At 37.8% G+C, this 72089-nt stretch overlaps 1 protein-coding gene across 1 annotated transcript; it reads right to left on the reverse strand.

Moving 5' to 3' along the window:
• Positions 1 to 27750: 27750 nt before the first annotated feature.
• Positions 27751 to 42412, reverse strand: LOC140521178 (uncharacterized). Its single transcript, XM_072635912.1, has 2 exons — positions 34016 to 42412; positions 27751 to 28119 (listed from the first exon to the last, which is right to left on the reverse strand). The coding sequence occupies exon 1, from the start codon at positions 36662 to 36664 to the stop codon at positions 35474 to 35476; it is 1191 nt and encodes a 396-aa protein (XP_072492013.1). The 5' UTR covers positions 36665 to 42412; the 3' UTR covers positions 27751 to 28119; positions 34016 to 35473.
• Between the last annotated feature and the right edge of the window lie 29677 nt (positions 42413 to 72089).

Raw genomic sequence — 72089 nt, forward strand, 5'->3', positions numbered from 1 at the left:
AAAACTGTTATAGCTTTCATGATGTGTATGCTATTTCCTCTTTTAATTATTAATAGAATAATGTTCTAGCCCTACCAGCCCTCCACCTTCTTCTGTCTCCAGTGTAACAACTCTTAAACTCAAACCTCATTTTTGTGAAATGAATGTTATATTTCACCTCCCCCTAAATAATTTGATCTATTTATTTTAATATATTTATTTTCAGTTTAAAATATTCACTTTGACAAAATTTTGAATTTTAAATTTTCTCATTTCTCCCATCCTCCCTTCCCAGGACAGTGTGCATCCCAACCACCCTTTCCCCCAATTTGCCCTCCCTTTTATCACTGCCCTTCTCCCATTCTTCTCCCCTCTATTTTCCTGTAGGACAAGATAGATTTCTATACCTCATTGACTGTGTGACTTATTTTCCAGTTGCATGCAGAAACAAATTTTAAAATTCATTTCTAAAGCTTTGAGTTCCATATGCTCTTCCTTATTCCCTCCTCACCTACCCTCATTGAGAAAGCAAACAACCTGATATAGGTCATATATGTTTGGCCATGCAAAACTCTTCCATAATGGTCATCTTGTGAAAGACTAACCAAATTGCCTCTATCCTGTCCCGCCCTCCATTTTTTCACTCTCTCACTTGACTTGTCCCTCCAGAAGAGTTTGCTTCTAATTACCTCTTCCCCCAATGTGTCATCTCTCCTATTATAACCTCTTTCCTATTCCCTTCCACTGCCTTCCCACAGGGTAACATAGATTTTCATAACCAATTGAATGTGTGTTATTCCATCCTTAAGCCAAATTCAATGAGAAGAAGGGCCCCTTATTCCTTATCACCTCCCCCCTTTTCCCTTCCACTGTAAAAGCTCTTTCTTCCTCTTTTATGTGAGATGATTTATTACATTCTACCTCCATCTTTGTTCCAGTAGATTCCTCACAACACAATTTTATTTTTTTAGGTGTCCTCCCTCATATTCGACCCATGCTGTGCCCCCTTTCTCTTTATGGGTATATGTAAATGCATATACACTCATATACATACACATACATACACACACATATATACACATATATAATACACATGTACATGCACATACACATATAGATATATTCCCTCTAGCTACCGTAATACTGAGAAAGGTCTCATGAGTTACAAGTATCATCTGTTCATGTAGGAAGGTAAACAGTTCAACTTAAATGAGCCCCTTATGGTTTCCTTTCCTGTTTACCTTTTCATGTTTTTCTTGATTCTTGTATTTGAAAGACAAATGTTCTAGTCAGCTCTGGCCTGTTCAAAAAGAATGCTCAGACATCCTCTATTTCACTGAAATTCCATTTTTTCTCCTGGAGTATTATAGTCAGTTTTGCTGAGTAGGTGATACTTGGTTTTAAATCTAGCTCCTTTGACCTCTGGAATATCTTATTCCAAGTCCTATGATCCCTTAATGTAGAAGCAGTTAAATCCTGGGTTATCCTAATTGTGTTTCCATAGAACCTGAATAGTTTTTTTCTGGCTGCTTGTAATATTTTCTCCTTGACCTGGGAACTCCGGAATTTCACTACAAAATTCCTAGGAGATTTCTTTTTGGCTTCTCTTTCAGTAGGTGATTGATGAATTCTTTCCATTTCTATTTCACTCACTGGTTCTAGAATATCAAAGCAGTTCTCCTTGATAATTTGTTGAAAGATGATCTTTTATGATCATAGTTTTCAGGTAGGCAAATATTTTTTAAGTTACCTATCTTGCATCTATTTTTCAGGTCAGTTGTTTTTCCAATGAGATGTTTCACATTTTCTTCTATTGGATTTTTGGACCTCTTTTGTCATTCGAGTGGGTCTATTTTCAAAGGTACTATTTTCTTCAGCATTTTGGGTGTCTCCTTTAACAAGCTATTGATGCGTTTTTCATGATTATCTTGTTTTGCTCTCATTTCTATTCCCAATTTTTCCTCTACTTCCCTTAGTTGATTTTCAAAATATTCTTTGAGCCCTTCCATTACCTGAGACCATTTTATATTATTCTTGGAGGCTTTGGATGTAGGAGCCTTGACTTTTGCTATCTTCCTCCAGTTGAAAGCTTTGATCTTCCCTGGGTTGTATGCGTTGATATTCCTCTCTATAAGAAAATTCGTTTTCATTAAGAAAGTAACATTTTATAATCTTATTTTTACTCATTCTTGTTCATTTCCCCAACCAATTACTTGACTTTTGAGTTGTTTGTTAAGTGGAGGGTATGCTGCCCTAAGTTTCAGAGGTTTTGGGCAGTTCTTTTCAGAGATAAATCTAGGGACCTACAAATTCTCTGTTCCTCCAAAGTAGTATGATCAAAGGGGAGGTGTTTACTCCTCTTCTGGCCTGCACTCTGCTCTGTGAGCAACCACCAGCACTCTTTTATGCCCTGGAATTGTGAATAGAATTCCTTCTCCACAGCTGCTGCCATTATCTCCTCGACATCAGACCTCCTCCTCCTCCCAGGACCTCCACCCAGGACTGTTTCTCAGATCAGCAATTCAATTTCCCCACCGTCTGTAGGCCAAAAACACCAGAAACATCCACTGATGCAGCAGTGACTGCCACTTACTTAGGGCTGGGGTTGAATCATGTTCCTCTCTCACACAGAAGGGAGAGCTTTCCCACTGACCTTTGAAGCTGTCTTTGGTATTTGTAGGTGGAGAATTCTGGAAAGTACTGCAGCTGCCAGTGATTTAGCACCCTGAGGCCTGCTCCAGTCCTGTCTGTGCCAACATAGCCCATACTGGGCTGTGCTTTGATTCAAGTTCCATGCAATTGACCCTTCCTCTTGCCCTTCCAGGTTGTCTTGGTGTGGAAGTCTGTTTCATTCCATTATTTTGTGAGTTCTGCTGCTCTAGATTTTGTCTAGAGTCATTTTTACAGATATTTTGAGGGACATAGGGGGAGAACTCAGACAGGTCCCTGCTTCTATTCTACCATTGGAGTTCCTACCCCATAATTTTATTCTTAGGGTCATGCCGTCATGATAAACTCAACCCCAAGATTTCTATCAATGTATGCTGTTGAAAACTACGCAAATCAAGATTACATTTTTTTAGTTTTTTAATAGTATTTTTTCCAATTATATGGAAAGACAATTCACTTTTTATAAAATATTTAGTTTCAAAATTTCTCACTCTTTTCTCTTATTCCTGCCTAATATGGTAAATAATTTTATATATTGTGGATCATATAATACATGTTTCCATATTAGTCATGTTATGCAAGAAGTAGAAGAAAATAAAAAAAATAACTGTGAAAAAGTTAAAGTGAAAATGGTTTGCCTAAATCTGTCAGACTCCATCAATTCTTTCTCTGGATATGGATAGCATTTTCCATCATGAGTCTTTTGGAATTATCTTAGATATTTGTTTTGCTGAGATGAGCTAAGTCAATCATTGTTGACTGTCTCTCAGTGTTGTTAGATACAATGTTTTCCTTGTTCTTCCCCTCTTCACTTTTCAAATGATAGTATTCTTTAGAGTTATAGACAACATTTTCCTATATAAGGAACAAAGATTTTGACCTTATTAAGTCATTTATAATTGGTCTTTAATGTTTATACTCTTCTGTTTCTCGTGAGTCTAGTAGGTCAACTTTTTTTTATTCAGTTTTGTTCTTTCCTTCACAACTATCTGAAAGTGTGTTAGTTCATTACATATCCATTTTCCTTCGTTTAGGATAACACACATCTCTACTGGGTAAGTTATTCTGGGTTGTGAGCAGAGATCCTTTTTTTCTGAATATTTTATCCTATGCCTTTCAATCTTTTAATACATAAGCTGCTAGATCTTGTATGACAGTTTCTCCTAAAGTAAGAGGAATAAGTAAGACTGAGAATCAAATATTGAATTGGCTTTGAAATGAAAGAGAATATTCTGACCTTTGGCAAATAATAGCTATCAGTATCTGGATATTAAGTAATGAATTTAAGGAGGAGGAAATGGAAAAGAAAGAAACATTAATTAAATAACTAGGATGTGCTGGCTACTGTGCTAGGTGCTTCACAAATATATCTTGTTGGATCCACTTAATAATCTTAAGAACTATATGCTATTATTATTCCCTCTTTACAGTCAAGGAAACTGAGGCAGTCTGATTAAATGAATTTCCTAGGAAAACACAGGCAGTAAGTGTCTGAGTCTGGATTTTATGTGAGATCTTCCTGACTCCATTCTCAATTGTCTATTCATCACATCACCTTGCTTCCTCTAGAAGATATCACTTAGTGATGGTGATAGAAGGACAATGTGTAAATGCGTTGGCAATTAAAGGTTATTCTGACTCTCACATCACAAACAGTAAGTAGTTTGATTCTAGTGAAAGGGTATCCAGCACTGGAAAACGTGGAACGATGTGTAATAATATAGGGAGATACTCAGGTCTCCGTGAGAGCAAGAAGACAGGAGTAAAAGAGGAGAGTTTAAAATGAAAGCACTTGGTTAATAATGAAGCAGCCATCCTAGAAGACACAGTAGAAGAGACTAGCGGGATCTGGTGTGCAAAATCAGAAGTGGGAAGGGGGTATGATCGAGGGGGTGAACACATAGAATTTATAGAAATAGGAGCAGACAGGGTTTTATTATCATGGTAAGAGGGGCAGTAAGAGGGGGTGAGGGAGTGCTCACAATTGGGAAACATTCCAGACAAAATAGAATTAAGATGCATTAATGAAGACAGGTGATTAAAAATTCAAGATTCGAGGTTGACTTTCTAGATGTTAATTGCACAAACATACTGCCTTACTCGCCTAAGTACAAGTTTCTGGATAAAAATGTTACATTAAGAGAATATTAAGGAAATCTTTAATATGAGTATTTTTCTTAACAATATTTATTAATTTAGATGAATTTCCTTCCTTATAAGCAACTGAATATTTATTCAGGAAGAAAATATGTCAAGCTTATCATTAAATGAGAATCTCAATCTCTGAATTATCAGAAAATCCAAATTACTTGAATATTAATTAATTGCACTTTACATAGTAGCAAACTTTATCAATGCTAAAATATCAGATGAAGGAAAATATATCCAAAGAATATCATGCAGGTTGTCCCTGTGGGTATAGAAATGAAAGAAGACACTAAGTATTTCTGATGAGCTATATGGGATGAAGATACCAAGATACAGAAAGCATATGAAAGATAGTCACCTAGTCAAAGGTGAAAACAATATCATTCTCTCTCTCTCTCCCCCCCCCTCTCTCTCTGTCTCTCTCTCTCCTTCCCTCCTTTCCCTCTTTCTTCCTTATTCTCTTCCTCCCTCTGTGAGTAGATGACTTTATAATAATTATTTTCCATTATCAATCCAAATTAATCATTCAGAAGGGGATTTTACTTGTTGAAAATGATTCTCAAATTTTATATTTATGCTTACATAATGAACTATGTTTTAAATCCCATTTTAAAATACCTTACTTAAATTTTAATGTTTGATGATTTGAAAGAGATCCATTTAACTCCTATGATAATCTTATAACTGATATATGTCACATGCTTATATATTGGATTATGAGTTTTATGTAAATTAATACATATCTCCAACAAAGTTATTCTCCTCATTGTTTTAAAACAAATATGAATGTTTTCCTCAAGAATAATTACTGAAATTTTAGTTAAGAAGTATCATCCATTTTATCTGTTATCCATGAGGTGCTTCTGAATATTATCAAATTTGAAATTTTGGCAACATTTTCTTTCTGAGCTTACTATTAGTGATGAATACAAAAGCAAATTTAGACACATACTGCAGGCATACACAGACATCACACAAATAAGGAAAACATATAATCCTGGAACTTGAGTGAGGGTAATGTAGTTTGGAAACATATATTACAATAACAACTCAACTCTCCAATGCTGCAGAGATATTAATACCCTCTGATACTGTCATCAGACTGCTCTCTATTGCTCCTTCATGGGTGTTAATTTGATATGTATATGTTCTTTCTGCTGGACAAAACATCTCTCTTTGGAGCTGTGCCTCTGATCTCTGTCATATGATCTTAAAATTATATATGCATGAGTCAGGTCACTGAACCACTATGGTTTGAGCTACTCTCTATTTGCTATTCCCTTCTAATATTTTCTAAATGCTATAGTTAATTAGCCTATGGCAGATAAATGTCATCTGACCATCTTTTAGTGGATAACATAGACCTGTATATTTCCACAACAAGCCAAGGAAGTAGCTAGCTGATATCCATGAAATAAAATTAAAAGTAATATTTTGACCATAATTCTTTCTGAACAATCCAAATATTCTCTCATCTCAATTAGGAAAAAAGTAATTATTTCTAAATTTAAACATCTCAATTTGTTATAAGTATGTCTCAAACATATTTCAGGAATAACTCAAGCAAAATCCCATTGTATCTATCAAGGCTGTATATGTGTATGCATGTATGGGAGGGAACTGAGGTCACCTTAGTTTCTGTGATGTTCCCCTGTTCAAGTTATTCTGAAAAATTGCAAAAGCAAAGTAGCATAGGCAGGAAGATTACATTCTACATAGTACAAAAGTGTCTACCTATACGTAAAATTATTGGAATCATTGTTATTGCCATCAGAATTGTCATCAGTTTTACTACCTTCACCATCATTGTTGAAGGTAACATCATTTCCCATTTTCACCATCAAAATCATCACCAGTGCTTTCAATTAACAGACTGATATGGAAGAGAGAGTAGGCAATAGAAGTTCTTTGTACACAATATGTCACATCACATAGAGGGCCTCCTTATCCACATATTTGTGAAGGTGCCCTGACAAAATGAGCTAGACAAGCAAGTAAAAGAGAAATAAGCCCCAATTTATGAATCCTTAAACATAAGCATTATATCTTAAAAAGGGAGTTGTATCTTTCAGCCTGAAGATTTGGGCTTAAATTATGGCTCTCCTCCTAAGATCCATTAAGTGTTATTATTTTCCTGAAAAACAATATGATGTATGAAGAATGTCTTCCCATTTCATTGAAAAGAACATCGTTCCAGGCACACAACAAGTGGGCACTCTTCCTTCTCATGATAAGTACTTACTCCAAGAGAAGGGGAGTAGCAGGAGATAGAAGGTGTGTGGGAGCTTGATTCTGAGATGAGAAAGAAGTAGCAAAATAATTTCCCAGAGAATTATTATTCCTCCTCATGAGGTATGATCCAGTGCAAATAAAGCTCTTGGGTAGCCCAGATAGAAGTGATGTGGTAGGAAATTTTCTCTGTGATTAGAATCATCTCCTGTAAATGAATTTGCTGCAAAGGAAAGAATTCCTTGTTACAAATTTGATTCCAACACTTAATGCTGAATAATTTCAGATTTGGGTGGACAATAAAAGCAGTAATTTTACCATTGCAAGAGGAAAACAGTTTTTCTACCTTGGGAGTGGAAAGTGGGAAATAGTTTGGGGTTTTTTGTGAGTCACATAGCCATGCAAAGTAAAGTAATCCTTACTTCTTTCCCTCTTCTTTGAGGGAAGAGAGGAAACAACAAATCAAGGAGTTTGAAAATCTGAATCAATATGAAAAAAGAATCAACATATGAATAATTTTTATGTAAATATTGTTCTGCTTGCCTAATAGCATCATGCTCCTCCCAGCGTAACTGAAGACATGAGTCAGAAATGCCAGCAGGGGTCAATAACAAGCATTCATGAGGAAATAGTTAACATTTTATTAGGATATTTATCTATTTCTTCATTTTTTAAACCTTTCCTCAGGGGTCGAATTAATGACACATTTGACATTATGGTTTAATCATCATAATTATTTCTTTAGCAACAAAACTTCCTTTTTATTTCGCTAAATGATGGTATACAGTGGCAAATAGAATTTTAAGAAATATCAAGGATTGTGCTGTTGAGTAAGTAAAGAAAAGGCTGGAATGAAGCTTGTTTGCAGCATGAACACATAATCCGGAATAATGTGGATTTAGCAAAGTAGACAAGGCTGTCCTTTACTCATACTTCAGTATTCGCAGTCTAATATCACAAGCTCAGTGAAATGGGTTTCTACAACCAACACTACTAGTGTATGATATGGAAGGAAAATGAATATGAACAAAGATAGCTTTAATGCAATGTCACATGGTGTCTTTTTTTGTAATCAAGGACATATTCTAGTAAAGCAGACTCTAAGTTTTACTTCTTATGGGAATCATAGGCTTCTCATGCCTTTCCTAGAAGGACTTTATCATGAGAATGAACCTAGCCCAACAATTTGCCAGCATAGTGATGTATGGATATCAGAAAATATGTTAATATAGAGTCTGTCTCATGGTGGAGTTTTTGTAGACAATGGAAGTATCAGGAGTTGCTACTCAACTGTATATAATACAACGTACTAAAAACACTCATCAGTTAATTTGGTTTTCCATACACCACCTTCATAATTCAGGCCAATATTACTTCACCAAGGCTATTTAAGAGTTGTTATTTCCAGTACTACACTCTTCCTTTTCCAATCGCCTTGACACAACTCCCAAAGGAATCTTCTTAATATATATAGGGCTACTGATGTCATTCCACTGCTCAATACCTTCTAAGGTTTCTTCCATTTTCTATAGGATAAAACATAGCATCCTTAGGTTAATATGTAAAGTTTTCCATGGTCTGGACCCAAACTACTTCTCTAGCTTTATTTCATATTACTCCTCTTCATGTACACTGCTTACCTGACAAATTGAAGTAAAAGCCCTCTGTTGAACATGACATGCCTTCTTCCTTGTCAAATTTCACTCCTCGTGCTTTTTATATACATTATCACTTCATCTTAATCTTTAATAATGTTTCCCTTCTTTGAAGGTTTGGACTGACAACTTACTTTTCTTTATTCTTCCCTTATTGTCTCAGCCAAAATTTTTTCCTCACTTAGAAATGCATTCACTATTTTGTTCAGACATCTCTTTAGTTCATATCATAATTTTCTTTGTATTAGACTAATCTGCTTTGATATATTCCCTCCTTCTTAATGGACTGTATTTTTTTAGGGTAGCATTCCTGCAGCATTTTATCTTTGTGCTCCCAGTACCAAGCACAATTCCTCAGTGCCTAGCATAAAGATAGAAAGTAAATTTTATTAAAATATCAAATTTAATTATGAGGTAGTGGTACTTGAGTCGTTATTTAATAATACACAACATTACTCATAATGGAAAGGGAGTGATAAAGTCCATGCTGTAGGTCCCATTCCATATTTAGTTGATCTCTGGCTACCACAAATTCATGCACAACTATCTGAGACAAGAGAAAACAGGATGTGAGCTGAGAAGCATAGCTTTCATTCTGAGAGCCAAGATCTATAAAACAAAGCAATAACAAGACAGCAGGAGATAGTCTGGCTTTCCTCCCTGACAGCCTTGTTCATGTTCTTCCAGACTCTAAGCAACATGCATAAGAATCTTTAACAGAATGAAATCAATGGTATAGCAAGAGGCAGTAGGAAACTACAAATCTTATCTTAGGTGAAAAATAATACCTAGCATTTTTCTAATACTTTGATGTGTATAATTTCAAAAAAGTAACAATAATTTTTCAGTCTTAAAGAGATGTATACACAAATACTTATTAGTGTTCATTTCAAATATTTCAAAGTTCATTACTCATATTATTTGATACTCAAAATGATTTCCTTTGTTTCTTATTATGAAATATTATTGCATGACAATATATATATATGATTATGAACATGCCATAAACTGATAGATTATATATATATATATATTACACACACACATATATATGTATATATATATATAAAATCTATCAGTTTATGACATTTTCATAATCACATAGCATTAGGACCTGAAATGTGGTCTCCTAAATTTTAGTCCATCACACTTTATCATTTCACCACAATGCTAGCATCCTATTTAGTTGCAGATCTCTCAGTTATTGCAGTAAGGAGGAATAATGCAGGGAGAATAAGGGCATTAGGGTGCAAATCTAATCTCTGGAAAGTGACTATAGGAAAGTCATTTTCCCTTTCTGTGCCCTTTCTCCCTCATCTATCAAATGAGGAAATGGGCTTTAAGATATCTGATGTTTCCTCTAGCTCTAAATCTTATGTTCAATAAAAATAAAGTCAGAATTACGTTTTTCATTCTTTCACTTTCTTTTAGCAAGGCAAATAATCAGAATGAGGAAGTAAAAATTAAATATCTGATGTGTCTGCTTCATGTAAGGTACTGTTCTTGGTAATGCCAATACAATGATAAGAACTAAGTAGTATATAACATAAAAATTTAGAAGCTATTGAGGACTAAGACATGTATGCATTCTTCATAGTTTCAGAGATAGGAGTATCCGATTCATGGTGCAGAATGAGAAAACTGACTATTACACATTTATGGATTAGTTTTGATTATGTTTATTTACTCTGAAGGAAATATTTCTTTTTCTTTCTTTTTCTTTCAGTTTCTTAGGGAAAAGTATCATGAAAGTGCTAGCAGTGTCTGCTCCAAATTAAGAAAAAAAGAAGATCTTCAAAGCATTCAAAATGCAAATAGCAGAGGGAAGTTCAAAAGGAAATAAAGACAATGAGGCAACTTTGAAAGAAAAATATAGAGAAATCAATAAATATTTATTCATCACATCATATGTTTCAGGCATTGTGCTAAGTGTTAGAGATTCAAAAAGAGGCAAAAGGTAGTCCCCACCTTACTGGAGCTTAGAAAAAATAAAGGTGGAGACAACATGCAAGCAAATATATATACAAAGTAAGGTAAATAAAGAATAAAAAATAATCAATAACAGAGGGAAGGCTCAGAAATTAAATGGTCATGGGGAAACTATAAAAGACAGAGAATATATTAGATGATAGTAGGGTTAGAAGGATCAAGTGAATTTTTTTTTCAGATCAGAGAAGACATGGGCATGTTTGTAGGCAGCAGCCAAAGAGTCAATATAGAGGGAGAGAGAAGATAAATGAAAGTGTAGGGATGGCAGAGAAGTCAATCTGTTGGAGGAGACAGGATGGAATGGAATAAGTTCAATAAGTACAAAGGTTAAGCTTTGTAAGAAGTAAGGGAACTTCGTCATGTGAGACTAAGTTTAAGGTGGAAAAAGTTACAGGAGGCACCTGAGTGATAAGAGAAGAAGATTAGGGTAATAGAGAGAACTCACAGAAAATGGCCCCTATTTTTTTTTTCTGTAAACTGTAAGGCAGGGTTTTCAGCTGACAGAGTGGGGCAAATGAGAGCAAGAGGAGATTTGAGGAAGATGAAAAGAATTTTTACATTGTTTTAAAAATTTAAGCTATACATAATGTTTGTATTTTTACATATAATTCTGTTTCTGGTCTACTTAAATGAAATGTTCATTTTTTTGTGGTTAATTAATGTATAATACATATATATGCATACATAATATATACATACATACATACATACATACGTGTGTGTGTGTTAATAATTTATCAGGAAAGGGATGAGGGATGAAAAACAGCAAAGAGGAAAAGTGGAAGAGCCTCATTCTGGGTGTACAAATTCGGTGAGTGGAAGGATGATGACATCATTACTGGAAATCAGGAAAATTAAAAGAGGACTTATTTTCATGATGGATGATGAGTTAAATTTTATATATGTTGAGACTATGGTGCCTAGTGAGACATACAGGTACATTCCCCAGATATTTGGAAATGTGGCACTGAACCTCCAGAGAGTCGTACAGGCTATATAAGAATTAATCAATGAATAGCAATGAAATGCTTAAAGACAATTAAACATGGTTTTAATACAAACAGGACATGGCCAAGTAAACTAATTTCTTTTTTACTTTGTACCATTAACAACCTTTTTGAATACTGCCCACCTCCCCATTCAGTATAGGTTATTAATACATAAACAATTCTACCCCACCACAGTGGTGATGACTATTTGATGGCTACCCTCCTTCATGGGGCAAATAATAATAATGACAATAATTATAACGTTTTATATGTTTAATATAATATGACAAAGTGTTATGCATGCATTATCTCATTGTATTCTTGCATAATTCCTTTCACTGGAAGAAAGTATTCTGGTCTTAGAACCAAGCTACTGACTTAATTGGAGACTTTGGAAAGTCAGTTCATCTGTATGGGTCTCAGTTTTCTCTTCTGTAAAATGACAGGATCAGAATAAAGGCTAGATTCCCTTCTTAATAACTTTATCTAGGAGATTATGAAAGACTGAGAGAGATTAAGTGACTTAGACTTATTTTATCCTAGATGTTAATTCAAATATATTGACTTTAATACTCATTACATTAGCCTACAATTATACATCATATCTGAAATATCTACTTTGTATTCTACTTTGTGTGGAGAAATACTCATAAACTTTTAGTATCTTCAATTCATCCTCATCATAAGTAGTTGGTGAAATTTGTTGCCTATCCTTGTATGATCTTCTGTATCTGGAAAGTCAAAGATGATTTAATTTTCCTTTCTTATTGGCTTCAGAAATCCTTTCAAATAATTATTTATAGACTCAATAAATACTTACCTATTTTCCACTGATCCTGCCTTTAGCAACAAATATTGTGAACACTGGAAATAATTAGTGACATTCCAGCAGATACCCTTCCTTCTCACTCATCCTGTGATTAAAATTTCAATCTATTTCCAGGAAAATTCATTTTTCAAGCTACATTTATCCCTTCTCAGAACCTGAGACCCTTTGGAAATTCAGAGAAAGTTATACAATATGGGATTTTTCAAGAAATCTTCTGCTTTTTCATGGGCAAGGACATTGTTTAAAAAAATACTGAATCCTTTTCTAGTGCAAAATATTCTTGACTTCCTGAACCATTTTAGATTAGCCTACAACTTTCATTAAATAAGAGAAGACAAATAAAAGAGTGCTTTATAGTTTAAGTTGGGACGAAGTATTTCTATAGCACGACCTGATGGATAAAATGATGAAATAACTGAGTGGCTGACTTGGATTCAAATGTCTATTTGAGATGTTCTAGCCATATGACCAAAGGCAGGTCATTTAACTTCTTAGAATTTTTATCCTCTGATTTGTAAAAATTGGGAAATAATTCCTGTGGTTAATACTTAAAAAGGTTGTTAAGAGGCTCAAATTAGATCATATAAAGTCCTGTACAAGTTTTAATAGGATATTCTCATTTCAGTTAAGATACCATTGATTGTAGTGACAATAATGATAATCCTTTGCTTGGATTTCAGTCATGACATTTCAAAGTGTTATGAATTCTGTCATTTAAGACCTTAAAAAGTATTGTTCAGATATTCTATTCTACTTGCAAGATTTACTTCACACAAATATGATCTCTATGAAGAATTAGGGGGTAAATGTAAATTTCTTGGTCAGTTTCTCAATCTTTATTTTTTTTCATTCTTTGTTGCCAGGCCTAGAGGCCTGTCTGGGCTACCCGAGTCTTTCTTACTTCACCTCCGAGGTCTTCGGCTGGCCAAGCCGGATGCACATATGAGAGAAAGGACGTTCCAGAGTCGAACAAGGGTTGAGCTTTATTTCAGGGTCTAGTTACAAGTGCAGGGGGGTCTTCCTTAGGAGGAAGAGGGGGAGATTTCCTAAGGAGGCTAAGATCTTAAGGGATTGGAAGTAGAAGTACAAGCGGGGAGAGAGGGGGAGGGGAGAGAGGAAAGAAGAGGAGCGGAGCCTACTGTCCTCTTGGCTCCACACGTGCTAAGAGAGCTTTCAGGCTTCCTCAATCCTACTTAACCTTCAGCCGCACAGTTTGCATCTCAATACCGTGCTGTTAGGTAACTAGGTGTGCTCCAATCCGGGACAATCTCGAGGGCAGGGAGACTCCACCCATCACGTATCTCCCGGGGAGAGGCGGAAATACCCGAGCTAGCCGAGCTAGCTCAGTCTGACCTTCTCGAATCCCCGCTGTTCATGGAGGGCCTCGTAAGACTCTAAGATTTAGAAGTCCCACTTTTAACCACCCGAGACCATCCACATGGAATTGAGCTTCCAATCCCAACATATCCCCTTCTTTGTTATGCGCGGAGCGCACCTGGCTCTAGAGCAAACAGTGGCTGGAGGCTGAGTGGATTAGGAAGGCCTTTAGCATATGAGTACCCTAGAACAAAACTTCATTCACACAGAAATCTGCAGCTAGCACAACTGACAAAAGGAGGCATCAAATAAAACAAAGATGAAACTAAATGGCTGAGTTACAACAGGGGAAGTGCAATCAACTAATCCCAAAGCATATTTTAAGAGAAGCAGCTGGTGTAGGCGCCTTACACGTCACAACCCCCCTTAATCTTGCAAATGGATCTATACAGGTGGAAAATTGGTCACCTCCTCCCCCCCCAAGTGTCCTTCAGCCGGTGGAAAGAGATGCCTAAATGGGAAGCTGTCAGCAGCAGGCTCAGGTGGTGTATGATCCTTCTCCGGGGTCTCCGGGCTCTCCGCCTCCTGCGTCTCTGCCGTCTCTGACATCGGTTCCCACTTACGGATCCTTCTAATGGGAATCCACGCATGACCTTTTCCTATGGAGACACAAACATACCCTGGACCCCATATTAGTATCTTATACGGACCTTTCCATTTCCCTGAGGCCATATCCTTTACCATGGCCCATGTGTCTTTATATCCAGCCTGGGTATTACTTTCCTTGTGGGGTTGCCTTGGAAAAGTCACAAAATGTCTCATAGCTGGAGTAGTATGTGAGTTTCTTGAGATATGCAAAAAATTGTGTGTATACACAGCTGTATCAAGCTCTGATTGTGTTAGGCGACCTTTTCCCCTTCTTTGTTTAGCGAGGATCGCCTTCAAGGTGAGATTGGCCCTTTCCACTATGGCCTGGCCTTGTGGATTATAGGGGATTCCTGTAACATGTCGAATCCCTAGATCGCGGAGGAAGTGTGTAAGGGTTTGAGAAGTATAGGCAGGGCCGTTATCTGTCTTTATTTCTAAGGGTAAGCCTGAAACAGAAAAACAGTGCCAAAGATGTTGAATTACTTTAGCACTTGATTCACCTGGCTGTAAAGTCACCATAAGGTATCCGGACCATGTGTCAACTGTCACATGTATGCACTGACCCTTAAGATGGGTGACATCCATTTGCCAAATTTCATTGGGTGCCAAGCCACGAGGATTGACACCCTGGTCTAGAGATGGGTGGAATGGGATACATTGGAGACAGCTCTTAACAATTTTTCTGTCCTGTTCCTGAGTTATCCCATATAATTTGCAGAGGGCTTCTGTGGCTAGGTGGAACCTATCATGAGCCTTTTGGGCCCTTTCTTGTGGTTCCACAGTGTGCCCTACCAGGTATAGTGAATTGTCTGCTATTTGATTTCCTTCAAAAATTGGTCCTGTGCCATTTGTATGTGAGCGCACATGTAAAACATAAAAAGAGTGTGTTCTGTTATTAATGGTGGTCAGTAGCCGCTCACACTGTGAAAAAATATTGGACCGATAATCTACAATAGAGTCCTCAATCCGTGAAATTAATAAAGATGCATACTGACTATCAGTAATAATGTTAATGGGTATGTCACTATATATTTGGAGAGCTTGGATTATAGCTTCCAATTCGTTGTGTTGAGTAGAGGTGTAGGGTGTGTTAACTATATATATCTCTTGGGAGGCCGAATTATAAATAGATGCCTTGTGATGTTTCGTGGCATCTGCAAAAATGTTAGGCCCTTCTACTGGGTTTGGTAAGTACCTTTTCACTGGTGCTGGGGCCCACTGTAATAATTCTTTGAATAGGAAAGTCGAATTTGGTTTCACCTGGGCCCAGTGGAGTATAGTGGCCCAAGAAACATGATTCTGAGCTAACTCTTCTACATCCTTAGTGGTGAGTGTAGCATAAAGAATTGGCTGTTTTTGGTATATGTGGGTAGCTCTTCTTACTGCCTCTAGTGCTAACTGTCCTAGAAATTCCCACTTGTTTAGTAAACTGCTTCCTGTTTTACTTAAATATACCCACTCTAGGGGCTTCTCTTTTTGGTGTATGACGGCATAAGGAGGTGTGGTGGAGATAATAGATACCTCCAAATCTCCTCCTGGATCCCACCGAAATGTGGTGGACTCTAAAAATTGTTTTTTTATTGCCTCTATGGCCTTGGCTGCTTCAGGAGTCAATGTTTGTGGGGAATTTAAAGCAGAGTCTCCTGTCAATAGTGAATATAAAGGTTGCATGAGAGGTAAAGGTATAGGCACCTTTGATCTTATCCATTGGATAGCTCTTACTAGTTTCTGAGCATCATTGAGTGTTTGGATCTTTATATCCCATTTTGGGGGTTCCGGCCGAATGATGGTGCCCTGTATCTGATATCCCAAATATTTGTAATTGGGTCCTCTCTGTATCTTTTCAGGAGCAATAACTAATCCTAGTCCTAAAAGGTTCCTTTCTACTGCTTGGAAACACTTCTCCAGTTCCTTGAGCTGAGGTGCAGCTATAAGGATGTCATCCATATAATGGATGATTTTGCATTGGTATTACTGTCTGGGGCTTTCTAAGGCTTGATTAACATACCACTGGCAGATGGTGGGGCTGCAACTCATACCTTTGGGCAATACCTTCCACTGATACCTCTTTGCAGGTCCTTCGTTATTGGGGTGAGGTATTGTAAAAGCAAACCGAGGACAATCTACTTTGTTTAAAGGAATGGAAAAAAAACAATCCTGAATGTCAATGATTATAAGTGACCAACCATCCGGGATGGCATTAGGAGAAGGGAGACCTGGTTGCAGGGCTCCCATAGGCATGAGAGACTGATTTACCTTCCTTAGATCTGTAAGGACCCTGAATTTCCTGGATTTTTACTTTATAACAAACACAGGAGCATTCCAGGGTGACTTTGATGGCTCTATATTTCCTTTTTCTAATTGCTCATTAACCAATAGTTGTAGTGCCTGGAGTTTTTCTGGAGTCAGGGGCCATTGCTCCACCCAAATCGGGGTGTCTGACTTCCAATTCAAGGGTGGGGACTCCAGAGCAACAGCAATGGCCCTTACTAAAAATTTGATAACCTCATCCCGAGGCGGCTCATAATGTCTCTGCCCCAGATGTTAAAACTGAGTCCTGGAATCACCAACGGCCATACGGTCCCTTGGCGATCCTCTGCCTCCCACTTTACTGGGTGCATTGTCTCTAAGGTATTTTGGCACCCTCCTATTCCCCACACTTGTCTCTGGCTTTCTTTGAGCTTCCAGTGCCGGGGTACTGAGCGACCGCTAAGGCAAGTCCTATCCGCTCCAGTATGGAGCGTGCTATAAGGAGGCGCAGAGGGAAGACACGGTACATTCTCCCCTGCCTCGCCTTTCCCATCCGCTAGATGGAGCTCCGAACCTATTTTTTCTTTACGCTCCTTAACTTTCTGCTTGCCTTTCTGCTTGCCTAGGTCCTCCCCTCCCCTCTCTCTGCTTCCACTCTTTTTCCAATCCCGCCCTGGCCTCTGGCCCTTCCTTACAAAATTCTCCGAGGTCGTTTAACTCTATTGTGACCCCCGCCTCCCTGCATTCCCTGTGAAGTGTCTCAGCCCAGACCTCCTGTTCCTCTGGCTTTATTACTGGCAATAGATTCCCCATCTCTGCCCTTTTCCCATGGGGGTGGGAAGCTTCTCTCACTCTTTCTCTCCTTCCGAATCTAGGATTCGGGACTCCCTTCTTTCACAGCCCCTTCCGGGTGTTCCCCAAAAACACCCAGGATTATCTGCGCTCCCAATCCCTGTTGGGGTGCCAACTGCCAGGCCTAGAGGCCTGTGTGGGCTACCCGAGTCTTTCTTACCTCACCTCCGAGGTCTTTGGCTGGCCACGCCGGATGCACATATGAGAGAAAGGATGTTCCAGAGTCGAACAAGGGTTGAGTTTTATTTCAGGGTCTAGGTTACAAGTGCAGGGGGGTCTTCCTTAGGAGGATGAGGGGGAGATTTCCTAAGGAGGCTAAGATCTTAAGGGATTGGAAGTAGAAGTACAAGCAGGGAGAGAGGGGGAGGGGAGAGAGGAAAGAAGAGGAGCGGAGCCTACTGTCCTCTTGGCTCCACACGTGCTAAGAGAGCTTTCAGGCTTCCTCAATCCTGCTTAACCTTCAGCCGCACAGTTTGCATCTCAATACCGTGCTGTTAGGTAACTAGGTGTGCTCCAATCCGGGACAATCTCGAGGGCAGGGAGACTCCACCCATCACGTATCTCCCGGGGAGAGGCGGAAATACCCGAGCTAGCCGAGCTAGCTCAGTCTGACCTTCTCGAATCCCCGCTGTTCATGGAGGGCCTCGTAAGACTCTAAGATTTAGAAGTCCCACTTTTACCCACCCGAGACCGTCCACACGGAATTGAGCTTCCAATCCCAACGCTTTGTAACCTTTGGCAATATTGAACAGCCTCTTCTTAGCATGCTCTTCCCTCTAAGCTTTTTGGATCATTCATTCTTGATTCTCTTCGAACCTATTTTATTGCTCTGTCTTACTCTTCTTTGTTGGATTCTTGTCTTTGTCATATCCTGTAACTGTATGTGTCCATAGAGCTCTCTCCAGAACACTTCTCATTCTCCATATTATTTCATTTGGTGACCTCTTCAGCCTCCATGAATTTAGTAGTAACATCTAAGCAGGTGATTTTCAAGTCTACCTATCCAGGGCTGACCTGTTTACCGACCTATAATCTAATATGCCCAACGTCTTTTTCAGACGTGTTAAACTGGATATCTAGTAAGCATCCTAAAATTCAAAGTATCCAGGAGGCAGTAACAGATGTAATGAGTTGAATTGTCCAAATTTTCTCAGAACACACAAATATCTTACACAAATCAAAAGTGAAATTTAATTTTCAGGATGAAGTATAAATTTTGGAGAACTATATTAATCTTAACTCTCTAATATGTGTTTAAAGTAGAAAAAGGATTCTCTTCCTGAAATTTCTCTTTGTTGACAATGAAATGAACATTATTTTGGTAAAATGTCTCACACTTTAGCCAAGTAGATGTTTCAGTACTGAGGCTAGAATAAAAAAGTTTTTTTTTTTCTCATTTCTTATCCCTACAAAGAAACTGAGTATTTACATAGGAGAAAATAATTTAATGTGAGCTATAGCCACAGCATTGTGGCCCTTAATTAAATTATGCCAAGAACATATGGGAAATAGCAAAGACATTAAAGAACTATTAGAGAAGAATACAATAATGTAGCTGTAAACTGAGCGAAGGTCCATATCAGTAAAGGAGAATGTAAAAGAGATACCTCAACGAAACCAAGAGTCTCTTAATGGGAATGATGTTTGAGTCAACTGGTCCAACACCACATTTCTGGTAGGACTATCTATGTGTCACTTGAGATAGGCTAATTCTTTTTCTTAAAATGTCCTGGCAGACTGGATGAAGTGCTGGTTGCCTGGATGCCTTGAGAAGTCACAACTCTTTTCAGATTGTTGTCCTCCAGAACACTGTAGGAAAAGCAGGCACAGGATCTGTGTCCATCTGAACAGCTGTGATATCCTGGTAAATAACCATGATTATCTTTCCTTTTATAACTAAGCAAATATCCTTTTATTAATTGGCATATTTTTCACAAGCTTTTTATTCCATTCCAAGATTAAGATTAAACTACTAAAGAACCATCCTGTGTTAGATTTCTCCTATAATATCTTAAGTTTGGAGATGCCCTTCACAAATATGTCAACCAATCTCTGTCCCCCTAAGTTCTTCCAGTATTGTGGAGCACAATATTTTTGAGGTTTCCTATTCACTTATGATTGTTACAAATTTTTCCTTATGCTGTGTCACAATATAGAGCTTCCAGTTTTACCTTATGTTTCTGCCATTGGAGGGCAAAAATAATAAGCCTAATATCAATTTTCTCTGGAAAATGCTTCAAATATTTCAAACAATACTCACTCCTGGATCTCAGGCTTCCAAATATTAACAGAATAAAAGCCACCAGATTTTGTCACAAAATTGTCATTTGATATGTTGTAAATTATTAAGAAGGGTCCTACGTGTATGTTTCATCATGAGAGTCCTTCTCTATTCCTTCCCACCTCCCATGAACTTTCCAGAGATATTCGTGCAAACAAAAAGTTTGTATTTGATTATAAACATGTGCTGCAAGGTTTTTCCTTTCTTCTCTTTTGCCCATTGGGGGTGCTGGAACAAATAATCAATTAAAAAAAAATCTATTATTTTAGATATTACAAAAAGAAGGATTGAAAAATAAGAGGAGAGATGGGATGGAAGCAACCAATTCTACAAGGATGTATTTGTACTCTTTCTTCCTAAGAATTCTAATTCAAAACCTACCTGAACGAGAGAGAGAGAGAGAGAGAGAGAGAGAGAGAGAGAGAGAGAGAGAGAGAGAGAGAGAGAGAGAGAGAGAGAGAGAAGTTACATATAATTATGTATTCTTTATATTGCTCAAAGTTTGTGGGTATTAAATAATACTATTTTCAAACTGTTTTCTCAGCAGTCAGAATCCTGTGAGTCCCTTGAGACTCAGTTTAGGTGAAAATTTGAGAAAATTTTCCCTGATTCCGTCAACTGAAAATATTGTATTCCTCCTCAAAATCCCATGGAGTACTTTGCCTGAGCTTCTTCTTTGCCAAGTTCAAAATTAATCTGTATTTGGCTATGTTCACAATGTAAGAGCACAATGTAAGATCCTCGTGGGAAGGGATTATATTTTGCTTAACTGTATTTCTATGGAGGTTACTCCAATGAATTTCACAAGATAGGTGCTTAATACATTCTTAAAATACATTCTTAAAAATTCTTCTGTCTTTTACCTCATCATAGTTTTCCCATTTCCATACACATTCCCAGAGAAAAGTCCCATAATAGCAAATATTACTTACAGCACAGAAAAAGAAGAAAAAATCAACATAACCAATCAATATATTAAATAAGTCTGAAAATTTGTGAAATGCAACCACTGTGGACTTTTCCATCTGTAGTAAAGCTTGGGTTATGTGTATTGACTCATGCTCTTCATTTGGATAATGCTTCATTTAAAAAATAATTGTTCCTCAATAATTTATCTATTTATTTTAACATTCACTTTTCAAAAAAAAAAAAGCAAATTCCAAATTCTCTCCCTTCCTTCATCTCTTTAACCCAATTGAAAAGGAATGCAATAGGTACATATGAAGGCACACACAATACATTTCCGTAAAAGTCATATTTGGAAAAGAAATACAAGAAAAATAGTGTGGAAAATTCTATTTCAATTTACACAGTGTGCATCAGTTCTCTCTCTGCTAGTGCATGGCATTTTTTTTTCAACATGATTATTTTGGAGCTTTCTTGAATCATTGTATTGATCAGAGTAGTGAAATCTTTCATAGGTGAATATTATTAAAATGTTATATCTATGTACAATAATCTCTTACTTTTGCTCATTTCACTACGCATCAGTTTATATAGATTTTCTTATTTATCTGCAACCATCTCCCTCATAATTTCTTATATCACAACAATATCCCATCACAAGTATATGTCATAACTTGTTCTGCAGATCCCCAATGAACGAGCATCTTCTCAATTGCCAATTCTTTGCACCACAAAAAAGAACTGCTATAAATATTGTGTGTGTGTGCATTCAGATGTTCTTCTTTTTATCTTTCTAGGATAAAAACCTATTAGAGCTGTTTCTGGGTCAAAGGATATGCACAGTTCATTAACCTTATGGGCATATTTCCAAATTGTTCTCCAGAACAGTTGGACTAGTTCATAAATCCACCAATAATGAATTACTGTCTGTTTTTTTTTTTTTCACACATCCCTCCAGTTTTTGTTATTTTCCTTTTCTCTCATGTTCATCAATCTCATAAATGTAAGGTAGTATCTCAGAGATATAAATTTGCATTTCCTTCATTGATTCATTCTATTCTCTGATTAATCCAATGCACTTCTATAATCAGAATTGTATTAATTAGAATTTCTCTGATCAATAGTGATTTAGAGCATTTTCCCATAAATATAGATGATTTTGATTGCTTTTTCAGAAACCTGCCTGTTCACATCCTTTGACTATTAATGGGCAATGACTCACTTTTTAAAAATTTGAGTCAGTTCCATATATATTAGAGAAATTAAAGCTTTATCAAAGAAATTTCTTTTCTTTTCTTTTTTTGAATTACACTCTTGTCTATGGTCACTGAATGCCTCTTTTAATAAAGGGTATATTTTTTCTTTTCTTTTCTGTGAGATAATGATTGCTACTGTTCCTTTCTTTTTTCCTTCAGGTGAAGCAAAATGGACTCTACTGCAGTCCCTTATTTTAATACCATTAGTGTCTTTTTGTTTCAAGTGAGTCTCCTGTAAATAATATGTGTTGTATTCTGTTTTCTTATCCATTCTTCTCACTTCTTCCTCTTTATTGGTGAATTCATGCCATTCACTTTCACATTTATGATTACTGTGTATTCCCCTTCACTTACTTTCTTCTGTTTATCTCTCTCTAACTTTTTTTATCCTATCCCTCCTCAGAATTCTGTTTTTCTTCTGAACACTATATCCCTTAGGGTGTTTTCCCTTTTATTAGCATTCCTCTTTCTCTTAACTTTCCCCCTCCTACCTTTTTGCTAAGTAAGATAGATTTCTATACACAGCTGAGTGTGGATTTACATTCTTCCATCTTTGAACTAATTCCAATGAGAGTGAGTTTTAATTGTTGCCTAGCACCTCTCCCCCATTTTCTCAACTACTGTAAAAGCTCTTCGTTGCACACCTGTGTTCTGTGAAATAGTTTCTGCCATTCTTATTCTCCCTTCCCTCTTCTCCTAGAGCACTCCTCCTTCTTACCTGTTCATTTTTTTTAGATCATCCCAATGTAAGTATTTCAAATCTAAGCCCTCTGTTATAGAGACTCCTTCTAACTGATTTAATAATGATGAAGTTCTTAGGAGTTACATAGATGAAGATAAAGAGTTTAACGTTATTACCTTATGATTTCTTTTTCATGTTGTTCTTTTATGTTTCTCTGAATTTTGTGTGTGTATGTCAAATTTTCTATTTAGCTCTGGTGTTTTAATCAGTAATACTCAAAAGATTTTTTTTTATTTCATTAAATATTCATTAATTCCTGAAGGACTGTACTCAGTTTTGCTGGGGAGTTTGTTTGTGTTTGCAATTGTAGCTCCTTTGCCTTGCAGGATATAAATAGCCCTCTGCAGTTTTAACTCGGAAGCTGCTAAAAAAAGCTGATATCCTGACTGTGTCTACATGACGTGTGATTTTTTTTCTAATTGCTTGCAAATCCATTCTCCTTGACCTGGGGGCTAAGGAATTTAGCTATAAAATTCTGGGGAGTTTTCATTTTAGGACCTAGTTCAGGAGGTGATCAGAGGATTTATTCAATTTCCATTTAGCCCTCTGGATCTAAGAAATCAGGGCAGATTTTTCTTAATCATTTCTTGAAATATGAATTCCAGACTTTTCTTTTGATCATGGCTTTTACATAGTTCAATAATTCTTAAAGTATCACTATCTACTTTCCGTGTCAGTTTATTTTTTACAATGAGATATTTCACATTTTCTTCTTTTTCATTTTCTTGTTACTTTCATTGTTTCTTGATGGTTCATGGAGTCATTAACTTCTACTTGCCCAATTTTTAAGAAATTATATTTCAGTTATATTTTCTTATATTTTCTTTCCATTTGGTCAATTTTACTTTTAAAGGAGTTATTTTCTTCAGCAAATTAATGAGCCTCTTTTCTACTTGGCCAATTATTTTATAATATTATTTTCTTCAGTATTTTTGTACTGTTTAAAAGCTATTAATTATATTTTCATAATTTCCTTGCATCACTCTCATTTCCTTTTCCAATTTTCCTCTATAATCCTTATCTGTCTTTGTTTAGGTCTTCCAGGAATTCTAGTTAGGCTTATTTTTAATTTGCATTTTTGTGGCTTATCTTTTAGCTTTTGTTATAGTCTTGTCTTTTAAAATTTTTTCTTAGTCTTCCCTGACACAGTAATAGAATTTCGTGGTTAATTTCTTTTCTTTTATTCTTCTTTACTTTTTTCCCCCAAATCTATTTCTTTACTTTAAATTCATGCTAGTGTGGGATTCTGCTCACCTACTGTTGGGAAAGTATTATCCCAAGGTTCAGAGTTTTTTCTGCTGCTGTTTTCAGAACTAGTTCCACAGGTCTACAAGTTTTGGTGGTTCTAAAGTTGTGTGATCCTGAGAGAAGTGTGGCCACTGCTCTCCACATCTTTGCTCCATTAATTTCCCAGGAAGGGCCTCTTCTCCCTAGCAGCTACAAATGCTAGTGTTCATCTCTCGTGGAACTGTTAACAGGACCCTTGTTCCTTTGACACTGATAACAAGCTCTACACTGAACCATGGAAGTGCAACCTAGAATTGTGAGTGGCCAATAGAATTTTCAATAGTGCTTGTTCCTTCACCCAATATCAGCTCAGTGTTCCCTGTAAGCTCTTTCTGATCGATTGCCTAGTCTCCTTAATACATCTGGGATGAACCCTTGAAGCTACTGTTACCGGCATTACCGTTGCATGCAAGTTTACTGTAAATGTTTCACCACAGCCTATTTTTGGCTATGTTTCTCCAGAATTCAATTTGAGGTATAAAATTAATATTTTTGGAAGGAAATTTTGAGAGATTGTCTAGGTTCCTGCGTCTTTTCCACCAAATTGCCTCTGCCTGGATCATGTTTAATCATTATAATTCTGTTACGTTCACATTGTGTGTGTATGCGTGTGGGGGAGTGTTCCTTCAATTTACATTGCTCTTGTTACTGTGTATATTGTCTTGTTTCCTCTTCCAATTTCACTCTGTATTTGTTCATGTAGAACTTTCAATACTTCTAGGTATTCAACACACACATAATTTTTTACAGCATAGTAGTAATTCATTATTTGTTTGGTTATTCCCCAATCCTTATAGCTCTATTTTGTTTTGAACTCTTTGCTATCTCAAAAAGTGCAGCTATAAATATTCTGTAGCATAAGGGTACTTCTTTTTATTTAATGGTTCCTGGAAGTACAAGCATGAGACAAGATTGTGTCTGTGGTTCAAAGCACGTGATCATTTAAAAAATTTTATTTGGTTGATCTAAAATTGCTTTTCAAAACTGATATATCATTTCTCAGCTTCTCCAACAATATATTAGTCTGCTTATCATCTGACATCTTCTACAACTTTGGTTATGTTTTTGGTTTTTGTGCTGTTTAAAAATTTGCACCTTGGTTGAAGAAGCATCAGGATTATTTTCATTTGAATTTCTCTCATTACTAGTGATCTGGAGGATTTCTTCAAGTGGTTGTGAATACCTTGCAATTCTTTGGAGAAATTTGTTTTGTTTTTCATATCCTTTGCTCACATATCTATCAAGGAATGACTTAGTCAGAGCTATGTGTTACGTATGTGTATATAATAATTGCATGTATACAAATCCTTATAAAATTTGATAAATTTTATTGAAATTAATTACATTCCAGTGGATGGAATTTCTCTTTTTTTAAAAAGGTGATTCATTTCAGGAAATACTGGAAACTGGTCAGGTGAGAGAATTAAGATATCCTTTCCATGTTCTTTGGCTATTTCCTAAATAAATATTTCCATGTGTTCAATACAAAGCAGCATATACTTAGATCTTCAAGAAAAGGCTAGATGACATGTATTTTGAGATTTTGCCAATGGGGAATTTTTGATATAAAAATACTTTGTGTACTCTCAGACTCCATCTAGTTTTGAGATTTTATAATTTTCAGTAATATTGTATGTCTTCATTTCTTAATGGGAATGCGAGTTATAATACATTTGGATGAATAAGACTTTGAAAATATGTTATTTGTTTCCATACAAGAAACTAAAAGCTTCCACTAAAAGATATGACAAAACCCTGAATTAAACTGATTTGACTTTTAGATGGTCTTGTTAAATAAAAGAATAATATAAACACATAATGTTTAATATAATTCTTATCATCTTATTATTCCTCTAATAATCCCTCCCCTTATTTCTCCTTTTGGTACTGCAAAGGTGGCTTTGGTTTCTCAATAAACTTGTCCATGGAGTGTAAATCTTTACAAGATTTTTTTTGTCTCATCCAGAAAGGTTCTGACAACCTCAGGGTCAAACTTGAAAGGAGACTGATGTTTATTGCTGTTGAATGACCATTCTTGATAAGTGTGGAAAAATTCATTAGGTGAAGGTTGGACAATCAAGGATAAATTTATTTTGATCACAGCAATTCCAAAAGAGGTAAAAGTAAAAGCATAGAGATAATCCAAGCTTTTTTGGAGGAGGGAATATTTATGTAACCACATACGATTTAACCATGACAGTGCAACATGTTGGGAATATCATCTCCCAACTAGTGTTATCTGCAACTATTGTTAAGCAGTAATATGGAATGATTGTAATATGTTTACAAAGAAAATGTGGAAAATGTTGCTTAAAGCTGTTTTAAACTTTTTCAGTAGTAAAAAGTTTATCAAAAAAGAATTATTTTAACAGACTAATAGATTTAAACAAATTTACAGGCAACATATAAGTGGAACTAGATCCACAAAATAAGAAAAGAAAAAATAACTTGAAAAAGGTGAAATTCCTAAGAACTAGATCCAACAATTGTACTACTTAGAACTATCAATCAGTGTTCCTTTTCCCAAATTACCTGAGATGGGCACAGCCAAGCTCCCTGTTATGTGACTTTGTGACCAGGTGAAGGGTTCCACCACAAGCGTGATTTTGCCCACACAATTTGATCGCCCCATGAAGTAACTGGAACTAGGTCTGCCTAATGTAATGATAATTTAAATATGGAAGTCTTTTCTTTTCATTAATAGGCCAATGTGACATCCTTAAATCACATGGAGGTCTAAGTTACATGTGGTGAGAGGAGCTTGCTGAACAGATGGAACAGGAAGGGTGGAGCTCAGCTGGAAGAAAGTTGGTCAGGCTAGTCAGAGCTGGGAAGGACACAGGCAAGCAGACAGCTAGGTTTCTGAGTGTTTGTTTATGGGAAGGTCCCAGCAGAGGATGGGTAGGAGGAGGCTTGGAAAGGCCTTTTTCCCCTACAGTGCTAATGCATATTGACTTCTGGGCTACTCTGACTAATATGACTTTCTGGTTTGGGAATTTGGCTTTCTGGTGTCTGAATAAATGCTTTTCTTCTGCCTTCTATATGGAGAATCTGTTATACTTTGTGACTGAGAACTATGGTGGCATATTCATAGTCACCATCTGTGTTGTGAATATTGCCTTGGCAATACATTTGGCATCATGAACAGGATCACAGGGCATAAAATCTCTACTTGAAGACAGAAAGGACTTAGAGGAAGAAACTTATCCCAGGATGGAAGGATTTATGGTATTCCTCCCCAGAAAGGAAATGGGCTAAAAGCACTGGATCCTGTGATATCTGGTAAGTGAAGTTACAAGAGGGGGAAGCTAGAGCATTGGAAAGGTATTTGCAAGGAATACCAATAAGACTGAGGAAATATCTGGCAGGAGTATTTAGGAGAGATTGAATTTTGTTAACAGGTTTCCATATTATGTGTAAAAGCAGAGACATGATACAGAAGGAAAAATTTCAGTTGAAAAAGTATTAGCTAGTTTGTATAGAAATTGTCAGTGTTTGGGTTCCACTTTAAAAGAGCCAGCTGTGGGGTTTCAGATGAAAGAAAAAGCTGTTCTTTTATCTAAGAAGAAGGGGAAGGTTGGCAAAAGAAGTGTGCATAGCACCTTTTTACAGACCCGGCCCAGTTGTCATGACAACGACTGCCAGGAAAGTGCATGGGTGGAATATGTAACTAAGTCACATTTGGAAAAGGAAACTATGTTGCAGGAGACTGCTTAGGCTGTAGCTCACCTCATATTAAGAAAAACAAGCAAGTAACACAGGATTTAGAGAGATAAATGAGAATTTTACTTAGCAGAAGGTCACAGATATTTTGAGTTGACTCACCCAAAAAATGAGAGAATCTTTAATATCTTTGCTGGTGAGAATTAGTGATGAAGGAGCTGGAGGAGTATCATGAGAAGGCTTGGATTGCTTGAAATTTGTTGGTATCATTCAGAATCGTTTGGTACAGCAAGTCTTTAGAGATTACAATATGCAAGGAGGTAGCAATATGACTGATGTGTTAGCTTTGGCTGCAGAAGGATGCAACAAGCAGTATCCTCATGACTCTGTGTGGCCTAGTGGAGATAGATCCTGGTTTTCTCTTAGGGACTGGATAAGAAAGACAAAAGAGGAGGTAATAAAGACGACCATAATGATTGAAAACACAAATGCATACTAGGATATTCCCTTAGCAGTTACCCTCAGGAATATAATAGTGAAGGCAGCTTCTCTAGCTTACAAACACCTAGTTTTGACTAATAATTGGAAAAATAGGGAACCCTATTTTGGAGGTGCTGGACAAGATTTCACAGGTAAGTGACTTAGGGGCCTGGTGAAAAGATAAATTGCATCACGAGAGAAGAGCAAATAGCCATCACATTCAAAGTTAGAATAGATTGACAAGAAAAGAATTATTTACTGCTATATTGAGAGTATGGCTATATTTTGGAAGCATAGATGGTATTCCAACTAATGAACTAAACAGAGTATACCAAGAAAAGGGGCTTGATAATAGATGGAATAGAGAGGTAAGAATTGTCCCTACAAATCTTCCTGAAACATTGGATCCAAGTTTGTCACAACTTCAGGGAGAATAGGAAGTTGGCTGAGCCCCAGTTCAGATTAAAGAAATACACAGATGGGATTACAGATGCCATATCAATTTGACCATGTATTGGAAAAATGAATGAAATACTGTAACTAGGGCATTAAATGATACTGAGGCAGAGGCCACCTTTATGTATGGAAACCCTGGGAAGTTTAAACAAAGAACTCCTATCAATATCACAAGAATGGGAGGGGATGAAATATCAGCCAGACAAATCAAATTAACAGTGAAGATTGGACAATTACCTAAGAAAGAATATACTATGGCAATTGTACCCCTTCTTGAATACATCATAGGAATAGATTTACTGAGGGGTATAACTCTAAATTTACCTGAGGGGAGACACCAATTTTCAATAAGGAAGATAGTTTTAGCGGGTAAAATAAAAATGGACCAAATCACTTTACCTGAACCATCTCAACTAATTACTTTAAAGCAATTACATGTGCCAGGTGGGCAAGTTGAAATTACCAATACTATAAAGGCATGATGGGAGACCAATTTGCTTGGTAGGGCCAATAGTATACTTTTACACACTTGCCACAAGGATGTGGCATAGTCCCACTATTTATCATAAGACTATGGCTGAATATTTGGATGAATTAGAGCTACCTGGTGTACAGCTTACCCAACACAGAGATGATATTATGATACAGGGGAAAATGTAAAAGAAATGGAGAAGAGTTTGACATTTTTAATTGAGCAAATGAAAAGTAAAGAGTTGGAAATTAACCCTGCAAAGATTCAAGGGCCAGATCAAGCCATAGAATTTTCAGGTATACAATGGAATCAGAGGCTGTAAGAGATTCTCCCATAAGTCCACCAAAAGATTCAAGATTTTCATCTCCCCACCAATAAGAAAGAAGGCCAAATGATTTTAGGATTATTTGGCTATTGGCAACATCACATATCACATCTAGGAAAATTTTGAAACCCTTATATAAAATTACCAGGAAAAATCTGAATTTCATTGGGGACTTGAGCAGAGTTAAGCTTTTCAAAAAAGCAAAGTCCACTATAAAATTGATGCTGGATTTATGGCCTATGCAAGATGGCTTGATGGAATTATAAGTGACTGCACAGGACAGATATGCAACATGGAATTTATGGCAAAAACAGCAAAGCTGAAATACACCCTTAGAATTTCAGTCTAGGAAACTCCCTTTATCTGGACTTCAAGATAACCCTTTTGAAAAACAGTTGTTAGCTGCACATTGGGAACGCTGACGTAGTCCCAGGAGATGATATTGAAGCCTGGATTACCAATTATGACCTGTATAATGATTACCCCAGCTTCTCACAGAATTGGACATGCTCAAGAGTTAGCATAATTAAATGGAAATGGTATATTGAAAATTGATCTAAAGCAGGCAAAAGTGGAGTCTCTGCTTTATATGAACCTATAGAAAATAGAGATACTGAAGGAAATGATATAACCCCTGAACCAAAGCAACAGTTGGTACAGTCCTTGGTAAAATGGAATGATGGATACAATGATTTTACTGAAGAACAAAAGAGACGTGCATGGTTTACTGATCAGAGAACAAAATATTTGGGCCACAAAAGGCATTGGAATGTGGTAGCTTATAACCCAGGTACAAGGCAAATTTTAGAAAGTACTCAGATAGGTGGAAGTAGTCAATATGCTGAACTCATGGCAGTAAGTACATCAAGCTATCAAAACAGAACAAAGAGGACAGTGTCATATGTTTGCTGATTCATGGGCAATAGCTAATAGGTTAGCTACATGGATACCCATGTGGAAAAATCAAAATTGGGAAATTCATGGCAAAGAAGGGTGGAGCAAAGAATTATGGGAAGATATATGAGACATGTCTTTGGTTACTAATATGTCAGTTTTTCACGTAGATGCTCATGTGGACCCCACCATGCCTGAATGTGAGTACAATGGAGATGCTGATAGACTAGCAAAGATTGCTCAATATATTGTTCTTACTCTGATATCGACTGATGACCCAGTATTGCAAAATGGATCCATGAAACGACCAGCCATTTAGGGGTCCACACCACACACCAGTGTGCCCAAGGCTGAGGTATTAGTGTCTCTCATTTTTGTTAAAACTATAGAAGAGGAATCATATATTTCAGTAGGAAAAGGAACAAAATGTTCCTCAGGTAGTAACTGGAGAGATAGCAAGGGAAAAAGTACCAGCCCAGATTTGGCAAACAGATTATATTGGACCCCTACCCCAAGATAAAGGATGCAAATTTATATGTACTTGTGTTGACACCTGTTCAGTTATGCTCGTGGCTTGTCCCTATAAGAATGCGAACCAGAAAAAAAAAATCTGCAAAACTCTAGATATCACAAGTCTGTATTATCAAGCCCCAATGCTGATCCAAAGTGACAACTGATCGCATTCCAAAGGTAATGAAATGAAGAGATATTGTGTATTAAACAATATAGAATGGGTATATCGTATTTTTTATTAACCACAAGTGTCTGGGTTATTTGAAAGAATGAATGGATTATTGAAAGAACAGTTAAGGAAGTTAAGTTCTAATAATTCTTATCAACATTAGAAAGATAAGTTGTTCGCTGCTTTATGTAATTTGAATAACAGACCATTAGCAGAAAGTATACTGTTAGCTAGAATGATCACTCCAAATCAAGAAACACATAAGATCCCAAATAGTGAGTATTAGACTGTGAGGTCAGATGTCCCATCACTGTATCCAGAGACAGCTGGTTTGGCAGGATATGATTTACATTGTTAGAGAACTTTTAGTTGGATAGCAAAGAAATAAGGAAAAAATATCTACTGGAATATGTATGAGAATCTCCCAAAAATCATTTAGGACAGATATTACCTAAATCAGGATTAGTAGCTTGAGGAATACATGTGTTGCCTGGAATGATAGATTTTCATTATCAAGGAGAATTTATTGTTACATTTTAAATTGTAGGTGAAAAACTCGTACAGTTTTGCAGAAATGATAGAACAATTCAAGTGATTATTATTCCCTGTGAAACAATACCCATTGTGGAAACTGACCTTCCTTCTGAAATAACTAGCAGAAGAACTGAAGGCTTAGGTTCTACTGATAGAATAAAATTGGGAGCACAATGATGGATAAACAATGGTCCAAAGACTGCAGAAATTATAGCAAATGTAACTGTTGTGTATTCTAGAAAAGATAATTTTCAAATTCCACCCTTAAATTCTACCATGGCTGAGGCTATAATAGTACGTTCATGGACTCTGGAAGTGAGACTGATCCTGTATGTACCCTGTTTATCATCTCCTTGTTTCTTTTTGCCTTTTTGTTTGTTACCTGTTTGCTAGAATTGTTTTCTGCAGGCTTAGTACCTTCTACCTGCAGATGCCTGATTGTTTCAACCAGCTATCCCTATTGTCCATGACTGTGATGTGTCACCATGAACGTGGTGAAGATCAAGCTCTGGATGCCAGCTAAAGAAATGATCTCTTGAATGTGACCTCTTGGGGTAGGGACACCTCTATGTCCAGTCTCAGAAGGAAGTAGTCATGGAAGAAGAGACCTTTTCCCCTTAAACACAAGATTTGGGGCCCCATTTATTTGGGGGAATGATGAAATGATTGTGCTCATGTCCCACACTAAGATATTGCTTTATGGGCTTATTTTGTATGATCCCTATTATGTTGTTGTAAATTCTGTTGACATACATTGCCTAAGATATTGTTTTATGTGCTTATTTTCTGTTTTCCCTATTACACTTCTGTTCATACCAGTTGCCCCAACAACCTATGTAATGAATATGAAAGATCTTAGGGCTGAATATAAAGAAAATTTAAAGGAAAAGATGGGAAGAACTTGCTGAACAGGTGGAAAAGGAAGAGTGGAACAGAGCTGGGAGGAAGCTGGTTGGGATGGTCAGAGATGGAAAGAACACAGGCAAGCAGACAGCTAGGCTTGTGAGTTTGTTTTGGTTTTTTTTTTTTTTGTTTGTTTTTTGTTTTTTTTTTTTTTTTTGTTTGTTTTTTTGTGGGAAGGTTCCAGCAGAAGGGGAAAGGCTTGGAAATGCCTTTGTACCATGCACTGCTAAGGTGTATTGACTTCTTGTCTACTATGCCTAATTTGGCTTTGTAGTTTAGGGGTTTTGCTTTCTGGTGAGTGAATAAATGTTTTTTTTTTTTTTTCTGCCTTCTATACAGGGAGTCTGTTATAGTTCGTGACTTGGAACTACACTGGTATATTCATAGTCACCACCAGTGAGTGCTATGAATATTGCCTTGACAATACAGCAAGCCTGGAAAAAAAAGAGAGAACTGAATTTAAATGGTGTCTTGGCATGTGACATGACAGAGCACATATGGTCTTTGAAGTGAAATAGTAGAGGGGAAGAGAGTAGTATTCCTGATGAAAAGGGGCATGGAATTAAGGTAAGAAAAGATCTATGCCTTCAAGGGGCACACTTAAGGCAGAGGTTTGGTCCTGGACTCTTCTTTTTCTTCTCATCACCTCCACCAATTTTTTATATTTTATATCACATATTTCTCATCCTTTTCATGATTTTATTGAGTTAAAGGTAAAGTGGATAAGGAGTAAGGAGAATTCTGAAACTTGAGATGCAGAATTTGAGAAAAAAAAAAAAAAACACTGAATCACCAAAAGTTTAAGGAAAAGGTTTAAAAGAAAACCTATATGGGAGCGGAAGGACAGACTTGTAGAAGCTCTTCCTAATAGTCCATAAAATACCTGTAAGAAAATGACTCTAAACAAATTATAGAACATCAGAAGCCACAAAATGACAGAGTGAAAGAGATTTCCAGCCCAAGATAGCCTGGAAGACCAACAGGAAAAGTCCATTGCATGAGACTGGAGGTGAGCACAGCTCGCAGATCACAGCCCAGCCTCGGCCACATGACAGTGAGAGAATTCAAGGAGCAGAATTCCCAGCTGCAGTTGCAGTTCCCAGATTGCTCAACTCATGAACACCAAAGATAGCTTCAAAGGTAAGTGAAAAAGCTCTTTCACATAGGAGAGCAGGGAATGTGGTCTGGTGCAGCCAGCAGTCCCCACTGTACCAGTGTACGTTTTTGGAGCCCTTGGCCTAAAGACACTGGGGAAACTGTGCAGCTGTTCTGGATGTCAGCCCTGAGTGAAAGTCCTGCGGTGAGGATGAACACTGGCTGATGAAGCTGGTGGAGGCTCTGGACAGGGAATTCAACTCACAGATCCTGGGCAAAAAAAAGTGCTTATGGTTGCTCCCAGAACAGAGCACAGACCAGGAGAGGAGTAAACTCCTCTCCTTTGGTTATGACATTTTGAGGAACTGAGAACTTACAGGTCCCTGGAGTATACCCTCCTCTTGACAAAGGACTCAAAAGTCAAGTAACTGACTGGGAAAATGTCCAAAAAAGGGGAAAAATAAGACTACAGAAGGCTACTTACTTGGTGAACAGGTATTTTCTTCCATCCTTTCAGATGAGGAAGAACAACGCATACCACCAGAAGAAGACATCAAAGTCAAGGCTCCTGCATCCAAAACCTTCGATGTAAATATGCAATGGTCTCAAGTCATAGAGGAGCTCAAAATGGATTTGGAAAATCAAGTAAGAGAAGTAGAGGAAAAATTGGGAAGAGAAATGAGAGCAATGCAAGAAAATCATGAAAAGAGATTTTTTTTTTGCTAAAGGATTCCCCCCAAAATACTAAAGAAAATAACACCTTTAAAAAGACTAACTCAAATGCCAAAAGAGGCCCAAAAAGCCCACGAGGAGAAGACTACTTTCAAAAGCAGAATTAGCCAAATGGAAAAAGAGTTTCAAAAGCTCACTGAAGAAAGTAGTTCTTTAAAAATTAGAATGGAAGAGATTGAAGCTAATGACTTGATGAAAAACCAAGAAATTATAAAACAAAACCAAAAGAATGAACAGAAAATAGAAGATAATATGAATTTTCTCATTGCAAAAGCAACTGACCTGGAAAATAGATCCAGGGGAGACAATTTAAAAATTATGGGACTACCTGAAAACCATGATCAAAAAATGAGCCTAGACATCATCTTTCATGAAATTATCAAGGAAAACTGCTCAGGGCCTGCCCTGAGCTGTCGCCTGGAGCTTACCTCTCCAACTGCTTTACCTGTCTTCCAATGGTTCCGGCCCCCTCCTGTGGGGGAGGGGAATGACCAAACAGTGCACTCGAGGAGCTGCTTACTGCACTTTATTGCTTGCTCCAGTCTCCTGACCTTCCCGTGTTCCCCCTTATATACCCTGCCGTAGCTCCTCCCATGTTTCGCCCTGGAGGCAGAGCTCAGCTCCAGAAGGGGCGTTCCCAGCACCCGAAGGCGGGTTCTCACCCCCAGGCGTCTCCGGGCTCACCAGGGGGCCATGGTCCAGAGCTCGGCCCTCCACAACTCCCCCTTTTAGTTTAAACAGGGGTGGTGTCCTGCACATCGGGGTGTTGCGGGGATGCAAGGAGGGAATGCAGGTCAGCCTTCGCATCTAGGATAGCTCGTCTGATCAGTGCACAGAAACATCGTAGCAAGCAGGGAAGGCAGACGCAGATCAATAGCAGGAATGCAGCAGGAACCAGAAAGGCGGTGAGCCACTGGAAGTTCACCAGGCCGTCAAGCCAGTGGATGAGCTCGTTGGCTTCTTGAGCGCGCTGTCGCTGGAACTTGGCACTGGTGTTCCATAGCTCCTCAATGAACAGGGCCAATTGATGGATGCCCCCGGTTGCATTCTCCGCAAGAAGGGTGCCCTGCAGAGCAGCGCGTATACTGGCCCAATCGCCAGGAAAGGAGGTGTTAGTCCTATTAAGGGGTAATGGAGTAACTCAAAGTGGGGCATATTTATAGTGGCATGGTAGATGCATATAGAGTTGAGTATGGAGCTCGTCTCCGAGTCACAGGACTGTGGTGGCAAGGGCTCCGATGGAAAGCTGGAAGTGGGTGTTGATGGAATTTTGGACAGCCCACGCACCCAGTTCTTCGTGCATAAAGGTTTGAAGAGTGAATGCCAGGACGTTTACATTCCGCCGCAGTTCTTGGATCTGGAACTCCTCATAGATTTCGATGGCAAGATTCAGGAGTCCTAATATGATGCTGCCCAGCCCTCGGCGAGCGAGGGTCAAAGGGGCTTTTGGGGATTTTTGGGCAATGCGCAGCCACATTTCATCAGTTGGTGTGAGAGCAAACTGTTCGGCTTTGACAGGAAGCAATTGATGGGGGACTCGCTGCACCAAGAAAATCAGGCTGTCTTTATACTGGAAGTCGATGGTGTCCGTCAGGGTTGCGTTGAAGCAGGTGACATTGTATTTGGGCAACCCTGCTGATGGTGACATGGGCGTGATGGAGGTGTTTTCAGGATGGCAGAGAAGGAAAGCTTCATCTGGTGGGGTGCGCACGGAAGCATGAAACTGGTAACAAAGTGAATCCTTGCCCTTGGTACGATGATGACATGTACTGTTGGCATTTCCGAACACCACTTTCCAGATACTCCCTGTGCTGTCAATTTCACGGCAGTGGGTCAGGGCCTTGGTGGAGTTGAAACATGGCCATATCTCCACTGAGGTATTTGTGGGGGCAAAAGCAAGTCCAACTTTCCAGAGTTCCGAGTGCAAAGTCCCATAGGGGAAAGCAACAGGGGCAGGGGCTGGAAGCTGTCGGTATCTCTTGTATTTGGCTACATGGTCCCAGAAATAGAGTGACACGTTGCCTACAGTTGGTCCGCAAGAGAACACGCCAGTGGAACAAGCCTTGAAGGGTCCCCAGACATCTCCATATCTTTCTGGACATGGGGTTGGGGCAGGGGTGTGGTTGAAGTGTGTAAAGTACTGGTGGTACGACTGTCTCTGGGCCTGGGTACAGTTTGTCGAGTGGGGTATGGCTAATAGAGATACGTTCAGCCGAGTAGTGTGATTGTATATGTCGGGAGCAAAATGTGGATTAGAAGTAACATTAAATGTCCGTAGCTGCGAGCAGTAGTCAGAGAGATTGGTGAGGTTGGCTGCTGTGAAGCAAACAGGTTGTGTATAGGCTACAAAAGTCATGGGGCGCCAAAAGGTGTGTGAAGCGGCAGCCTCGGGAGTTCCCATCTGGGTGCCCCGCTGGATGTAATCTGAGGGGCTGTCTCCCACTAACTTGGAGGCGTTGCCTCTGACAAAGAGTTTTGAGGGTCCGTTCCCTCATCCCAGCACTCTCACGGTTGGGGGGGTCTTTCATCACTGCCCAATAGTGCTGGCCTTGTTCGTCTGCTCGTTGTCGTTGGGGGCTGGTGAGGTTGTACCATTTGGAGCGTGAGGCTTGGGCCATGGAGAGACTGAGTTGCAAGAGGAACAGCTCAGCCATTTTTTTCGCCCAGTTCCTCTGTCTCCTGGTGCTCGCCATGGGTCGGCGGCGGTGCCCCCAATGACATCGCCATCGTCTCGCCATCTGCTTCGGCTCCAGCTGCAGCCGGCCCTCAGAGCTGTCCTGGTTGGAGTTCTGCTGCCCATCGGATTGGGACCCATCGTTGATCAGCATCTGTTCCGTCATCTGGTAAAATACAAAGATGACCCTGTCCTCTACTAACAACTGTGCTGGGGCCTTCCCAGGCCCTGGTTGGTGACTTCCACATCACCCGCTCACCTGTTAAGCAGGTGGAGGGATGGGGCTCAGAAAGGGATAATTTGGTCTTAGGTCTGGAGGGGACAAAGAAGCATAAAGCTGGTGTGGTGTTGTCGTCCCGAAAAGTCAAAAAATTATGGGTGAATGCCGCCTGGGCCAGCAAAGCACCAGAGAGGTGACCCCCAGCTCCCCCTCTTCGTTTAATGAGGAGAGACTTGAGGGTGCGATTGGCACGTTCCACGATGGCCTGGCCTTGGGGGTCGTAAGGAATGCCAGTAACATGGGAAATGGTGAACTCTGAACAAAACTGCGCAAAGGCGCGGAAAGTGTAAGCGGGACCATTGTAGGTCTTCAGGACCCTGGGGGGTCCAGCAAGGGCAAAACAACAAAGGAGGTGCGCTGTAACATGACGGGCCTCTTCGCCAGGGTGTCAGGAAGCGAAAAGAAAGTTGGAAAAGGTGTCAACCATCACATGTATCAGGCATGAGCCAAAATGAGACGTCCATCTGCCACACCTCGTTGGGGTAGGTACCACGACGTTTAATAGCATGGAGGTGGGTGAAAAGGGATGCAGGAGGTACAGCTCTTGACAAGGGCAGGAGCTTCCTCTTTGGAAAAACCATAGAGGAGGCGCAAGGAACAGGTGGACAAATGGAATTTAGAATACGCTTGCTGGGCATCGGCCATCATGGGGCATAGTAAGGCCTTGTCCACCACATCATTACCTTGATAAATAGGGCCAGCAAGGCTCAGGTGAGAACTAACATGGAGAACATAAATAGGTTGAGCGCGAGCGTAGAGAAGGGTTTGCCCATCAACCAGCAAAGAGGCCACAGGAGAGAGACAGGGATTAATAGCTGCCGATGGCAAAGCAGAAAGGGCCGCAGCACAATACAGGCTGTCGGTTATAAGGTTAAATGGGATGGCCGGAAAAAGCCGAAGAGCTTGGCAGATGGCATAAAGCTCATTCTTCTGGGTGGACGTGTGAGGAGTAGAGTAGACCTTCAGCAGCTTACAGTGTGGGCATAAACAGCTGCGTGGCCATTCTTTGTGGTGTCCTTGAAAACATTGGGGCCCGAGACAGGGTGGGAAGACACAACACAAGAGGGAGGAGATAAAGGCAGTGCTGTCCATCCCCGAAGGAATGGCGGCAAAGACAACGAGACAAAGACACACATAGACAAGAGAATGGCCCAGTCTTCATGGCGATCCGCATAAAGGTGGAGGGCCTCTTCACCAGTGGGAAAATTAAATTGCGGGTACAGTCCAAAGATTTGGAGACCACGCTGAGCAATGTCTAAACAATATTGTGCCAAAAGGAGGTACTTGTTTGGAAGGCTCCTTTTTGCCTTCCTGGGATACAACCACTCTATCGCACCATGTCATTGGTAAAGACAGGCAATGAGAGAGTCAGGGTTAAGTATGATGGCATAAATGGGGCTACTAGGGTCATACTGCACAATATAGACGTCAGATCGATGTTGGATGTCAGAAAGGGCCTTCTTGGCCACGGGATTCCACTCCCTGGGGGAGATAAGGTCACTATACCCCTTTAGGATATCATACAATGGTGTCATGAGGTCCTCGGGGATGGGCGTTGTGGCCCGTAACCACTGGAGAAAACTGATCAATGTTTGAAAGTCATTCAAGGTAAAGACTTTCCGAAGGTCAATAGTGGGTGGCTGCCGTGAGGCACGACCATTCTGTAGGGTGTGGCCCAAATAAAGGTATAGGGCAGTATTTTGGATCTTATGTGGCGCCACCTGGAAGCCATACTCCGCCAGACAGGGCAGCGTCTCTTCTACGAGAGCTGTTAACTTGGTCGTGTCTGGGGAGGCCAGGAGAATGTCATCCATATAATGAAGGATGATGGCATCTGGGAAGGTGTCTCTTATCGCGGCTATGACAGCAGCTACATAAGCTTGGCACATAGTGGGGCTGTTAGCCATCCCTTGAGGGAGAACTTTGAACTGGTACCTATGAGAGGGACCCTGGAAATTCAGGCGAGGAACCGAAAAGGCAAATTTATGGCGGTCCTCGGGATGTAAAGGAATGGAATAAAAACAGTCTTTAATGTCTATGATCTGTATACAGTAATCCTTTGGTATAAAGGCCAGAGGTGGAAGCCCAGTTTGTAAAGGGCCCATGGGCCTCATGCATTGATTGATGGCACGGAAGTCTATTAACATCCTCCACGTGCCAGCCTTTTTCTTAATGACGAATACGGGAGAATTGAAGTTACTGGTAGTAGGTTCTATATGGCCTGCCTCTAGCAAGCCCTTCACTATCTGTTCTAAGGCTGTGAGCTTTTCTGCACTCAGGGGCCACTGTTCTACCCACACAGGGAGTTGGGAAGTCCATTCTATTTGTGGACATCTCACCACACGAGTGGCCCCGATCAGTTTTCTGCCATGTGTTCTGAGGTGACTAAGTGCACCTGCATTTGCTCAAGGACATCTCTGTCCCAGAGGGCCGATGACAGCCCTGCTATCCTTAAAGGCCTGAATAGTCCAGTTTGTTCTGCATGATTCCAAGTCAGGTGCCTGGCCGCCTTTCTGGCTATCTGGTCTCCTCCTACGCCAGCGACCATGAGAGATAAGGTCTCAAGAGGCCATGTGGGAGCCCATTGTACAGCATTTATCATGGAGAGATTCGCTCCGGTATCTAACATGCCAAGAACAGGGCATCCTTCTACCATAAGCGTCATCATAGGCCTCTGCTTATCTATGACTTGGCACCACTTTATGTCCAGGGTGTTCTCTTCAACCCATGGGAGGGCGATGCCGTGCCCGATGGGCGTCCCCGGAGGTAAAGTAACAGGATAACAGTGGCGGTTGGTGATATAGATAGCAGAAACCCCTGATGGGAGTAATTATGTATGTACAATCCCAGGAAAATACGTGGTAGGCCCTACCACTAATCGGGGGAAGGAGGCCGAAGGGACATGGACTGTCATCGTGTCCCATGCCTTAATGACAATATCTAGCTCCTCTCCTTCCCCTTCTGCCGAGGCACACGTTAGTACTTCAGTTGTTTCAACTCTTGGCGATACCTTTCGTCCAAGCCTGTTCGGAGCAGCTGTGGTCCTATCGGGATCTCTGGGGCTACTTGGATGGGATAGCTTTGAGGGTGCTGGGGTCGGGGGCCTCCATGAGGAGGGCCCCCTCTCCCGTTTCCCGGCACCGATGCGCCATACTGCCTACTCCGGCACCGGCTGGCAAGGTGCCCCCTTTTTCCACAGGACCAGCAGCCGTGGTTAGGGTAGGACTGGCATTCCCTGCTCCAATGCCCGGGCTTGCCACAGCAGTAGCAGTTGCTGGCAGCCCTCCTTCCGTTTCCGGCGTCCCGCCTGCCATGAAGACTGGAGACTATCCCCTGAGCCAAGGCTGTAGCCATGGCGGTTAGCTTGGGGTCCTCGCTGGGTGTACTCAAGAGGTGGTCCACCACATCTGCCAGAGAGGCAATCAAGCTGAGACCAGCCAAGGCCTTCTGTTATGGGCTTCTAAGCCCCTCCTTCACAATTTGGGTGATGACCAATTCAGTGCCTGCTCCCTGGCCAAGTAGGTGCTGTACTGTGGTTTGGACCCTGCTGACGAAATCAGTGGGGTTTTCCTCAGGCCACTGCTTCAGGCCTGTAAGCCTGGAGCGGCCTTCTCCCTGGGCCTCCACCTTAGCGAAGGCCCGCAGAGCACATGCCATGACCCCTGCAAACACTAACGGGGCATAGTCGAATTGGCTCTGGGGGGTTTTCCACTTCCCAGTGCCGGTGAGCATCTCAAAGGCATCATCAGCGTTAGTGATGTCCCTTTCCTCAATGTAGAGGTCGGCCTCTCTTTTGCACAACGCCTCCCATGTTATATACTGGCTGGGAGTAAGGACTGTTTGTGCTACATCTTTCCACTCAGCGGGGGTCCATGGCCAGATGGAAGTGGCGTTCTTTAACAATTGGGACACATATGGGGCCAAAGGGCCATATTTTGCCACTGCTTCCTTTAAGTCTTTGAGTAACTTAAATGGTACCAGCTCATGGGCTCTTTGCCCCTCTGGGGCATCTCTCACTGGGAACATCCGCGGTACGGTGTCTCATCCTTCCAGGGTATCCCCCTGCCTCACGGCCTCGTGGAGTCGCCTAGCCACTACACTCCCTCCAGGGGGCCTACCACTGTGCCCGAAGGCAAAGTCATTGGGCAATGCCAGCATGGCCAGATCAGCGGCAATGTCCTCCACCTCTTCCTCTCTGGGGTGGTGTCTCCCTGGTTTGGGCTTTGCGCCAGCACTGGAGGTACTTCTGGGTCGGAAGGATTGCTGCGCCACAGCCCTAAGCAGCGCACCATCTTGCTGCGCCACGCCATCTTGCTGTGCCACAACACCTGAAGGACATGGGGGTGCAGTTGGTGGGGGCCTCCCTTCCTCCCCAGAAGTTTCTCCTAGGGAGTCCCCCACTTGGGTTGCACAGATCGTAGCCACAGCAGGGCGCGGTGCGCCTTGGAGTACTGTCTTAATCAGCCCATACATGGTGAAATCCATGTCCGTTAACAGACTGGGCGTGAGCTTGTCACAGGACGCCATTTGCTGGCCTACCAGCATCCAACTGGTTTTTGTGATCCCCGAATATTCTAGCCATGGGGATACCTTCCAAATATGCTCAACAAAGTCTCGACAATGGCTTAAGTGGGGCTTAATTCCTTCCTTCTTGCAAAGCTTATATAAGTGACTAGCAAGCACTGCCTTCTCCTCAGGCTTGATCAGCGGGATACTGTACCCCTCACCCATGGTTCCCATCTAACTGCAAGGCGCTGACTACCAGCGACTTCTTCTCTCTCCCTGCGGGGCTATCTGCGCTGTTAGTCAGCGACTTCTTCCCACTGTGCGCATGGGGCTCTCTGCGCCCACTAACAGCAACTTCTTCCCACTCCCAGTGGGGCTCCCTTTCTTCCCACTGCAAGCAGTGAGGCTCTGGCACTGACTACCAGCGCCTTCTTCCCGCTCCCAGCAGGGCTCACCTTCTTACTCGCAACGGGCGTTTGGTCCTTCCCCCCAGCTACAGGGGGCCTATGATCCCTGTTAGGGTGCCAGCTGCTCAGGGCCTGCCCTGAGCTGTCTCCTGGAGCTTACCTCTCCAACTGCTTTACTGGTCTTCCAATGGTTCTGGACCGCTCCTGTGGGGGAGGGTAATGACCAAACAGTGCACTCGAGGATCTGCTTACTGCACTTTATTGCTTACCCCAGTCTGCCAACCTTCCTGTGTTCCCCCTTATATACCCTGCCGTAGCTTCTCCCATGTTCTGCCCTGGAGGCAGAGCTCAGCTCCGGAAGGGGCGTTCCCAGCACCCGAAGGCGGGTTCTCACCCCCAGACGTTTCCGGGCTCACCAGGGGGCCATGGTCCAGAGCTTGGCCCTCCACAGAAAACTTCCTGGATATTGTAGAACCAAAGGGCAAAATAAATATTGAACAAATCCACCAATTACCTCCTGAAAGAGATTCAAATAGAAAAAACTCCTAGGAATATTGTAGCCAGATTCCTGAGTTCCCAAGTCAAGGAGAAAATATTACAAGCAGCCAGAAAGAAACAATTCCATTATCTTGGAAATACAATCAGGATAACAAAAGATCTAACAGCTTCTACATTAAGGGATACCAGCACTTGGAATATGATATTCTAGAAGTCAAAGGAACTATGATTAAAACCAAGAATCACCTACACAGTAAAGCTGGGTATAATACCTCAAGGGAAAACATGGTCATTCAATGAAATAGAGCATTTTCAAACATTCTTACTGAAAAAAGAATTTTCAGAGCTGAATTGAAAATTTGACTTTTAAACATAAGAATGAAAAGGTAAACAGCAAAGAGAAATCATAAGAGACTTACTAAACTTGAACTGTTGACAATCCTACCAGGAAAGATAATATTTGTAACTCTTGAAATTTTTCTCAGTATTTGGGCAGTTGAAAAGAGAATACACACACACACACACACACACACACACACATGTTTCAGTGGAGGAGAATGGGGGAAGGTGAGAGGGGAAAAGTGAAGTTTACTGTCATCACATTTAGCTTAAGGAGGGAATAATATGCTCACTTAATTTGGTATGCAAATCTGCCTTACACTATAGGAAAGAAGAGGAGAAGGGCATAAGTGCAGTGGGGATTGATAGAAGGGAGGAAATGGGAGAAGAGAGTAATTAGAAGTAAACACTTTAGGGGAGGGACAAGGTTTAAAGAAAGAATAGAATAAATTGAGGACAGGATAAGATGAAGGGAAACATAGTTAGTCTTTCACACATGGCTATTATGGAAGTCTAGCAAAACTACACATATACAGCCTAGACTTAATTGCTTGCCTTCTCAGTGGGGATGGGTTGGGATGGAGGAAAGGGAAGAAGTTGGATCTCGAAGTTTAAGGAATAAATGTTGAGAATTGTTTTTGCACGCAACTGGGAAATAAGACATAAAGGTAAAGGGATATAGAAGTATAACTTGGCCCACAAGAAAATAGAAAAGATGGGAATAAAGGAAGAGAGGGACATGATAAAAGGGAGGGCACATTGAGGGAAGGAGTAATGAGAATGTATGGTGTTTTGGTGTGGCGGAGAGATGGAGAGAAAATTTGGAAATCAAAATCTTGTGCAAATGAATGTTGAAAACTAAAATTAAATAAATTAATTTAAAAAAGAAAGCATATACTACTAGTAGATCAACAAACAGCGAAGATCACAAAGGTAAAAGACAGAAGGAAGAATTAGTACAATGTGAAAAAAACTAAATACTTTGTAAAATTGTTACACTATGAAGATAATGTCCTTTGGACACCCTAGACTTTATGATATAGACCAAAAGATGCTAGAATAGTTAAAAAAAAAAACACACTTTTAAAAATACATTAGGAATAAAGGAACTGAAAGTTGGCCAGTGTCAATCTTTTATGCTGCCAGTGGATGTAAAATTGGTGAACCTCCACAGCTCAGCAACTCTGAGTTGAAGTGAATTACACTAATCTTTTCTTTAAAAAGCTTTTATACTAATCTGGACAGCCATTGAGAAAAGGAAGCAAAGAACAGTGTGGGGGGGGGAAGGGAGAGGGAGAGGGAGAGAGAGATAAAGAAAGACAGAGAATGAGAGAGAGAGAATGAGAGAAAAAGAGAGAGAGAGAGAGAGAGAGAGAGAGAGAGAGAGAGAGAGAGAGAGAGAGAGAGAGAGAGAGAGAGAGAGAGAGAAAGAGAAACATTTGTTAAGGCTTACAAAATTACATAACAACTTCAATTATATATCCATGTTACTGCCATCATTTTTAGGACCTTTGATTTCACTGATGTGAGTAACTCCCAAGGTAAGAAATCGTTCTTCTCTTTCAGGCTGGAAACTTCTCTGTAAATTTTCTTAGTTGTTAAAAGAACTGAGATATTAACTAATTCATTCAAGTTTAAATTGATACCATATATCAGACATAGGATACAGGCCTAGGTCCAAAGCTAGATGTCTCTACATTCTGCCTCACTGCCTTTTTTCACAATGTTAATCATCATCATCATCATCATCACCATCATCATCATCATCATCATCATCATCATCATCATTATTGACATCATCAATCATCACCTTATAAATACTTTTCTTGATTAAGTATTCTGAAAATATGTCCCTATGCCAACTCATTCTCGAGTCAGTCAAATTATCTTGGTTTGTTAGCAGAGCAAAGACACTAGAGAGTTTCTGGTAGTCAATTCATCTTTTGGTGGAACAAAGCATTTAGGAACCTAGCAAAGTTTACCAATTTACCAATGTTATTAGCCACTGATACAAACTGAATCCAATTACTTCTTGTAAACTAAGAGTGCGCATTGTAGCCCCCACCTATCTCTACTTTTAAGAAATGACATCCTGGGTGAAGAGAGGTGGGAAGTAGAAAGAATGTTTAATGGGAGAGGTTGCTGAAAACAAAGATTGGGGCACAAGAATCAATAGTCTTCAACACTAGAATAAAATAATATCCAATTCAGAGACAAAAATAATTTTGCCAGTAGACATTAAAAAATTTTGAACTAAGGATTGATCCAGTGTAGAAATCCATTTCTTTTTTCAGATCCGGATGAGTAGTCTACATTTACAATAGGAAGTCCTATTGAACAATACCACTCAGAATCTTAAAGGTGCTTGAATTTTTGTAGTATTTTGAAACTCAGAGGTTTGAATGGGTACCTTATATCTTGCAATTTTTCTTAAACATGAAGTCAGGATGTTAGACATAGACTTCTTTCTCTCACATTGACTAAAAAAATGGAACTGATGCATTCAATGTTGCTCAGTACTAGCTCTTTAACATATAATACTTCATGTGTTCCCAGGCACTTTTAACATTTCAAAGCATTTGAAAGAAATGAGACATTTATTAGTGTAACCTTTATTTTAGAGATGATTTACACTATTTCAAAAGTTACTAAATAAGGAGATTTTCATAAGTAGAGGAGTTTTTTTTGCCCCTTCCACAAAATGCTTTAGTAATCTTTATATATTGCACATCATACGAAATACCTACATACATAATCTATTGTTCTAAAGGTCACAGAGAATCTTACTTTGAAATCTCACTTGAGTAAATTAATTTGTAATGTTGAAACATAACTTTTGGTATGTCTAATTTCCTTTACTCTGTAATGATCTGTTTCCAAAGGATATGTTTCAATAGCTGTTGGTTGCCTGAGGCTGATATACCCATACATCTCTATGAAAGGCTGAGGAGAAGGGGGAAGGAAAGATAGCTTTCTGATATAGCCATTGCTTGCTCCCATTTCATTTTGAGGATGGGGAACATAGGTCAGGTATCCAATAGAAATGACATTTGTAACTCTCTCTCCACCTTTGGTGGAAAAGGGAAAAAAAAACTCATTAAAACAAAGTAGCCAAGACTTGATTCAGCCACAAATCTTTTTCGTGTTTAAGGCCACCTCATTAACATGGCTTTTAAGAGATCATTTGAAACTTTCAAACAACCCATCAATTTGTATTTTTAATAAGAAGGTTGATAAATTCCCTTTTTCCTTAACTGACTATCAGAACTCTCATCATTTTGATGCATGATATAGCTAAAAGAAGACATTTCTACAGCCCTAAATGTTATGAGAAATTCATATGGTTGTTCCTAATTCCGAAGCATGTCAAGGTATATTTGTCTAATGCCTTGGTAGTATGCCCATTTTATATCTATGATGTCAAAATGACTGTCTTTGATGCCGAATAGGCTGCAATGTACACATTCAAGATTAATATATCCAGAGTGGCATACTGGCTGAAAGGACCATTTATAGTTATCACAATAATCAAATCCTGAACATCAGCTATGTAAATTGGTCTAGAAAAGGACTATTTCCATTCAGGACTCAGGATAATTGAAACCTTCCTAAAAGAAGGTTTCACCCCCAAGAAACATACTGTATTTATTCTATTTATGTTTATGTATGCATTCCATAAGTACTCACATGTGTATGTGTATATACACACAATATTCTTAGATGGTGTGGGAGAGAATACAGTTTTCTTGAGGGCATAGCCTATTTTCTTCAGTCGTTGTATTCCAAGAACCTAGTCCAGTGCTTAATAAATGAGAGGTGCTAAATAAGTCTCTCTTCCCTTCCAATAAAGACTGCTTCAAATCTGATGTGTTTTTGTAGCCTCAAACAAGTTCTTCTCAGGCTCAAAATTTTATTGTGTCTTAAGTCTAAGCCTACTCTAAAACTTTAAGCAGATTTCTATGACACCTTTTCTGAACCTGAGTTTTTGACTACAACTGTTTTGGTTGTAAGTATTAAGTGAACATTTCTCCAGAAAAGTAAAAAAAATATAAACCTCAGAAAATTTTAGGTGACTAATATTGCAATTCTGAAGCTCAGGTAAGTATTTAAAGCAGTGTTTTTAGATCATCTGCACAACTATCAATAAAGGAAATTCAGAACTTCACTTGAGCACAGAACACATATTTATGGAATGGAGAGTAGGAAAATCTCATAGTGGTCATCTGGTCCAGCCTTCTCTATTTATGAACCACAATACTGAGTTGAAAATACTGCCTCCAAGGTCACACAGATACCCTAGTGACAGACATGTAATTCAAACCCGGAGTTTTAAATTCTAAATCTAGGGCACTTTCCACCACATAATAAGGCCACCTGAGAGAACTAGGGTGCAATAGTCTTCAGTTAGAAGAGCTTATTCTATGTCTTCTTTTTATTTCTTGAAATGAGTTTACCCTGAGAAGTCTCTTGAGATTGTGATATCCACCATGTAATTTGTTGAAGAATAATTCCAGAGAAAAAGAATGTTTGATATAGATTGTTTGATATAGATGTGTTGAGAAACTATAGCTTCTTCCAACTTAAAAAGCTGCTTGAAAAAAAAATCAAAAGTTATATTAGCTGCAGTGATTGAATTAATTTGCTTTTATTTTTGGTTATATTTAATTTTGGAAATGCGTATATGTGAATTTATTCTGTTCCAAATATTCATTTTATTCATATGACCTCAGTAATGGGATCTGTCCTCCTTAGTTTATACATCTATATAGTATTTGGCTTGAATATGTTTTATATGTCTCTTATATGCGCATATGTTGCCTCCATCATTATAGTAACTGTGAGTCATAAACATCTATTAAACTCCTACTTAGTGAGAAGTAATATGCTAAGAAATGTGAACTCCTTGGGGGAATATATTCCCTTTTGTCTTTGTAGTCCACAGGCTTAGCTGAATATGTGACTTATTATACCTTCATAATTGATGCTTCTTGAGTGAGAGCTTTTTTTCTTCCCCTGTGTTCTGAAATTACATTTGACTAAAAACAATGACTCGGCCTGACTGAAAAAGAGACAACTCGATGCTTTGTAGCTTATATCCATTAAGTGTCATAATGTAAATTTTAACCTCAAATCTGAATCATGAGAAGTAATATTCTTTTTTAGCAGTTAGTGGAGGGGAATAGTATGAAAGATGAGAAGATTTCCTGATTGAATGTATTGAATAAGAAAGACCTCTCCATAAAGAATATAGCACAATCATCACTAAACCTGCAGCACAGCCTGTTCACTGCCCCAAGGATGAAGTTGGGGTCAGTGGTGAAGGAGGGAGGCAAAGGAGTATAATGGTAGAGAAAGATAGATGCCAAGAGATTAAGAGAACTTTAAGAGTGACATTTCATGGCATGGTGGTGTGAGGAATGTTGATTCTCTAAGATTGGTACCCTGCTATAAAGCAATAATTGCACTTATTTATGGTTCTAACTCAAATGAGTAAAATTACTCATTTGCAACTAAACAGATCAACCCTGCCAAAAGATATAAAAAAATTCATTCTTTAGTTGGGCATGCCAATTTGCAATTGATCAAGTGAAATGAACAAAAGTAGAATAACTTATTTACGATCAAAGTAATTAAAAGTATTATTCTTGGAGTATTTTTATATGGAATACTATTTTTAAAAGAAATATGTTCCTGATTTAATCTAATTTTGAAATATTTATAATAAATTTATAAAAATTAGATATTTCTAATTCTTAAGAGAGAGTTGTCAGTGAAAATTAATGAAAGGAAAATGAAAATAATGAAATGCTAATGTAAATGAAAATGCTGAAGGGCATTGAATTCATGTGACATAAATGTCAGTTTGGGATATATACCTTTTGGAAAAGAAGATTTAGGGGAATATGATATGTCACCAAGTGCTAATAGGGCTATCTAGTGGAAAATAGATTAGACTTGTTCTTTTTAGTTACCAAAAAGACCAAGAATATGCACAAGTTGCAAATACATATTCAGGCCCCTAATAAGAGAGTGATTTCAATCAGCATCCATTGTGGTGTGAGTTCCCACACCAGTGATATCTTGGATCCTTGAAAGGTCTCTGAGTTGCATTTATCATAGGACAAAAAGAAGAGACAGTGACAAGGGCAATTATGTCTTGCTTTCCCTCAAAGGATCCTCTTTTTTTTTCAATCCAAGACTATAGATATCAACCAGACACCAATTTGCCCCTATTTTCTCCCTGTGTTGAACTAGTACAAATTTGACCAACAATCCAAATGAGAGCTGCCCTGACCCTTCTCTCCAGTGCTTGGTCTTGCTTGACTCCAATAAGAATTCCATCAAAAGTAATACCCTTAATTAATCCTAAATGCCTCACTATGGCCAGATTGAAAGAAAACTACCCAGTGTGTATACCCCCCCTGTCACTCGAGAATTATGTGCCTCCATTTACCAAAAATAAAAAAAAAGAACTGCCTTTTTTGCAACATTTTTGCCTATCTGCTCCTGTCCCTTGCTACTTTTTGTCTGGTTGTGTTAAACTTCTCAACTAGGTCTCCACTTTCTTTAGACACATAATTTGTTCACCTGGACTATGGATAGCTCTAATTTGACATCCACATCTATACTTTAATTGTATGCTTTGCTTTTGTTTGAGTTGTTTCATTAATTTTGGGGAATATAGAAAGAAAAGTCTGAATAGGTAAAAATGTCTGCTTGGCAGGACTCCTCCCTCCCAAGACCAGCACCATAAGTATAATCCCTTCTCCTAACAAAAGTGCAACTTGGACTTTTCCTTTTGTCAATAAAAAGAGGAGATAAGGCAGACTGCCATTTTTCCTGGTAATGCTCTTTCATTTTCTGAATCTTACCAAGTCTGGGTGACTTATGATTCCCCAAAGCACTGACATATTATGACAAGTGTACAGATTGAGGGTGAGAACTGCAAGATGAGAGAGAGAGAGAGAGAGAGAGAGAGAGAGAGAGAGAGAGAGAGAGAGAGAGAGAGAGAGAGAGAGAGAGATGAGAGAGAAAGAGGAGGAGGAGGAGGAGGAGGAGGAGGAGGAGGAGGAGCAGGAGGAGAAGAAGAAGAAGAAGAAGAAGAAGAAGAAGAAGAAGAAGAAGAAGAAGAAGAAGAAGAAGACGACGACGATGACAGAGATAGAGACAAGGACTGGAGTGTGCCTGAGCATGTGAATGAGTGAAAGAATAATTCATTTAAAAATTATTTATTAAGGACTTACAATGTTCCAAGCACCAGGCTAAACATTTTTTTTTCTAAAATTCCAATGGGAAAGCATTCCTTTACCTCAAAGAAATAAAATTCTATTAAGGGATGACAGCAATTATAGGGGAGTCATAGAGGGCTATTTTGGCATGGGAAGTCATATGTATGGTGAGTTGACATATAGAATGATTATTTGCCAACGTCCTTGATGTTTAGAGACACCTGGCCCTGGATACAGGAAAACTCATCTCAGTTTTGGGAAAAAAGTATGCTATCTTCAATGTACCCCTTATAGACAATTCCCTATAAAATCATTTTTTTCTATTCCTTTTTGTTCAAGGAAACAATCTTTAAGGATTAATACTTGTTTTCATTCTCAATTACATCCTTACAATTTACCACTTTTTATCTGTGTCTGAACATACACTCAAGACTGATTTACAACTTCAATGTGTGCTGCAAGCTGAAATGAGTTTTGTAAAGTAGGGGGAAAATCCTTCTGGGGAATGAATTAATTGCTTTCCTATTTATGAAATTTTTAGTTTGCAAATATGACAATAATCTTTTGACCAACTAAAATATTATCTACATTAAGATGTAAGTGGAAATCATAAGTCATTTTAATCTAATGGTGAGAAATCAGAAGGTTTTATTCTTACAGTGATATTACAAATTGAATTACAGATTTATTGAATGATTATAGATATATTTCTGGTTTCACTGATCTGATATGTGCATGAAAAATTACAGTAATTAGGACCTCACCCTTTAATTTTAATAGAGGTCATAGGAGAGTTCTGCCTGCAAGGTAACTGGGAGCATTGCCAATGTCATTTCAATATAATGAAATCTCAGTCTTAAAACTTAATAGGGATATGACTCCTGGCAAGTAGTTGTTTACCCATCTGGGCCTCAGTTGCTTCATCTGCAAAATGAGAAGAATAACACTACTTTACCAGAGCATACTTCATATATTCCATGTGAGCAGTTAATTGGTAAAGTGTTTAGAGCACAGGTTCTTGACTCAAGAAGACCTGAATTCAAATTCAGCCTTAGATATTTGCTAGCTCTGTGATCATGGCCGAGTCACATAACATTTCTCTACCTCAATTTCTTCATCCATAAAATGAGGATAGTAAGAGTAGCTACCTCCTAGGGTTCTTGTGAGGATCAAATTAGGAAAAAAATTAAAGTGCTTAGTACACTGCATGGCAAAATAAGTATTATATAAATATCAGTTAGCATCATCATTTTCATTTTGGTATACATTTTAGGGCATCATTACTATGAATAATAGTGGTATTATTTTATTATTATTAACAGAGCACATAATACGACTGAAAGAAACTGTGCGGATTGCCAGAGTTCCCAGATAAGTTAAAAGACTTCTAAAACATTTTCCATTATTCATGTGAGATTTTCTGACTTTCAGAAGTGACCAGAAGTTGAACAGATAAAATATTCAATTTCAACAGCATTTTTTTTAGTTTTGTACTTATGCCTGAACAACAGCAACAACAAAAACAAGGGAATTTTTTCATAGTGCACTTCCAAATCACAGCGAAGGCTCACAAAACAAATAAACAAATGAAATATACATTAAAATGAATTAATTAATAGATAAATAAAAATATAAGGCACTGGAAGCTTAGGACAGGTTACTTCTAAAATTGTATTTTTTGGTGAGGAACAATTGTTTTACTTTCGTGGCACCAGCCTTATTTGGGAACTATAGAATGCTGGAGACTAGAAGGATTCCTTTATCTCCTCAGCATAATTAGGATGTGTTCAAACATGATCATATGAGGTAATGCTAGTTTTTCTCTACAGCCAAAATAACCTCCTTTTTAGAATGCCAATGTCCTAGAAAAATGTCGGCTTGGCTCAGTGCTGTTATAAGTTGGTCATCATGTTCTCATGAAAGTATACTTATTTAAGGTCTATATTGCAAGGGTCTTTTTTGTCCTATATGTAATTTGCAAGTATTCCAGTGCTCACAGTCAAAATACAAAAGTAATGAAAAACTGGGATTTGTGGGAGGCTGTGCCCTTTGCCTGCTCTACCTTGGAAAGAGGGTGGATTAGGCTGAAAGTGAGAAGTGTCTAATTACCATATCAAACATATATGTTAACAGTCAGATAAATTGGACTTGCAAAGCTACCTCAATCTCTGCTACTGAACTATTTGCCAGGAACATGCCTTGCTTGCACTCAGTTTTGAACTGTTAATGAGACTCCTTTTAAATTAATTATAGCCCCTGCTCTACAAACCTGAATGTTTTGATTTGTGAACTTTCTAGAAAACTTCAGGGAAATTTAAATTGCCCTCTACCATCTATCCATTTCCCGGTCCTGTACTATGCAAATTTGATATTAAGTGATCAAATATGAACTCTAAGCCATTCAAGGTAATTGAATCCCATGATTTGGGACCAGGTGCATAGAGATGTTCAATTATTAAATAATTAGTTTGAAAACAATAACCAATGTAGTTAAATCTCTAGCTGATTTTCTAATGTTTATTAATTTAAGCACCTGTTTTCTGTACCACTTTCCTTCTGAATGCTTACCAGGGATATGCAGAGCATATAAATTTACAATGAATATAATTACTTTTTAAAAACTCACTCCAGGTGCCTAAGTGAGCAGAAAAGAATTATGATGTTAATTGTCAGAGAGATTTCAATCTTTTGAGTCTGATTATTTAATAATTGTTTAAATTTCAAGGTAGACATTAAGGTATTGGTGTTAATTAAAACTATAAAATATAATATTTCCCCAACAAAGAAATATCTTGTTGATGAGGACTCAGCAACACATTATTCAGCAAATAGAGGCAGCTGGCTTCTAGTTCCCGGGGAAGGTATATCTCATTCTGTCACTACTCATCTTTGTAGGTGATTTATAAAAGTAAACAATTCTCTTTGGGTTTCCTAGGCAAATAAGGAAAATAACTACTCCTCTGTGCTGATCATAGCAGGTATATTCATAGGGAAATGACCAGAAAGAGAAAGACATCACCCAGTGGACTTGTGGATTAAGTTTCATTTTCATTGGGTGGGGTACTTTTGTATATATCTCCTCTCACTGTGAAATAGGGTATCTATAAAGTGGTCCCTCATTGTCACATGGGTAGATCTATAAAATCTTGTACTTGAAGCATGGGCTAGAGGATAGGATGCTGAGTGTTGAGTCAGAAAGATTTTGGTTTAATTTCCTGTAGTGAGAGGTAAAGTTCTTCCTTGCCCATTAATAAACCTCAAGTGGAGCCCATAAAGGGAAGTTTGATTAGGGAAGGCTTGTTTTGTAGGAAGGCCCACATCTTTTGTTAATGTCTAATGAGGCACTGTGTCACAAGAGGTGTGATGTCCTATGGTTCTGAAAAGGGTATTTATGTTTGAGGCCAGGTTTTGCTTTGGGGGCTTTGTGTAAGAAGGTTCATGTGCCAGATGAGACTCTGGGTAGTCATAAAGGAGACCCCTGGCTTTGAAAATCAAGATGTTGGTGCTTACTTCTCTGGTAACTATGAATGTATGCAAATGGTCAGGCAGTCTGATCTGTCTGTTGTTCTTTGATATATGTATTGCTTGTGGTCAGACAGTTAGAAACCCTTTCTGTAGTCTCTATATCTCTGCTTGTATTATTTCTGTTGGTACATGTGATTAAAGAAAATTGTTGACCCATCAAAAGTTGCTTTTCTGAGGGAACAGAGGTAAGACAGTGGAGTGAAAGTAGGGACCCATCTGTACTCATCAACAAATTACCTCAGATACTTCTGAGAAGTGAACCTGAATTAATTTTATAGTGGAAAAATCCAAGGTGTAACAGAGTGTGCCAGATATACAGCCAAGGACAGCCTGAAAGATCAATGAGAAGAATCTGTCACACCAGGCTAGAGGAGTGTAGAGTGTGCTGAGGCACCAGCACAGATGTAGCCATAGTGGAGCAGGAATGACATCAGATGTGCTGAAGCTCCAACAGTACTTTAAATTCCCAAACCACTCAGCAGAGGGCAGGAGATCAGCAGAACTGAGTGAGAAAGAAGTGTAGGGTCAATGGTAGCAGCAGCAGTCACTTCTGAGGCTATTAGCCCACAGACTGAAAGTTGGAAAGCCACTGCTTGAACTTGCAGAAGCCAAGATGGTGGAGAAAACTGTAAATGCTCACACCTTCCATGATTAATCTTGAAAAACACAGAAAATATTGCCCCAGGAAAAATCTTAGAATAGAGGAGCCAGCAGAAGGTGTTAAAAGTCTTCTAACTCTATAGGCTAGGGAGACCACCAGGAAGCATCCCTCTTGCTGTGGTTAGAAGGGGATCAGTGCAGGGCCAGAAGCATCCCAGCAAGCCCCACCTGATCAGACCAGCAGGAGATCCTGAGGCCAAGGGGGATTGAGCCAGTAAGCACCAACACCAGGAACCTAGGTGTGCCTTTGCACAGACAGGGAAATTGGGCAGACACTATCACAGACAGAGTTAGTGTACCTCTAGAGGAGGCAGAGAACTCCAAGAGTCAGACTACCCCTCCCCCAAACATCACACCTTGAGTTTAAGTATAACCCCAAGGAAACAGAGACTTCACCTGGCCTCTACCTTGGCACAAATCAGTCAGATCAGCATCAGATAAGCTGCAGCATTACATAGCTTCTAACTGAAAGAACCAGAGGCCACAGAATACAAAGCCAGTAACCAGGACCCTAGCTCCCAACACAAGATACGTGGGGCAGAGCCCCCTGTCTTCCAGAAGCAGAGATCTACTTCAAAAGTTAGGAAAAAAGAAATCATTGTGAGCTAGAAGCACATTAGAAAACCAAAGTCTTTAGAATCCTATTACAAGGATAGGGGAGAACAAAATACAAATTCAGAGGAGGAAAGTACTGAGACTGTACTCACATCTGAAACCTCAAAAGGGAAAATGAATTGGTCTCAAGCTCAAAGAGCAGTCTTGGAAGAGTTCAAGAAGGATTTTATTAGCCAAATTAAAGAGGTGGAAGAGAAATTGACCAATGATTTTAAAAATACGTTCAGCACCTGAAAAAGTAAAATTGGTCGGTGTAAGAGATACAAATCTTAACTGGGAAAAATAACTCCTTAAAAAGAGGAGGTACAAAACTAACTGAAGAAAACAATTCATTAAAAATTAGAAATATGCAAATAGGAACAAATGACTCTATGAGAGATTAATGATAAAAACGTAATCTAAAGAATGAAAAAAACAGAAGAAAATGTAAAATATTTAATTGGAAAAACAACTGACGTGGAAAATGATCCAGGAGAGAAAATCTAAGAATTATTGTTCTATAGCAATGATGAAAAAAATAGCCTGGGTAGTATCTCCCAAGAAATTATTCAGGAACACTGCCCTGAAGTCCTAGATCCAGAGGGCAAAATAGGCTTTGAAAGAATCCATCAATCACCTTCTTAAAGAGATCCCTTATTGGAAACATCAAAGAATATTGTTGCCGAATTCCAGAATTACCAGGTCAAGGAGAAAATACTGCAAGCAGCTAGAAAGAAACAATTCAAATATCAAGGAACTATAGTCAGGATTATACAGGACCTTTAAGCTTCTACATTAAAAGATCTGAGGGATTGCAATATGATATTCCACGAGGCAAAGGAGCTTGGACTACAAAAAAGAATCAACTAGCTACCCAGAAAAGTTGAGCATAATCTTTCAGGCAAGGAGATGAACTTTCAATGCAATAAGATATTTCCAGACCTACCTGACAAAAAAGGTCAGAGCTCAGTAGAAATTTGGTTTTCAAATACTTGACTCTAAAGAGGCATAAAAAGGGAAAAAGGGAAAAAAAGAAAAAATTGTTATTCAACATGAACAAACTGTTTACATTCTAATACAGGAGGATAATACTTGTCAATCTTGAGTACTGTATATTTATTATAACATTTAAAAGAGATACATACATGGAGGGTGAGGTTAAAATGAACTGATGTGATGGTAAAAAAAAAATCCTAATTAAGCAGTGTGGAGGAAGAAGAGGAAGAATAAGGCAGAAAAGGGTAAATTATATCACATGAAGAGGCAGAAAAAATGTATTATATTAGAGGGAAAGGAAAGAGGGAAGTGAGCATTGTTTGAGCTTTACATTCATTTAACTTGGTTCAGGGGGGAAAGAACATTATCAGTTTGGTATAAAAATCTAAATTCCACTAAAGACAGTAGGAAGAGAAAGGGGAAAGAAAAGGCAGGGAGGCTGATAGAAGGAAGGGAATACTGAGGGAGGTGGTGGTCAAAAGTAAAAATCTTTTGAGGAGGGAAATGGTGAAGGGATAGATAAAACCATAAAAGGGGGGAAAGGATAGAATGGAGAGAAAGACATAGATAGCAATCATAACTGTGAAAGTGAATGGGGTGAACTCTCCCATAAAAGGAAGGTAGATAGCATAATGGGTTTAAAAAGCACAATCCTATGACAGATTGTTTACAAGAAACACTTTTGAAGCAGAGGGATACATGCAGGGTAAAGGTAAAAGGCTGGAGCAGAATATATTATGCTTTAGTTGAAGTAAAAGAAAAAAAATAAGGCACTGGTATCAATTCTAATCTCAGACAAAGGAAAGCCAAAACTATATCTAATCAAAAAAGATAAGGAAGGAAACTATATCCTGCTAAAAGGCACCATAGGCAATGAAGAAATATCGTTCCTAAATATATGTGTACCAAATGATGTGGCATCCAGATTCTTAGAGGAGAAGTTAAGGGAATTACAGGAAAAAATAGCAAAGCTATACAAGTGTGGGACCTCAGTCTCCCTCTCTGAACATGATAAATCTAACTTCAAAATAAACAAGAAAAAAAGTCAAGTAGGTGAATATATTTCTGGAAAAGGTAAATATGATAGACTGCTATAGAAAACAGAATGTGGATAGAAAGGCAAATACCTCTTTCTCAACAGCACATGGTACATACATAAAAATTTACCAGGTAGTGTGGCATAAAAACCTTACAATCCAGGGCAGAAAAGCTGAAATAGTCAATGCTTCCTTTTCAGATCATAACGCAATAAAATTATGTGTAATAAAGGGACATGGCAAGAGAGACCAAAATTTATTGGAAATTAAATAATCTAATCCTAAAGAATGAGTGGGTTAAACAGCAAATCATAGAAACAATCAACAACTTCATTCAAGAGAATGACAACAATGAGACAATCTAACAAAACATATGAGATACAGCAAAAGCAGTTCTTAGGGGAAGTTTTATATGTCTTAAAGCTTTTACGAATAAAATAGAGAAAGAGGAGTTCAATGAATGGAGCAAACATCTCAAAAAGCTAGGAAAAGAACAAATGGAAAACTCTCAATGAAAAAACCAAACTAGAAATACTGAAAATCAAAGGAGAGATTAATAAAATTGAAATTAAGAAAACTATAGAAATAATAAATAAACCTAAAATCTGGTTTTAGGAAGAAACAATGAAATTGAAAAACCTTTGCTCAAGCTGATTTGTAAAAAGAAAGAAGAAAACCAAACTGCCACTATCAAAAATGAAAAGGGTTAATTTTCCTCAAATAAAGAGAAAATGTAAACAATAAGTAAAATTATTTTGCTGAACTGGATGCCCATATTTGGCAATCATGGTGAAATGTAGGAATATTTTCAAAAATATAAATTGCCTTAACAGAAGTGGAAGTAAAATACTTAAGTAACACCATCTCAGAAAAATAAATTGAACAACTCATCATTCAGCTCCCTAGGAAAACTCTCCAGGGACAGATTGATTGAAAAGCGAATTCTATCAAATATTCAAAGAACATGTCATTCCATTACTCTGTAGACTCTTTGGAAAAATTGCTGAAGAAGAAATCCTAAGAAATTCTTTCTATGACACAAATATGATGTTGATACCTAAACAAAGAAGAACTAAAACAAAGAAAGAAAATTATATACCAATTTCCCTAACGAATATAGAAACAAACATTTTAAATATCACACTAGCAAAAAAAAAATTAAAGCAACTTATCACTACAATAATACACTTTGATAATGGAGAATTTATACCAAGATTACAGGTCCAGTTCAATATTAGGAAAACTATCAGTGTAATTGATCTTATCAACAACAAAACTTACAGAAACCACATGACTGTCTTATTAGATGCAGAAAAAGCTTTTGACAAAATACAACACCAATTCCTATTGAAAACACTGGAGAGCATAACAATAAATGGAACCTTCCTTAAAATGATAAGCAACATTTACCTAAAATCATCAGCAAACATTATGTAATGGGGATATGTTAGATGCATTTCCAATAAAATTGGGGACGAAACAAGGATTACACTATCAGCACTATTATTTAATGTGGTAGAAGAAATGTTAACTTTAACAATAAAAAAAAAGAAGTAGAAGGAATTAAATTAGACAAAGAAAAAACTGTTATCACTCACTATAGAAGATTTTATGATATACTTAGACAATCCTAGAGTATCCAGTAAAAAACTACTTAAAAAAATAAACAACTTTGGTAAAACAGCAGTTTGCAAAATAAACCCACATAAATCATCAGCATTTCTATGTAATACTAACAAAGTTCAACAGCAAGAGATATAAAAAGAAATCCCAGTTTAAGTTACTACAGATAGTATAAAATATTTTGGAATCTACTCCAAAACACACCCAGGAACTATAAGAACACAGTTACAAAATAATATTTGCACAAATGAAGTCAGATATAATTAATTGGAAAAACATAATTTGTCTGTGGGTGGGTTGAGATAATATAATAAAAATGACAATTCTACCTAAATTAATTTACTTATTCAGTGCCATACCAATAAAACAACCAAGAAACTATTTTATGGAACTAGAAAAACTAATATTAAAATTCATCTGGAAGAAGAAAAGATTCAAAATATCTGGGGAGTTAAAGATAAAAAATGCTAGTGAAGTTGGCCTAGCCATACCAGACCCTAAATTGTATTATAAAGCAACAATCATCAGAACCATGTGTAACTGGCTAAGAGATAGAGAGGTAGATCAATGGAATAGGTCATGTACACATGACACAGTAGTCAATGACTATATTAGTCTACTGTTAGATAAAGCCAGGAATCCCAGCTTCTGGGATAAGAACTCAGTATTCAGAAAAATTGCTGGGAAAACTGGAAAATAAGGTAGCAGAAGTTGGGCATGCACTAATGTCTGACACCATGAATCAGGAAAAAGTCCAAATGGGTACATGACTTATGTTTACAAAAGCTGATACTATAAAAATTTAGGGGAGCAAGGAATAGTTTATTTGTCAGATTTATTTAGAATGCAGTAATTTATGACTGAAGAAGAGAAAGAGACCATTATGCAATGCAAAATGAGTAATTTTGATTACATTACATTGAAAAGATTTTGCACAACCAAATCCAATGCCATCAAGACTAGGAAGGAAGCAGAACACTGAGAGAGAGCTTTTACAACTGGTGTCAGAGATAAAGATCTCATTTGCAAAATGTAAAGAACTGAGTCAACTTTACAAGAATACAAGTCATTCCCCAGTTGATAATTGGTCAAAGAATATGGACAGACAGTTTTCAGAGAAAGAAATTAAAGCTATCTATACTCATATGAAAAAATGCGCTCTATCACTATGGATTAGAGAGATCCAAATAAAAAAACTCTGAGGTATCATATCACACTTATCAGATTGTCTAGCATGACAAAACAAGAAAATGATAAATGTTGGAGAATATGTGAGACGCTTGGAACACTAATTCATTGTTAGGCTGAGCTGTAAACTGATCCAAACATTCTGGAGAGCAATTAGGAACTATGCGCAATGGACTATAAAAATGTGCATACCCTTTGAAACAGCAATACCTCTTCTAGGGCTATATCCCAAAGAGATCATAAAAGTGGGAAAAGGACCCACATCCACAAAAATATTTGTAGTAGCTCTCTCTGTGTTGACCAAGAACTGGAAATTGAGAGGATGCCCTTCAATTTAGCAATGGCTGAAGAAGCTGTGGTATATGAATGTAATGAAATGCTATTGTTCTATAAGAAGCAATGAACAGTCAGACTTGTGAAATACCTGGATAGACTTAAATAAAACGATGCTGAGTGAAGTGAACAGAAGAAGAAGAACATTATACACTGTAATTTTCACTGTGTGCAAGGACTGTTTTTGGTATACTTTGTTCTCCACAGCAAGGCAAGGACCTAAAACATTTACAAAGGATTCATGATGCAAAATGCCATTCACATCCAGACAAAGGACTATGGAGTCAGAATGCAGAATGAAGAAGAGTATTTTCTCTTTCATTATGTTTTGTTTTGTTTTGTATTGTTCATGCATTCTCCCATTTGTTTGAATTCTTCTATGCAACATGACTAATGTGAAAATGTGTTTAATAAGAATGTATGTGTAGAGTCCATACAAGATTGCATGCCATGTTAGGGTGGCAAGGTAAAGGGGAGGGAGAGAATATTTAAAACTTATGGAAATGAATGTTGAAAATTGAAAATAAATAAATATATTTGAAAAATATAAAAAATAAAATAGAGAGAAAAAGTGGCTTTTCTTTTAGAAAACATGTTCTAAGAACCTGTGCTAGCAGACCATCCTGGATATGTCAGAGTGCTTGCTGCTACAATGCCAAGGTTTACTATCTCAGCAACTCTTGAGAAAACAATTTCTTCTCTATGTGCTGCAAGTAACTCAAATGATTTACTTACATTTGAAATTGAAAATCATCTATTTTAACTTTTCTTTTCACAGATAAGGAAACTGAAACTTAGATGAATTAAATGACTTCTCATAGTCATAGACAGAGTAGATGGCATAGCAGAGGTTTGAAACCAGGTTTTCTAACTTCACATTCTTAAGTCTATCCACTACATTTGGTTTAAGGAGCTTGCTATATCCAAGTATTCCTACACATATATTCCTCAATCCTAGAATCTTTACCTCCTGAAATGTGCTTGATCTCACATTAGCTGTTTTAGACTATCATTAATTTGTTGATTTATGTTGAACCTGCAATATGCCCAAAGACATAAACAAGTATTTAATAACATCCCCCATCATTTTTTATTCCTTATTCCATTTATTAAATACAAGTAGTAAGACTTTTCCTTATTCAATTTCATTTTATTAGATTTGACCTAAATTTCAAGATTACCTTTCCTTGATTTCCTGAATTTTTTCAATGTTTCAGCTGTTCCTTCCTGGTTTTCACAATCTAAAATTTTGTTAAACATGTTGTTTATACCTTTGTCCAAGTCTTAAATAACATCAAACAAAACACAGATGGAATTCCTAGATACTCAGTTGAATTCCACCTTCCAAGTTGACACGGAATCATGACTGATTCCTGTATTAATAATAGCCATTCACCATTTTTCAAATATATCTAGGTATGTTGTCATATACCTCTCCCTTTTCATATTCTGGAAGAATAAGATGTCATATTTCCCAAATAACTTCCTGAAATTAAGAATTTTCTGATTAAGTCATCTAGTAACTGCCTAAAAAGATAAATTTATTAAGGCATAAACTATTTTCAGACTCTGTGTTTTCCATTTATGATCAATCAGTCAATAATTACTTACTGATTATTTACTGTACTGAAAACTTTACAAAGTTCTGAAGATACACAGAAATGAAAAAAAAAAATTCCTCCCCTTAAGAAGTGCACATTTCAATAGAAGAATCTTAAAGATAGTCAGAGATCCTAAGAAGCAAAGCATGGAAGAAGAACATTCTAGGAATAGTTTGAAGCATTGCAAAGAAATGTAAGTGAGAGAAGGTCTTTTGTGAGAAACAACAAGTAGAATATTTATTATCCTCAGTTCATGAAGGAGAAGGCTGCAAAGGTTTGAAATTACAATTTATAAAGAACTTTAAATGGAAAACAAATGACTCTCTATTTGATCCCAGATGTGATTGGCAGCCTTTGAAGTTTATGAAGTAATAGTTTGACTTCACTAGGTTTATCCTTTAGGAAAGTCATCTTGACAAGATGTTGGATTGAAGTACTGAGAGACCTGAGCAGGAAGACCAATGAAAAGGCTATGTGAATAGTCCAGGCAAGAAATGATGAGAGACTGAATTAGGGTGGTGGTTTGCAAATCAGGAGAAGGGGATGTAAAGCAAAGATGTCCTTAAGATGTGTTAACCAAAGAATTGAAATGAATTGAAGTTATAGTTATACTCTGTAGAATTCACTTGCTTCTTTTTTGTGAAAAGAAGGATATCTACCTTTTTTCCTGCCCTGGGATACCTTTGTAACTTCCTCCTGTACCTTAGGTATGGTTCTCACTTATCTCCTAGCTAATCTCCTATAACTCTTTTATAGCAAATCCAACAGAAATCTACCAAAACTCCATTGCTTTGGCAGGAACAAAACTGTTATCCTCTAACCTTTTCATCAGGAAGAATTAGCCTTATCCATTGATGCCAGAAATATCTTTTCTCTGCTCTCTTTTCATGTTCAGTATGCTTCTCTTCTTCTCTGGTGAAGACAGTTAAGAACAGAACAACATACAGGCAGGTCGCAGGATTGAATTTCTGGGTACAATGTGTTTTATATGTCTTTCTATTCTGATTGATACCAAAATTATCATAATGTAGGGGATTGCTGTTGACTAAAGAAATGGGATGTACATTTTCAATTAGTATTAGGGATAAAATTCAGTGAAAACAATTTTAATTTTCACTTGTTGAGTCACAGGTTGTTTTTATTCTAAGTCAATTTGAGAATATATATCCTAGCTGAGTCTATCCCCCCAGTGAAGGTATATGATATGATAGCAGCAGGAATATAGTCAACTAACAGTATGATTGAATAGTGTGAATAGAAAAAGGGGCATTAGCCATCTCATTCCAACAGGAAATGCCACACATGCAGTTTCATAACTGAGTGTGGTAAAGGAAAGGAAATGGAAGGCTGATTACACTGATTAAAGTGACGGCAAATATGTTAGGAACATTCATGCCTCAGTGATGCTATAATTATATTTCCAAGAAATGCAACATGCAGGCAAACTCAGTGTTATTTTAGTCCTGCTGTTTGTTTTTTTGCTATTTTAACATAAACTGTTACCATCAAAATAATATATAATACAGTGTATAATGGGTTACAATAGGAGAACTCCTGACAAAGTAATAGACTTTGTAAAAGATGAGTTTGTATGTTTTTTTTTCAACTTTTGGAATAAATTCATTCAACATTCATTTCATCATTTGACATGTATGGATTTTAGTAGTTTGACCACTCAACGCGGACTCAGGGATTCAAATTCTTTTTCTGTCAATTATCAGTCCATCATATTATGAGACATAAAGCTAAAATAAAATGTACATATTGTCTTACATAAACCTTTACTGTATAGGCAAATGCAGTGACTTCCCTAAAGTCAGAACAATGCTGGCAACAAATAGAATTTGTGCTGAAACTCAGGTCCCTAAGACTCCAAATCCAGTGTTGAGGCCAACCATGTGACTTTGAACAAGTTATGTTACTTTTATGAATTTTAGTTTCTTCACTTAGAAATGTGAGTAATATTGTTTTCTATCCCAGAGGGTAATTTTGAACTTTAAAAAAGATGAAATATGTAAACATGTAGTAAATATTATTAGAAATATATTCTCTTTTAATATAAATTTGTCATTTAATGACACACTAACACATCTCCAATATGTATGTATGTATGTATGTATGTATGTATGTATGTATGTATGTATGTATCTATCTATCTATCTATCTATCTATCTATCTATCTATCTATCTATCTATCTATCTATCTATCTATCTATGTGTCTGTCTGTCTGTCTGTCTATATCTAGTGTTAAATAATGTGCTTCACTAAATTAATTCAAACAAGTTACCTAATTCTGTTCAGCTATTTCAGTTGTTTCTGACTTCCCATGACCCTGTTTCAGGGTTTCCTTGGTAAAGATAGTAGAGGGATTTGCCATTTCCTTCTCCAGCTCATTTTACAAATGAGGTAATTGAGGCAAACAGGGCTAAATGATTTGCCCAGGGTCACATAGCTAGTGACCAGATTTCAGTCCAGATTTCAGCTTAGGAAGATGACTCTTCTTGATCCCAGGCCTGGAATTCTATCCATTGTGCCTAGGTGCCCTAGTCAAGTAATCGTGCATTTATTAACTAAAAGCAACCAGGTTAACTGTTTACTCATTCAAGATTTGTCACAGATTATCCCAACTTATTTGTTTATCACAAACTATGAATCTTGATTGTGAGATCATAGGATCATAGAGCACAGGATTATGGACCTAGAATTCAAAGGGAAGATCAGAGTCCATCTAGTACAATCTTATAATTTTTTTGTATAAGGAAACTGCTTTTCAGGAAACCTTTCAAAACACAGTTCATTTTCACTAAGTATGTCTTCCTGGAAACTGTATCCTAGAAACCACTCTAGAGAGATCCCTTCTCCTTTACATTGATTGATCATAGACATAGCTTCTCACTTGTGCACTCAGATGCCTAATGTACCTTTGATGATCAATAGGTGCAAACCTCTTATCACAATATAGTAAAGTTCCAATTTAACAGCTGAAGATAGATTGAAGTTCATTTGCCTTGGATTATTTGCCTGTTGCAAGAAGCACAATAGACCTGGTAGCCTTTTCCTTAGATAGGAAGATTCATATGGTCTTGAGTTCAGGATAACGTGTTGTCACTAAACAGATATTCAGATTGGAAATGAACTCAATCCTCAATCTTCATTTTTTTCCTTACCACTCTAACCTAAATATTTAGTTTATGATGTCTATGAAGGGTGTTCATGTGTATCAACAAACAACTATATGAGTCAGAGCCATCAGCAAAAATTGTCTATTGACCTGAAAACCAAAGGGGAGACCCTTGGCTACTCAATCTTATGCTCTTCAGGTTCCAGACCATTGGACCAGATTTATAAGAATTGCCTAAGATAAAATTTGTTAATGTCTCCCGCTCAGAGAGCTGTTTGTTATGCATGTGAGTACCCATCAAACACACAATTTCAGTCATAAAGCTTAGAAGTTAGCCCAGTAGAGGGACTTGGAAAGATGCCTACTCCCTATCCCATCAGAGACACATTTTGGATCTTTCTTAGCATAAACCATGACTTCAAAATATCATTTACTGAGAAGTCAATTAATTCCACATGTGGTTTTTTTTTTTAGGTGCCTTACTGACATGAAGCAGGTGAGACTGAAATGCCAATTTGAGTGTGATGTCATGATTCTCAAAGTCAGTGAACCTTTCATTATATTCTCCTATTTATAGGTATTTAACATCTGTGTATTCTTCTAATGATTCACATACATCATCTACTAATCAATGGCCTTTGCTAATTGGGAAAAATATCCATCAAAATTTCCTTTTGAAGAAGAAATGTTTCAAAAAATATAGCTTTTTTTCAAAATACTTGGATAGTTTGCCTCTTATCATATATAGATATAGTTTTGTGTTGCAAAGAAATATTCAAATCGCTTTGATTTGATATGAAATCATGCAGAAATGTAGCATTCTTATAGAAATCTTCTATTAATAATTCACACTGCTAATTCTGTTCTTCATAAAATTTAACGATCTGTTCTCACAAATATAAAATTTTGGCTAACACCTGTCTCTGCAATAGTCACCATAGTTTAGAATGACATGCAAATCCACACTGAGTACCTCATCATTCAACTTTAACATGTTATGAAACTGATGATGCTGTGTTGCATGTGCACAAATACAATTAACAAATAGTAGCTCAGCACAGAGATTGTGCTGATGTAAAATACACTGAAAAGAAATCAGAGCATCTGGATCTGTTAATACTCAAAATATCCATACAATAAACCCTTCATGTTTTCCTGTCAGGGAAGTTGCACCTTTCAGACATACGCTCACTAAATTTACCAAATTCAGTCCAATTTCATGATCATTATCTTGAAAGTTGATGAAGATATCTATTCTCTAGGTTCTGTTTGCAAGAGTGCCTGAAATCAGTAACTCTTCATAGCAAAGACCTTCTCTTATGACCCATATGAAGCAAGAAACCTGTGCCAACTAAATAGTATCAATTGATTTACCCAAAGAGATTGAATAAGATATATTTCCTTTTAAGCTGTTCTGTTAAGTTGAAGGCTAATTCATGCTGCTGATCAGTTGTGGTTTTCCTTGAAAGAAGCAATTGTTTGTACTTTGAAAAGTTACCAGGGTTTCGGTATCTTACAATTTCGGCAATACATTCTTTCACAATTTCTACATCACGGAATGTCTTCCTTCCCCTCCCCCACAGAGTGTAGAAGCTACTTTTTAAGTCGTCTCAGTTTCATCATCTCCATGTTTCATTGCTTCTTGAAAGAATTATGTTTGCTTTTGCTCTTTATCTTTTAATTTCTGCAATGCAATCTTTCATGCCTCTCCCTCTAATTCAAAATATTTGTAGTTCCTATAAATGTTAAAACATTGATGAGCATCAAATTTCTTTACTGTTGACATTGCAGTCTCATAAAGCAAGAAAATCATCATATTTTTAGCAGAAACAAGGTAATTCAGTTCCTCCACCTTATTAAAAAATGTTTTCTTCCCTCAGCTTCATCTTGGTTTTCTTTCACATGCTAGACTATTAAGCAAATAGAATTTTTAAAAAATGCCATTAAACTGTGCAGCTATTCACAAATTCCACTTCAACAGAAACACAGTTCACCACAGGCAAAAGCTAAGAAGAGACTGGTGTATTCAACTCCCATAAATTCTTGCCAACCAGATTCATGCAGTAGTGTTGCCAGTCAGGTGAAGAAAGTTAGAACTGAATAATGAGAAGAGTAGCCATCAATTTAGGTTTTATGGCTCACTAATGTTGTACTTGAGCCTGCCAATCTTGAAGGATTATTTTATTGAAGTTTATTTCATTCTTTGATATTTTAAATATGTTCATCTAAAAAATGAAATAGAAATACAAAAGATGAATAAAAATATATTAATAAAAATAAAATGATTTGTTCTAAAAAATTTGGATTCAGTCAAAAGGCCACACTTAAGGACCTATAAAGGTATAATGTTAATGCAAAGCTAATGGTGGGTGGGAGAAAGAGTTAATGATCTTCCCTGCCCATTAACAGGTTTCAATACCTGAAAGTCAAACCTTCTTGTTCTCAAACGCATATAAATATGCCTAGGTGAGGTATTACTTTGGGACTTACTCATTCAAAGTATTTTGTTTGACCAGAAGAGATCCTGGATAGCATCTAAGGAACCCTCCAGCTTTGAAAACTCATATGTTGGTGGATCTCTCTCTCTGGTAAATATATATGCATGTAATGGTCAGATAGTTGGTTGTCTCTGTTCATCTATAATGCAAGTATTGTTTAAGATCATACAGTTGGAAGCCCTGTTTGTTGGTCTTTTTTCTGTGTTTGTATTTTCTCTGAAATTCAGGGTGTTGACTTTTTCCCCTGAACTAAGTGAATGATATTTATGTTTTATTACAGTAGATTATTGACCCCTCAAGAGTTGACTTTCCTTTCAGAAAAGCATATGAAAGAACCTGTTATAGCAGCCCATCCTGCATGTGTCATGGTGCTTGCTTTTTACAAAACCCAGATGTGTCTTTATGGCTATAGCTTGACCACAAGTAGTTCAGACTGTGACTCCTAAAATCGTCTTATAGACCTTTAACTATAAGGACCTAATCTCCTGTGTAATGTAATTTTGCTCTGTGAATGGATGGCACCATCCCTTACAGTAAACAGTAGAAAACTGAAATAGTGTAAGCATGGCATGATGAGATATGGGAGGAGGTAGTGAGTTTAGGAGCAAATAAGCATTTGCATATGAAAGGTGAACTGAAGGTAGAAGTAACCACACTTCATAACAGATTGGTTGTATGAGTTGAGTTAAAACTATTGGGGAAAACCTTCAATTTATTTTTCCTAAGTAGGAGGCAAAGTCTCCAGCTGAGAAGGTGGGTAAAAGATGGCCATGAAATGCTTGTGAAGAGATGAAGGAGGTATTATTCTAAGGGAACAAGAACTAAGATAGAATAATGTGCTAGAACCTTGAAAGTACATTGAAGACAAGAAGATCACCAGAGTCAATGACCACAGAAAGCTCAAGAATCAGGAATAAGATAGATATGATAGATCTCTGGAGAAAATTGAATGGGGATAGAAAGGAATATACCTTTTGCTCAGTGGTACATGACACATATACAAAATTTAACCATGAACTAGGCCATAGAATCTCACAATCCAGAGCAGAAAGGTAGAGATAGTCAATGTATCCTTCTCAGATCATAATGCGATAAGAATTATATGTAATCAAAGGCCATGGAAATATAAATCAAGAGCTAATTGGAAATTAAACAATTTATTCCTAAAGAATGAGTGGGCTAAACAACAAATTATAGAAACAAACAACTTCACTCAAGAGAATGACAATAATGAGACAACCTATCAAATTCTATGGGATACTGCAAAAGCAGTTCTTAGGGGAAGTTTTATATCATTGAATGGCTACATGAATAAAATAGAAAAAGAGGAGATCAATGACTTGGCCATGCAGCTGAAAAAGCTCAAAAAAGAACAAATTGAAAATCCCCAAGTAAATAACAATTTAGAAATACTGAAAACCAAAGGAGAAATTAAGAAAACTGAAATTAAGAAAACGATTTAACTAATAAATAATAATAAGAGTTTGTTTTATTAAAAAATCAATAAAATTGATAAACTTTTAGTCAATTTGATTTAAAAAAAAGAAAGAAGAAAACCAAATTAGAAATATCAAAAAGGAAAAGGGTGAACTCACCTCCAACGATGAGGAAATTAAAACAATAATAAGAAATTACTTTGCCTGATTATATGCCCATAAAGTCAGCAATCTAAAAGAGATGGATAATTATTTTAAAAGATCAAAACTGCTCAGATTAACAGAAGAGGAAGTTGAAGACATAAATAACCCCATCTCAGAAAAAAGAAATTAAAGAAGTCATCAACGAACTCCCTAGGAAACAATCTCCAGGGCCAGGTGGATTCACAGGTGAATTCTATCAAACATTTAAAGAACAGTTGATTCCAATACTATACAGACTATTTGGGAAAATTGGGGAAGAAGGAGTCCTCCCAAATTCTTTTTATGGCACAAATATGGTTTTGATACCTAAACCAGAAAGAGCTAAAACAGAGAAAGAAAATTATAGACCAATTTCTCTAATGCATATAGATGCAAAAGTTTTAAATAAGATTTTAGCAAAAATAATACAGCAACTTATCATGATAATAATAAATTATGATCAGGTAGGATTCATACCAGGAATGCAGGGCTGGTTCAATAAAAGGAAAAGTATTAGCATTATTGATGATATCAACAAAAACCTAAGAGAAACCACATGATTATCTCAATAGATGCAGAAAAATCTTTTAACAAAATACATCACCCATTCCTATTGAAAACACTAAAAAATATAGGAATAAATGGAACTTTCCATAAAATAATAAGCAGTATCTATGTAAAACCTTCAGCAAGCAGTATATGCAATGGGGATAAGCTAGGTGCATTTCTAGGAAGATCAAGGGTGAAACAAGGATATCCATGATCCCCAGTATTATTCAATATGTTACTGGAAATGTTAGCTGTAGCAATAATAGAAGAAAAAAAATTGATGGAATTAGAATAGGTAAAGAAGAAACTAAGTTATCACTTTTTGCAGATGATATGATGATATACTTAGAGAATCCCAGAGAACCAAGTTAAAAAACTACTTGAAATAATAACCAATTTTGACAAAGTTGCAGGTTATAAAATAAACTTACACAAATCTTCTACATTTCTCTATATTACTAACAAAGTCTAACAGCAAGAGATATAAAGAAAAATCCGATTTAAAGCTACGGTAGACACTGTACAATACTTGGGAGTCTACCTGCTAAAACAGACCCAGAGACTATATGCCACAATTACAAAACACTTTTCCCACAAACAAAGTCAGATCTAATAAGTGGAAAAATGGGTGAGGAGAGCCAACATGATAAAAATGACAATTCTACCTAAATTAATACGATTATTCAGTGCCATATCAATCAAACTATAAGACAATTATTTTTCAGAGCCAGAAAAAATAATATCCAAATTCATCTGGAAGAACAAAAGGTCCAGAATATCATGGACACCAATGAAAAGAAATGCTGGGGAAGGTGGTGTAGTTCTACCAGATTTGAAATTGTGTTATAAAGCAGAAAGTATCAAAACAACTTGGTATTGACTAAGAAACGGAAAGATAGACCAATGGAATAGTAGTTAATGAGTATAGCAACCTACTGTTTGATAAATCCAAGGACCTCAGCTTCTGGGATAAGAACTCCTTGTTTGACAAAAATTGCTGGGAAAACTGGATAACAGTGTGGCAGAAAATGGGCATAGACCAAAGCCTGACAACATACACAAGAATAAAGTCCAAATGGATAAATGGTCTAGGTAGAAAGATTGATAATATAAACAAATCAGTGGAATAAAGAATAGCATATTTATTAGATTTATGGAGAAGAGAAGAATTTTTGACTAAACAAGAGATAGAAAACATTATGAAGTGTAAAATGCATAATTTTGATTACATTAAATTGAAAAGTTTTTGCGCAAACTAACCCAATGCAACCAAGATTAGGAGATGTAAATCAAAAGAACTGTGAGATACCACTTCACACCTATCGGATTGGCTAACATGGCAAAACAGCATGATGATAAATGTTGGAGAAGGTGTGGGAGAGTTGAAACACCAATTCATTGAGTTGTGAGTTGATCCAACCATTCTGGAGAGCAATTTGGATCTATGCCCAAATGGCTACAGATATGTACATACCTTTTGTCCTAGCAATACCACTTCTAGGACTGTATCCACAAGAGATAATAAAAATGAGAAAGGGTCCCACATGTACAAAAATATTTGTAGCAGCAGTTTTTCTGTTGGCCAAAAACTAGAAAATAATGGGATGCCCATAAATTGAGGAATGGCTGAATAAATTGTGGTATATAAATGTAATTGAATACTATTGTGCTATAAAAAATGATAAACAGGACGACTTCAGAGAGGTCTTTAAAGGCTTATATGAACTGATATTGAGCAAAAGGAGCAGAACCAGGAGAACTTTGTATAAAGCAACAACCACAATGTGTGAAATTTTTCTGGTATGAAACTGGCATGGACTTAAAAAATTCCCAGTGTTCTCTTAACACAAAATGCCTTCCACATCCAGAGATAGAACTATGTATTTAGATCATGGAATGTAGCAGATCATTTTCTTATATATTATATTTTGGTGTGTTTTATGATTTCTCCCATTCTTTTTAGTTTTTCTATATAACATGACTAAGGTGAAAATGTATTTAGTAGGAATGTATGTGTAGAACCTCTATGAAATTTTATGCTGTCTCAGGGAGGGAGAGGGGATATGAAAGGAAGGAGAGTGAGGGAGGGAAAAAATCTTAGTTATATGGAAGTGATTTAGAACACTGAAAGCAAATAAAATAATAGTAAAAACATGAATGTTTGTTCGCCCCCTTAGAAAATAATGTTGTAGATGTTTATATTTATCTGTAATTTTTTAATTAAAATGGAAGTGTATGTTCTCCTTGTAAAAAAAAAGAAAAAGAAAATCCAGAGTTCAGAAATTCGACACAAACTCCTTTCTACTTGCATCTCCTACATCAAAGAAAAATAAAAAGAATCATGAGTATTGAAAAAAAGTTCATTTTATTTGGCAATCAAAAGATCATTGATGATTTCAGTCAGAGCAATTTAAGGAAAATGGCAAGGTCAGATGCCAGGCTGCAAAAAATTTTTAGAATAAGGTAAAAGACATGGAACAGAAGAATTTTGAACAGTAGTTAGTAGGATCGGAAAGGCGGATTGATGGTTTTGTTGCTGGTGTTATAA

The sequence above is a fragment of the Notamacropus eugenii genome, chromosome 1 (genome assembly GCF_028372415.1).
Source record: "Notamacropus eugenii isolate mMacEug1 chromosome 1, mMacEug1.pri_v2, whole genome shotgun sequence".
Classification (NCBI taxonomy): domain Eukaryota; kingdom Metazoa; phylum Chordata; class Mammalia; order Diprotodontia; family Macropodidae; genus Notamacropus; species Notamacropus eugenii.

Excerpts from the sequence above, each read along its gene's own strand:
- LOC140521178 (XM_072635912.1), bottom strand. The coding sequence starts at position 36,664 with ATGGGAACTCCCGAGGCTGCCGCTTCACACACCTTTTGGCGCCCCATG.